Source organism: Telmatherina bonti, assembly GCF_933228915.1.
Source record: "Telmatherina bonti genome assembly, chromosome: 4".
NCBI lineage: Eukaryota > Metazoa > Chordata > Actinopteri > Atheriniformes > Telmatherinidae > Telmatherina > Telmatherina bonti.
In genome coordinates, this window is record NC_136622.1 from 21,494,003 (window position 1) to 21,565,595 (window position 71,593).

Here is a 71,593-nt window from a genome sequence, read left to right on the forward strand (position 1 = left end):
CATTTGTGAATTTATAAAGCACAAAATAACATTTATTTTAAAAAAAAAAAAAGCACTTTGAACCTTTTCAGAACATGGTTGTAAAAGGTGATTTACACCTGTTTTACCTCACAAAATCAATGCATAAAATGGCTGAATGAAAATAAATGCTTATTTACTTGCTTTCTTTGCACCATCTGTGATATTTTATGTAAAGCACTTTAAATTGTTGTACATAAAATGTGGCATACAAATTAACTTACTTTGCTTTGTCTATTTTTATTTATTTATTTATTTATTTATTCATTCGATAGGGTCAAGTATGCTCCATGAACGATATATACTGCACATACTGCAACATTTTAGCCAAGGCTAATGTTCAATGCCCATCCTTAGTTGGGTTTTTACACAATACAAGAAAGTATTCACAGTACATTATAAAAAATAAATAAATTTTAAAAAATTAAAAATGCAAAAATAAAAGTATACACACATATGTGCCTTTATATATACATACAAACAGATACGTAAATAAACACCAAAATGTAAAATTAAGTCAAACACATTTAAGGCTGTCAATAAAAATCTGTCAGAAATAGGGGCATTGTCAATGCATTTGATTTGTAAATGAAGTACATGTGCATTATGCCCACTAATATAACTACTTCTCATAAATACTAAATCAAGTTCTTTAGGAACAAGAAAATAATTAGGATTTTATAAAAAAAAAAATAAATTAAAAAAAATTCAGGCACTATTAAAACACAATGCTTTGGAGTTTCATCAGTCATCTGAGATCTTTACATCTAAGACACCACAATTTAGAACATTTTGTCTGTTTTCTCACAAAATAAACCCATTTCTCAAAAACACAAAGAGACAAACAGGTTTATGGAATATCATGGAGTATACTCTCAGCCTGAGTCTATTTTCGCCAGAGTGATATTGTTTTACATTTTACTATATTTGTCTTTCCATTCATCCTAAATCAAGCCCTTAATGTGGCACCCCCACAATGTCACCCTGTCTTACTGTATGGCCTTTTGGACATTTGCCCTTTAGTAAAAAAAAAAAAAAAAAAAAAGCAGCACAGCACTGATGGGTTAGGATTATGATTAACTAAAAGGCTGACAATTCACTTGTTACTAATGAGCTTGTCCTTGAAACTCAGTTTGTCTGGCCAGTCAGAGTTAGAGAGTTGATATTTTCAAACCACATCCATTCATATAGGTATGATGCCGAAAATGTTTCCTTGTAGATTGCTCTCCACCTCATTGCTTGGTTTTCATTCTGACATCAACTATAATCCATCAGACCTTATATACTGTACACATACGTGTTCCTCGTTAAATATGTCCAGCCTATTTAACCCTTCAAAGCCCAACCTTGGAACCAGTGGGCAGAGAAATCCAAATCTCTGAAATCTTTGTTTAGCCATTTAACAAAATCTTAAAAAACATTTTAACCTTTTTTTTTTTTTTTTTTTTTTTTTTTTTTTTTTTGGTATTTTCACCAATTGGGTCCAAATTTTTCTAGTGTAATCTTCTACTATCTGGTGTTGACCAGGGTGGATGAGAGCAGCATTATGTACAACAGGGTTTAGAGTAAAGTTTCTAAAGTTTCTAAAGGTTCTAAAGTTTCTATAAAAGATGCTAAATGTCTCAGAAACGGTATGTCTTGAATATGATACGTTTGGGTTTATAGAATTTAAGCACGAGCTGACTATAGAGAAGTTGTAGAGGAATGACAAGGACTACTGATAAGCGTCCATTCAACACGACATGTCGAGGTGGGGGCGTCCATTTGTGACGTAAAAGCGACGTCATCAAGTAGGGAGATGCGGTGCTGTCCAGGGTGCTGAATTCAGACCCGTCACTGGGGAAAAAAAAAAAAAAAGAAAAGCAGAGAAGAGTGTGTTTATGTGTGCGTAGTGTGGCGCGTGTGACACCTGGAGAATATGAAGTGAAAAACGGAATTTACAAACCTACTGAGGACAGACAGCTTTTAACTACAACTCCTCTGGAAGCTGTAAAAGTTCAACACAAACTTTGTTCCGCTTTCTGTCGCCAACATGGATCTGCTCTCAGCCCAGGAGGCCGCTGAAATCTACCACACCAACTACGTGAGAAACTCACGAGCCATCGGAGTCATGTGGGCCGTGTTCACCATCTGTTTTGCCATCATTACCATGGTGGTCTTCATCCAGCCCTTCTGGATCGGGGACAGCGTCAACACCCCGCAGGCAGGCTACTTCGGCCTCTTCCACTACTGCATCGGCAACGCACTGACCTCGGAGCTCACCTGCAAAGGCAGCGTCCTGAATTTCAACTCCATCCCATCCCCTGCCTTCAGAACAGCCATGTTTTTCGTTGGGACCTCCATGCTGCTGGTGGTGGGCACCATGGTGGGCTTCAGTTTGTTTTTCTTCTGCAACGCAGGAAACGTTTATAAGATCTGCGCGTGGATGCAGCTGGCTTCAGGTTGGTTTTAGTGCTGGTGATATTTTCCAAGTTTCTTTTCTTTATTCCGATGTTTATGACCATTCCTCGCTTATTCATGTACGGTTTATATCCAATCAACATTCTGCGAAATATGCTGCCTAATTTTGATTAGAACATCAGCTGACACACAAAACTAGATTTCCCTCCATTCAAATAGTAAGGTAGCCTACAATATGAAACACCGTGATGTGGCCCTGCTGAATAAAGAAGACTGTATACAACATGTTTCATTTTCATGGCAGAATTTTGTTACATTTGTAATAATTTTTTATCTCTTCTTCTTAGAGCACAAAACTACTTTCTTCTAGCAAGCCATTCAACTCCAGTTTGAACCAGATGTGTTGGGGCAGGGAAGCATGTAAATCCAAACCATGACAAATGGTTTGTTGTTCCAATGCAGGCCTAGGTGTGCAGCAACTGAACCCAAAGTCTTCCCAAGTGTGAATTTGAAGTTTGTAGAGGCTGGTTATATTCAGAGCTTTAGTTGGGGTTTCACATTGGTGACAGGTTTTCTTTCTTTCTTTTTGTCTTAAATCCTTTAGTTCCATCGGTACCTACACACTAGAACTCTGGTGCAAGTCTGGAGCAAGTGATAAAGTCATTCTGTCATGATCCGCCTTCGCACCTCTCTGGTTTCAAGCATGCTGTGTGGTTGTATTCTATGTGTTGTTCTTCACTATAGAAGTAAGAGATCCTGTTTCAGCCCAAACTCTGACACCTCTGGAGGTGGATTAGTTACATGGAACACGATAAGGTGTTGCTGGGCTGTTAACTGATATGAAAACTCCTCAAGAAACATACCACAGCCAAGAGACTTCACCATGATAAAAAAAAATTTAAAAAAAAAAAAAAAAAAATCTGTTAGATGCCAGTTCCATTGCAGATTTTATGGCATACAGTCTTCAAAAAGCAAGAAGCCCAGGGGAACATTTACTAGATGAAGAGCACTTAGCATGTAAGAACTTTTATCCAAACACATTGGCTCATCCAAACAGCTTCAAGCTCTCTCTGCTCTTTATAGAGGTACATCATGTTTTATCCTGTGCTGGGGGCTCCCAAGAACCTCTTTTATTAATCATTTATTAAAGTGAGAGAGTGCACAAGAGGTATTTATTGTAAGGTTCTGTTATTTTTGTGTCCCTCAAACTGTAGCTGTGTTGATGGTGATTGGCTGTATGATCTACCCGGATGGCTGGGACGCTCCAGAGGTGAAGAGGATGTGTGGCCAAAGGACAGATAAATACTCTCTGGGAAACTGCACAGTGCGCTGGGCCTACATCCTGGCCATCATCAGCATTCTGGACGCCCTTCTCCTGTCACTGCTGTCCTTTACACTCGGCAACCGGCAGGATAAACTGCTGCCAGAAGACTTTGAAATGGAGGGAGCAGGTGAGGGTTGAAGATTGATAAAGTCATAATGTTCATTCAGGACCCTTTTGCTTTCAAATATCACCGCTAAAAAGATGCCTTCTAGCCATTAAATCGATTTAGGGTTTCTGTAGTGATCTGAGCAAAATACAAATATGAAAAAATAAAATACTTTGAGTATCTCACAGGTTATTCGGTTCACTGGCAACAGAATTGCATATGAAAAAGGCCACAAAAAGGCAGAGTTTTTCAAAATATGTGGAAGGGTTAATTACTCTGAGAAGGATTGTCTGGCCACTATTGTTAAACACAGTTCAAATACAGCTGAACACATACTAAAGATTCAAACACTTGCTGCCATCTCTGGGTCAGAACTCATCTAGGTGGACAGGATTGAACTGGAAAAATGTCCTGTGTGGATCAAAAATTTAAGTTCTACTTGGAAATAATCCAGTTTCCTCTAAGCTAAATGTGAGGAAGTAACATCCAACTTGTGATCAGTGTACAGTTCAGAAGCCTGTTTCTGTGAATGCACAGGAGTGTATTGGCTCATATGGCATGGGTCACTTGCAAATCTGTGAAGACACCAGTAATCCCGAGAAAAATATTAAACATAAAACATTGCTTTTGGACCAACATAAGACATCCAGATGACATCTTTTGCAGGGAAGGGCCTTGCTTATATTGGAAAGACAACATACACTCTACACCTCCAACAGCACAGCTTGTGAGGCAGCTTGTAAATTTTTAAAACTGGCCGGCCTCCAGTCCAGACCTGTCAAACACTGAAAATAATTGGCACATTATTTTTGTGACAAAGGATGTTTGAACTGCTGGAGAAGCTGAATTCCAGTAATAAGAATGACAAAATACAAACCGGATTCCAAAAAAGTTGGGACACTTTAGAAATTGTGAATAAAAACTGAATGCAATGATGTGGAGGTGCCAACTTCTAATATTTTATTCAGAATACAACATAAATCACAGGTCAATAGTTTAAACTGAGAAATTGTATGATATTAAGGAAAAATATGCTCATTCAAAATTTCATGGTGTCAACAAATCCCAAAAAAGTTGGGACAAGAACCTATTAGAGGCTGGAAAAAGTCATTTGAGCATACAGCAAACACCTGGAAGACCAATCAGCACTAATCAGGTCAATTGGCAATATGATTGGGTATAAAAAGTGCTTCTCAGATTGGCAGTGTCCCTCAGAAGCCAAGATGGGTAGAGGATCACCAACTCCCACAATGTTGCGTAAAAAGATAGTGGAACAGTATCAGAGAGGTGTTACCCAGCGAAAAATTGCAAAGAGTTTGCAGTTGTCATCATCAACTGTGAATAATATCATCAGAAGATTCAGAGAATCTGGAAAAATCTCTGTGCATAAAGGTCAAGGCCAGAGAACCATACTGAATGCCCGTGATCTCCGGGCCCTTAAACGACACTGCATCAAAAACAGGAGTGCTACTGTGAAGGAAATCACAGCATGGGCTCAGGAGTACTTCCAGAAACCATTGTCAGTGAACACAATCCACCGTGCCATCCGCCGTTGCCAGCTGAAACTCTATTCTGCAAAGAAGAAGCCATTTCTAACAAAGATCCACAAGCGAAGACGTTTACACTGGGCCAGGAGTCATTTAAAATGGAGTGTGGCAAAATGGAAGACTGTTCTGTGGTCAGACGAATCACGTTTTGAGGTTCTTTTTGGAAATCTGGGGCGCCAGGTCATCGGGACCAAAGAGGACAGTGACAACCCAAGTTGCTATCAACGCTCTGTTCAGAAGCCTGATGGTATGGGGTTGCATGAATGCGTGTGGCATGGGCAGCTTGCACATCTGGAAAGGCACCATCAATGCAGAAAAATATATTCAGGTTCTAGAGCAACATATGCTCCCATCCAAACGTCGTCTCTTTCATGGAAGACCCTGCATTTTTCAACAAGATAATGCCAGACCACATTCTGCATCAATCACAACATCATGGCTGTGTGGGAGAAGGATTCGGGTACTGACCTGGCCAGCCAACAGTCCAGATCTTTCACCTATAGAAAACATTTGGCGCATCATTAAGAGGAAGGTCAGACAAAGAAGACCCAAGACGATTGAACACTTAGAGGCCTGTATTAGACAAGAATGGGAGAACATTCCAATGTCTACACTTGAGAAGCTGGTCTCCTCAATGCCCAGACGTCTGTTGAGTGTTGTAAGAAGAAGGGGGGGTGTCACACAGTGGTGAAAATGGCCTTGTCCCAACTTTTTTGGGATTTGTTGACACCATGAAATTTTGAATGAGCATATTTTTCCTTAATATCATACAATTTCTCAGTTTAAACTATTGACCTGTGATTTATGTTGTATTCTGAATAAAATATTAGAAGTTGGCACCTCCACATCATTGCATTCAGTTTTTATTCACAATTTCTAAAGTGTCCCAACTTTTTTGGAATCCGGTTGTAGTTCACTTTCCAAAAACGAGGTCTTGTTCTATTGAAAACTACAAACTAATCCCAATATAGCCCTGCGATGGACTGGTGACCTGTCCAGGGTGTACCCTGCCTGTCGCCCAAAGCCAGCTGGGATAGGCTCCAGCTTCCCCGCGACCCTGAATTGGATTAAGCGGTTCAGAAAATGAATGAATGAATAATCCCAATATAATTTCCTATCATTTATCAATTTCTTTTTTCTTGTAGTGCAAAAACAAGCTTATGGGTTAAATTTTTCTTATTTTTATATGTTGCTGGCAGTTTCAACATTTAACTGGTTCTTTGAATCATTGCCATTCATAGTACTTATACAGCAGTTTGACTGGACTAGTTGTCCTTGTGTTCGCTCACATTTTACTGCACTGGTTATATCTTATAGATGTTCAGTGGCTGAAATCCTGCCAACTTATATTAATCACACCTTTTCTCCCTTTACAGAAAACCCATGATGGATATAAAAAAAAAAACAAAAAAACAAACCTTTGGGATCCTCCTATCTCCAAGAAAATTTCATCATATTTCAAAGTATTTTCAATGGTTTTATCAAGATTTAGCAGACCTTGTCGTCTTGTGCAACCAGCATCCAAAAATATCCCTATATTGCAAACCATCTAATAAATAGACATGGTCATTATGTATTGTACGAAGATCTGTTTTATTTTATGGTGTGTTGTACATTTTATTTTTTTTAAATCAACAGCCCACAGAAAGTCTATGTTCTTGAATGTGACACTAATGTAAATCTTTTTACCTTTAGGTCTCAACAGATACCATAGATCACTTTGATATGATCAGTTTTGGGACACCATTACAAACCATCAGATCTTACCACCTCTATGGTAAAAACGATGACATTATTGAACAGTTGGCCATACGTACAACAGAGTTCAAACACATCTTCCATACATTTTATTAAAACACAACTACCCAGCTAAATAATTTTAGCTAAGATATAAGATTTGTTAAAAACTGTACATAACTGTAATATACATAAAGGCAAACTCTTTGGTACAGATATATACAGTTTATTTTCACTTTTTTCCTTTTAAGTTGGGCTTCTTAATGTTTTATCTTGTTGAAACCTTTAAACACTACATACCTGAATTGTGATGTGTATGAATATCAGCTTCCCATGAGAATGAAAACCCATTAATTACCCACTAAATACCAGGTGACAATGGATTTGTTCCACCTAAAAATGACCTACTTATTAGAGCATCAGTAAGACTATAAAGCCTGCCTGGAGAAATGCTATGAATGTTACCACAGTCAGTGTAAATGTCAGCCCAGTGTGCAACTTCCTAAGCCTACTTTACAAATACAAAATGTATACTGATCATGTGTGATACAACAGAAAATAATTATAAAAAAGAAAAAAGAAAAAAAAAAAAAGGAACACAGCACTAATGAAAAGGTACGACAAAAAAGTGATAGTCTTTTAAAGGGGACAAAAATTAGAGGCTACATATCCTTAATTTGTTTGAGTTTTAGTGCAGGAGTGTAACAAACAAGGATGAGTCACTAGCAGTACAATGACAGGATTGCTTGATGGCTGAATCGAGCACAGCAGCTGGAGCCAACGTGACCATAAAGTAATAAAATCCACTTGATTCCGGACGTCATCACACAGAGAAAAGAACCAACAAATACAGAGTAAACATAGAGAAGCAATAGCTTAATACCAAGAACATAAGAAATCCAAGACAACAAAACAAAAAGAGAAATAAATATTCATCTGATATGCCCAAAGTGGAAAGTGATCTGTTGCAGTCTCTTGAGGAAGTGGGATGGAAGGGAGGTAATATGGCTGGAGGTCTCCACTAGAGGGCGAGCCAGGTGTGGCACAAGCACTCTGTAGCCGTGGCTCTTTTCTCAGGGATCAGCTCAAGCATAGGAAGCAGGAAGTCTGTGAAGGACTCTGCTTCCTCAGAGGACCACTCATACTTGTCAATCAGCACCTCCAGCAGGCCCCAAGGCTTCAGCTTTGTGATGTGTTTTAAATCACCTGCAAACAAACCAAAAGTGTCTCATTTTCTGGGTTTTCCATCTTCAAACAAAGTCCTTATAGGTCTAGATCAGAGTTTCTCAAAACTGGTCATTGGGGACCACTGCCTTGCATGAGGACGGTGGTGGGGAAGCCCAGTCCTCAAGGGCTGCAGTCCTGCAAGCTTTCCATCATTCCCTGCTCCAAAAAAACTGATGCAAATCAAACGGATCCAACACACTTTTAAGCTCTGCAGAGACTCATTCATACAAACCACGTGTTGGAGCTGAGAAACATCTAAAACTTGCAGGACAAGGGCCAAGTTTCCCCATCCCTGTTTTCGAGGATACTTAACACACCTAATTCAAATCATCAGTACATTGGCAGGCTTGCTAAGAAATTGATATGCAATTCGATTAATTTTAATCAGGTGTGATGGAGTTAGGAAGTACTATAACATTCAGGGCAGATGTCTCCAAGCTCCAGAATTAGGAAACACTGGTCTATATGCAAGAAAAATATCTTTACTTAAAAAGTTAACATGAATTTCATGTCTATCGGTTTCCAAAAACTTATCGGTTTCCAAAAACTAAATGTGTAAATATTACTCCAGTATGAACATAGCACGAACAAAAGCAGAGAAAGAACTTACTCTAACCATGATAAATACGTCTTTTTTTCCATTTTACCTTTTTTGGTGAAAAAATCCTTGGAATATTTGCCGGTCATTATGAGTTTGCGTGGGACACTCCCCAGCAGCTCAATGATCAGCGCTATATGATCTATACAGCAGTTGATTGCAGGAGGAAAGGAGAAGACACACAACATAGTAATCAGACTGTGTCCCAGTCCCAGGCCCGCTCTGGGGGTGTGGACAGAGGGGTGAAGAAGCAAAGGGTCGAGCTGACAGCACTTATTGCTTTAGGGACAGTGTGATTAAACAGGGCCACCAGGCATTAAAGGAGTTCACACCTTTCGGTATCCAACTTTTTAACTGCAGTCGATGCACAAAACATACCCGTCATGATAACCTGTCACCAGGTGAATTCAGAAGCTTTTAAGAATTACAGTCTTCTATTAAGACCGTGGCATAGTCACCATTTTGAGTGAAATGTGTAATTTTATAAAAATCTCTTGCATTATTTATCATATAGTAAAAGTTCCATTTACTTCTCAGTACTTTTTTTTAACATGCACATTGTGTACACATATGATTGCAATGAACAGAAATAATCCAATATTTTCTGTAGTTTTTTCACCATTTTCCTTTATCCACATCCTTTTATTGTTTTATAACTTCCTTTCAATGTATTAACTGCTGTGTAGGAGAAACTATCATGAGAATCTGCTCACAGTGGATCAATAACAGTTACAAGTATCCAGCCAAGTCATTGAACAGACACTGTGGAGGAACTGTATGAGCTTCTCACAGCCGATACTTGGCAGGATTCTCAATACCAAAATCAATGTCTGATGGCTCTGCTCAAAGAAAAAACATTTATTCGTCAGTGTTCACAATGACACTAACTGGTGGGAAAACTACTAGTGTGGGTAAAAGTGCACTGGCAGGACCCTTCACTCTTCATTCTCATACCCACCTTTTCCAAAGCGAGCCATAGACAGAGGGGTAGCATACCTCTGTTGGTGAAGTATTCCTGTGAGTATTTCCCACTCAGCGCATAGTGGCGAGGGATTTTACCAAGCAATTCAATCATGAGAGCAAGATGGTCTGGAAATGAGGTACATCAGAGGAGTGAAGATAGAAAAATGCAAAGAATGAACAGGAGAGAGGATGGCAAAGGTGGAGCAATGTATTAGGAACAATGGACAGTGACATGACTGGTATGATGAAAAACAAATGTATGGAAAACTTAATTTTTTTAGATGTCAAAAGCTACAACAAGCATTTAAACAAGGGTAGGTCATGTACTTCCACATCACAAAAACAATACAATGACTACTAACACTTTTAAAATAAGTATCAAACAACACCCTTCAAAGCTTTATAGAAGAGATTATGATACAAGATGTAACAACTAAACAACAGATGCAGTATAGGATAAAAGTGAAAAACATCAGATTAGTGATTAGTAAGTTAATGTGCAACTAAACAATATATAATAAGTAAGCAGTAAAAGACGCCAATTCACAGATAATTAAAGCCCAAATGTCACATATCTGACATGCCAAAGTCGAAATGAAGTCAGTACCAAAAGGTCAAGCAAAGCAGCAAGCAGACATTTACATAAAGACGGCATGAGGAGCTGAATAAGAAAATATGGAGCATGTGTGAGAATGAGATGAAGAAAGGTCAGTAAGGAAGTGAAGAGATGGTCCCATTTCCAGTGCAGGAAAGAAAAAGTGGTCTGAGGTGTTTGGAAATACACACAGGAATGCTTGTAACATTTATTAGGATCGCTACTTCAGAACATTTCTTACTTATATTTAAGACCATCTAACAATCACATAGTTTACAATTACCACTGTGAAACATCAACTGACGTGCGCTGCAACTTACTGTGCAAAATACACTATTTCAAGTGAGAGACATCACTTGCATACTGTAAAACTCATAAAATGTATGTGGATATCTAAATTTATGATAAAGGTAAAACACTAATCAGTCTATTTGCCATGAGGAACATTGAGGAACAGTTAAAATCTACTACCAGCAAAAACTCTCTTACCAGTGAAGCATACATGGCACAATTGCAACAAAATGTAGCATTTAAGATTAATGGCGCATAGTTAAAAGGTGGATAAAGCAGAGAGTGGATAGGAAGAGGAAGAACCTTCATCCCAGTAATACCTTCATCCCTTGAATAATCTTCCCCAGAATGCGGTTCAAACAAGTAGTCCCCTGTGGCAAGCTCAAAGGCCTAAAAAACACAATAAAGGATACGGCACATAACCAAAAGTTTGCATGTAGATTAATCTGTTCAGACCTTCAAATTTTTTATCAAATTCAAATTAAGGCAAAGTGAATTTGAAATTAAAAGAAAAATTTGATTAAATACATGGACGCAAGATGTATGTAAGAATTATTCACACAGTTCATCATTAACTATAATTGGTCCTAAAATCAAGTGTTACTCTGACAAAAAAGGCTTTTATCTGAAGCATTGTGTCAACATAGTTTCTAAATCTTTGGTTAAGTAATGCGGCCACAGATTGTAAACCAGCACACAAGCTGTTTTTGTAAATAAATGGGCTTAAGACTTTTACTCAGGTTAAAACTGTTATAGAAGATAATAAAATAGCAACAGATTTTAGGCTTAAACCTGATTAGAGATAATTTAAATGATGTTGATTAATGAAGTGACCTTAATGACAAACTGTAAAACTGAACTAATCAGACATGTCTAATATTTTCAATTTCATGTTTTAACATGTTCGAGGGGTCAATAGGCCTCTGAGCACACATTTCCCAAATCTGCCATCTTAACCTGCACTGCCTCGCTCATGATGGTTAAATAGCAAGGATCCTGTGACTGACTTGGCTACATCAGAGCAGAAAAGAAGGCAGGAAAAATAATTTCTCACCATACAGGCTGTGCTCCATATGTCAGCTGGTGTGCTGTACCCAGAACCAATGAGAACCTCTAATGACCGGTACTGTCGTGTCTGGATGTCTTCTGTAAAGTGCTTGTGCTGGAGAGGTGGGACAGAGAAAAAGAAACAAAACCAGTTCGTTAACATATCCCTAACAGAGTCTACAAACGACATCCCACGACAAAGACAAAGATATTTTATAAACAAGAATAAAACATGAGACTTATCCTTTTGTGCCAACTTAATTTGCTCTGCAAAGGTTTAGAAAACTCCGCCATGTTGCATCCAAACACATTTTCTTTAGACCAGAATGTAGAGAGCATCTAAAATGCTATACTGGAGCATTTCTATTTTGGTATGCAGATGACATGCTTCCTCCCTAATCAGGAAATCCCTCAGGTCATTAGCAGACTACTCACCACCCAGCAGGCATTTCCCAAATCTGCAATCTTAACCTTGATCTTGTCTGCATTGCCTGGCTCAAGAGGGTTAACTAGCAGGGATCCTGCTGTTAACTTGCCTACATCAGAGGAGAAACGGGAGAGGAAAAATAAGAATTGATTTAATATCACATAAGATCCCAACAATCAATATTTCAAATTTGACATGCAGGGCAGACTCCATTAAACATCTGCATACTTTGAAGGCAAAATGATTCTGGATGACTGACCATTTCTCAGGCTGTCCTGGGTTCTGTAATGACCGTCAAACTCATCCTCTCCCTCTTCCTGCAAAATGCTTCGTTCCACCTCACCCTGCTCCAGCTGGGCGGGAAGGTGTCTCTCAGTAGCTACATTGCTGTGAGCACCCCTGTCCTCAGTCTCATTGTACAGCTCACTGAAATCTGTAGAGTCCACACCGTTGCATGCAGGGTAGACAAGGGACCCCTTCTGTTGCTCCTCTGGAGACTCTGTGTTGCCATTGTGCTGGTCTTCAGTACTCCACTGGGGCTGCCTTTGCTCCACCTCTGCATGGCCATTACAGTTGGCCTCTGACAGCTCCTCTGCTCCCATCTTCATGTGATCTGCATTTATATTGCCCTCTGAAAGTTTTAGGAAAAGGATATTCTTTTCAGTGGAGTCTAGACGCATAATAAAGCTTTAATTACTGTTTTGTAACTGTGGTGAAGCTTAAATAACCAAGGATATTCAAGAGGAACGTGAATGTAAGCACAGTACCACCAAAGCAGTACTGTTTTAGACTGGTTGGTTTCTAAGTACTTATAAAATTCAGAATAAATTGCTATAATTATAGTTCTACAGGTATTTATTCGTTCTATTACCAAACACTTATGTTTGACCCTTGAGTTTGTTTATATTCTGTGCTCTGCCATCATAGTCAAAGCTTTCTAAAGATGAATTATATGAAATGTTATTTCAATGCAGGAAAAAGTGTTTAAGTTTGTTGCAGAGATTTTACAAAATATGGATAAATACAACACAACAATGACTGAAACAAGTGGCTGCTGCATCCACAAGGTAGTCTGTCAAAGTAAAAATGCAAGTGTCCAAACTTTCTCACATAACAATGTTAGCTTTGCTTTCATACACTTCTAATTAACATTTCTAAACAACTTTAGTCAGTCCATCATTCTTTCAGTGCCATCATCAGCAGACATCAAGGTTTAAACACTTCAGTGTGACCCATAAGTCATTATATGATGAAGATGAACTAATGATATTCACTCAAGAGGACATAGTTTAAAACTGATCCAACAACCACTGTTACTGCTAGTATTTAATATATTCACCTCTGTTATAATGTCATGTATTATTGCACTGAACATTGGCCAAAACTGAGCTGTGTGATTATACTACAGTATTATACTGGCAGATAATACAGCTAGTATGATATCATATTGAGATGCAAAATTTAGTGAACCATACTGTCAATGTAGATGTGAAGCCAATTAATTTGGGATCCTATGCTGTGCAAGTTCAAGTTGCTGGAGCAACTTACAAGAACAAAAGTAAAACTTCACTTTAGTAAGAAACTATGGTGTAGTCATAAAGTACTTAGAAAAAAAAAAGAAAAAAAAAAGAGAAAAGTAGGTGTCAAAGTGACATAAGTATAAAATAAGGATGTTGAGATGTGAAAGGTGTGTTCTGAGAATGAGATGAGAATTTAAATATTCTTCACAAGAACAAGACACCCTGCTCTGACAGCATTTTATAGCTTGCTTCATCATTGTGAAACCCAAAAAGATAAGTCAGGTCTAAGATTGCTATGTGCGCAAAAACTACAGTACCAGATACATATCCTAAAAGGAGTGTAGTGATCAAAAGACCATAAGCCTGTAGGTTTGTAGCTGGGAACAGACCAAGACGTCTGTAGGCAAGCATGAGTGACATGAATTTAATTGTGACAGCCACAAGCGGACATTAAAAACTACTGAAGACAAGGTGATCTAACAAAGAGTAGTACGAGTGTCTCTCGTTGCAAAGAATTTAAAAAAGAAAAAAAGAAAAAAAGTATGCTGACACGACAGTATGTTTGAGTTGAACTCTACTCTGAGTTTTCTGTGTAAATGTTATGTTATAAACCAATGACAAGGTAGAGTTTGTTGCTGGCTGAATCTTCTGGCATATCTGCATGTCATATCTTCATATTTTACTCTTTCAAAAAAGCATTTGTTCCTATGAAAATCTGAATGAATAGAAAATATCAGTCATTGGTTATCAATCTGATATTCAAACAGTTTGTTTATCAGGAAAATCTCAGCTTCTTACCTGCTTCCTCATTTCCTAGCTCTTGGAGAGACACCTGCCTGAGAGGAGCACAGGCTCGGCCCTTTGGAGACTGTGCGTCTTCATCATCATCATCATCTTCTCGTGTTTCTGTAGTTTTTTCCATCTCTTCCAGGTCCATGATACATTTTTCCAGCAGTTCTGCCTGACGCTTTTGCTTCTTTTTTAACTTCTTCTTCTTGTTCTTAGACATTTTCACAGTCTAACCGAGATTTAAAAAGGAAACACGACAAAGCTGAGAGCTGAATATTTGTTTTTAAAAAAACATGTTAGAGGCAGACGTGTAAAAGAAAATAAGTTAGTGATAATCGGTTTGTACCTGTTTTGGAGCTGGTGCTGTGCTTACTGAAAAGAGAACACTGGATGAGTTTAAGTTTTTCCCAAGCTGTGTTTTGTTTTTTAAAAACCAATTGCAATGAAGTTGGGGCATTGTGTAAAACATAAAATCAGAAAACATCAACTTGCAAATGCTTGTCAACTTATGTTCAGTTGAAAACACTAAAAAGACAAGATATTTATTGTTTAAACAGATAGATATTTTTTTCTTTTTTCTTTACAAATATTCACTTGTTTTGAATGTGATGCCTGCAACATCTTTCGAAAAAGCTGGGACACAAGAAAACTGGTAAAGTTAAAGAAAGCTCAGAACGCACAGCTGAACAGGCTTATTGGAAACAGCTGAGTGTTATGACTGGGTATAAAAGGAGCAGACGGAGCCAAAAGACTCATAAACAAGGATGGGCAAGGTTAACCATTTTATGAACAACTGCATGAGTAAATAGTTTAAAGGTTTAAGAACATTTCTTAACATACAAATGCAATGAATTTGGGAATTGCATTGTCTAAAATCCACAATATCATCAAAATATTCAGAAAATCTGGAAAAATCTATGCACATAAGTGCATGTAAAAAGCAACACTGAGTGCTTGTGACCTTTAATCCCTCAGGCGGAACTGCATTAAAAACTGAATGTGTAAAAGAAATTAACCACATAGGCACAGGAATACTTCAAAACCATTACCAGTTAACACAGTCCATTGCTAAATCTAAAAGTGCAAGGCAAAACTTATCAAAGCAAAAGCCATATATCAATAACCTCCTGAAACGTCGCCAGATTCTCTGAACCTGAGCTCATCTGAGATGGGCTGATGCAAAGTGGAAAAGCGTGCTGTGGTATGACAAGTCCACATTTCAAAATTTTTTGAGGAAATCATGAACAGTGTCCTCCAGCCCAAAGAGAAAGGGCCTGTACTAAATTTTATCAGCACAAAGTTCACAAGTCAACATCTGTCATGGTATAGGGGTGTGTTAGTACTCATGACATTAACTTGCACATCTGTAAAGGTATTATTAATACTGTAAGGTACATACAGGTGTGCTGCATCCAAGCAACAACATCTTCAGGGACTCCCTGCAGATGTTAATAGTTTCCCTGCTGCAACACACCAAAGCAATGGATAATTAGAAGATTTGTCACTTTGATGTACAGCTCTGCACAAGTCTGCATATTAAGTCTAATGTGTGTCAGGTGTTTTGCAGCAGAGAAACTTCTACCATTTGCAGGATTGCAGCCCTCACAAACCGGAGTTGCCCACCCAGGTATTACACTGACCTGCCATCAATCCACACCGGTCTTCTATTGAATATAAGACATTATGAAATGCAAAATGAGACAACAGAGACTCTAGACTGTTGAGCAGCAGAAGTTGTATATCTAACAACAATGAGAAAGAATTCTACACACAAACCTTCGACAACTAGTCCTCGGTTCCCAAAACACTTCAAGGGTGTTGTTAAAAGGAAAGGTAATGTTACACAGTGGTTAACTGGCCCTGTCCTAGCTTTTTTAGAATATATTACAGGCATCAAAATAAAATTTAATTTATCAATTTGAACATTTATATATTGTACTTACAGTGTATTTAACTGAATATGGGTTTAAAAGGATTTGCCAATCTTTGTTTTCTCTTTTTATATACGTTTTGTGCAATCTCCCAACTTCATAGGAATTGGGGTTGTAAATGTGATTTAGTGTATGCAGGTGTTTCTCGTACTCGCGGAACCAGAGGGAGGAGGTGCACCAGCCCGCTGCCACTCTGTGGCTTCAGCTGCAAGCTTTCGGACATAAGGCTCATCAACGCTCATGAGGATATTTTCTGGTTTAATGTCTGTGTGGATGATTTGACACTTTGTGTGCAGGTAGTCCAGGCCTTGAAGAACCTAAAAAATAAATTAAATAAATATGTTGTCATTAAAGTTAAACCCATCATGGGACACTTTGTTACAATCAAGTGCTCATTAAACACATTCACATCATGCTGACTATATCTGTCTGCAGTGAGTAAATATCTGGGGGGTTTTTTTAAGTGGACCAGAGTATTAAATGTAAATCTGTGGAAGCACTGCCACTGTGGTACAACAGTTGCTTTATTTGCATATAACTGAAAAAGAAGAAATATCTGATAAAAATCTCAGATGCTCAAAAAAAAAAAAAAAAAAAAAAAAAAAAGATTGATAGCAAATGATTGCTAAAAAAGAACTGATGACAAAGACTACTTTCTTGAGCATGTGTCAAGTGTTTGTGCCATTATTCTCAGACAAAAGTTCTACACTGCAGCTGCTTTAATTAATCATTAAAACTAAACTTAGTCCTTTTAACATTTTACCAGCCTTCCATCTATGCTTCTTTTAGATTCACGTTATTCAGTATGGAAGAAAAAAAAAAGCTAATTCACAGCTACAAAAGGAAGTAACTTCAGGTAATAAAACTGAAAGTATGTATCCACATATATGCCATCAATATAATCAAACAAATAAAAGTACATTTTTAATCAGAAATAAAAAGATGTATTTATACACTGACTAAATCTGTTATTTGCTTCACCATGGCAAAGATCTCCTCCTTCCAAACACGTTTTTTTACTCTTGTCATATTACGTGACAAGGTTGCTTTACTGTTTCTAGTTACAACAAACATACTCTGCCCCAACTGGTTTCACACAGCCTGGAGGCAACACAACTCTCACCATTGTGAGCGACAACTGAACCTTTATCATGAGTCATCGGCACTGAGAAGGTGAGACTGTGTATTATGTTACCTGTTTTATGATGCTTTTCACACATGGCAGGGGCAATCCTTGGTAATTGGACTTTATTATCCATTTCAATAAGTGATGTCCTAACACCTCAAACACCATGCAGACATCTGAAAATAAGTAGTTAAGATAGTAATGTGCAAATAATAAAAACTGAAAACCCAAACATAAAAATGAACAGGTAACAATGTAGAGCTTCATCAACAAAAGGCAGAGTATTATTTATACTGAAAAGATGGATTCTCATATTACAGCTGCCGCTATCCCCATGACATTCAGGGGATCTTCATGCAACTTTCCAGAATAATAGGTAGGTCTGCGTTACACAAGGGGACATTCATTACACCCATCATCGGTTGTTTATGGAATTGTCTAAAGACAACTTTTTAGTTGAATTTGACAACAACAGGCAGGAATATTCTTTACCTCACAAACTATAGTCTTTTTGATTAAAAAGCTATTTAGTTTAGTAGTAGTGGTGTTTGGTTGTAAAGGATACGTGTTCCGTTGACACCAGAGATCTTGAAGTCATCTAACAGCTGGACCACCATCTCACGGTTAGGATCATCGGGGTCAGAGTTTCTAACCTGAAAATGGGGAAAAATAGTCCACATGCAACTGAAATAATCATAAAGATATTTGGTTGGTTAATTTGTTGGTTAGTGAAATGACTAAAACAGTAATAAACTATGCAAGTTTGATAAGCAAATGATTTTCATTTCAAATCAGTAGCACGGATTGTTACCATTTAAAAATGGTCAAATCTTTCCAACAAGAGGTTTTAAAAATATCTTGTGACAAGTCTTTGTATATGACTGATGACAAACTTATAAACCAAGCATTCACCAGCTTCCTGAAGCAATGCTTCGCACTGGGGCTGCTGTTGTTTTACAGTATGCACACACTGTAAATCTTCAATTTAAAAGCTTATCAGCCGAAAATTTATTTTGTGCAACAAACTTAACTTACAGATCTAAGGAGCTTGATCTCATCTACTGCCGTCTCTGTGTAGTGCTCTGCACTCTTAACCACTTTCATTGCAACAAACCTCTTTGCCCTGCAACCACAGAACAAGTAATGTTCAAAAACAGGAAGCATCACATAAGATTTTATCACAACAGTACAAGAACCAGCTGCTGTCATGAATATTATCCAGCATCAAGCATCAAAATAAAAAAAATTAAAAAAAAGAACATGCAACATAAATGTGCTAAATGTTGTGCTAAAAAGTATTTTGTCATACTGGATGTCCCAGGCGAGCCACACAGTGGAGAAGTGTCCCCAGCCCAGTTTACGAATTACATGGTATTTCCCATTATAAAGGTCTCCAACTTTCACGTGGTGGTAGCCACCTAGATGACAAGAAGAGGCATACCAATTAGGCAGTTACACAACTACAGCACAGAGACTTAAAGTAAAACTTTGTTTCATCATAGTTCAAAATAATTCTGTGCTTTTATAACATTGCTCAGTTTGGCAATTCAATACACTGAATTCCACTGTGAATCTGAAGACTCTGAACTAATCCCAATTCCTTCACTTGGGCACTTCCCTACATTTTGAAAGGGTACAGTTTCTCTTCAGGAATAAGGTACTGAGAGTAAACCGGAGTGTGGTGAGACTCACCCTTGCAGTAGTCATTGGGGTCCTCCTGTTCTTCATCATCAGAGCCAAGAATTTCCTCAGGTTCCTCTGGTTCCTGAGGTGACGCATCCTGCTGGGGTTGCTGTCGAGATCTGGGATTGGCTGGTTGCCTGATGGAATATATTACACACTTCCTTAAAAATACAGTCCCTAGAGCTGCATACTTGACAAGAAATAAGAACTTTGTTTGTGCTCTCAGGGCACAAATACAAAGTTTGTTTTAGTCTGGTCAATTCATACGAGAAGCTTAATTTAAAACAGGACATGGATCACTGATGAGGAATGTCTGTGTTTCTGTGTGCATTGAACAACTGATCCAGAGTTTCACATATTTAATGAGAAACTTTGTCTGTGGCAAGGTGGGGTTGTGCACGTGATGGGATCTGTATCTTTAAATGCCACGTCTTCTATACTTTTAGGTACTTTATCATCACTTCAATCAGTTAAATTAAAGCCATCCATTCCACCTCACAGCAGTAAATATGCAGAAGTGTCAACTTTTTGCTCACGCTTTTATATGTTAACTGCACCCACCTCAAATGTCCAACCAATTACACAATACTTCTTGAAGCCCCATAAGAAGAAAGTTCTGCTTAGCTGAGGAATCCACAAAAGACTACAAGTTGTCCCCCAATCACGTCCACAGGAACAAAATTACGATGTTTTGTTCTCGTGGCATCAAGAACAAGAAAAGAGTTCTCACTTCTCACAGAGTATGTAAATGTTCTTCCCTGTCTTAAATGATTTAGTTATAACCCCCACAGCCCTCATCAATGAACAGTGAATTGACAACAAACAAAAGGCTATCAGAAAAGCTAAGGTAAGAAAATATTTTAAAAAGAAAATTTTATTTATAAATCAAAATATCATGTGTAAATCCACAGCAATAAAAGCATCAATTCTTTTATCACTGGATTACAAAAAGAGTTAAGTAAGGTAAATGGTCTCTGCAGCCACTTAATGTTTATGAAGTGGAAAGCCAGAATCTGACCAATGTCTGAAACACTGGAAATGTGAGACTAAACTTTAAAAGTAAATCAATAAAGTAAATCCAATATAGTTCCTTCCATTTTTTTTTTTAGATTTCATTAACCATCTAGAGGCATTAAGACTTGCAATTGACTAGCACTGTAAGAATAGCAACTGACTAAATGTCTTCTGTAATCTGAAGCCACCCTTACAAGCCATTAAATGTGTCAAATGTATCAAGGGAGAAGAAGCAAAAATAAGCTGTCACTGTGTGCAGTCACTTTCTGTTTCTAAAAGCTGGGTAACAAGGAATTTGTCCAGAATGTGTTCCTGCAGTCATATTTAGGTGTAACACACAACATGGCATTTCTACAACTCATATGATGTCTTTGATACTCAACAGATAATGCATTTAAAAAAAAACAAACAAAAAAAACTTTTTTCTGCCACCCCCACATAAGAAAGTCCAATAGAAACTTCAAGATGATTTAAATGTACCATGTTGGTACGTACAATAGCAAGCTACTGTAATTAACAGATAAGTAGTTGGAGGAGAAGCTGCGTCCAACACTAAAAACAGGAAGATTTAGGAAAAAATGTTTAAAAAAAGACATGGTATGACAAGGTATCAAGGGAAGCCTAGTGTGAGTACTTTAATGATTTGACATTTTAAACGTCGTATATTCTAAATTTTTTCAATAATTTTATATGGATGTCAGAGAGCCAACACCACTGTGTACTACCCCAAAAACAGCCTTGGTCCCCAATTTAAACCATTTCTAATGAGAACAGGCTGTTTCTGTGTCTAAACTAATGACTGTATAGAATAGATGGACTGAGTCTCTGTTATGTCACCCATAGATTTCTGATGAGCTGAACTAAAGCTCATTGGGCGGTTCCCACTGTCACCATCTTGGCAGCGTCACGCAAGCAGTCGCTCCCAGAAAATACAAAACTGGGCAAAGTGGTAGTGGGGTGAATGATTGACATCTATCAAAGTCTGACCTGCCTATAGCTAAGAGCTAACAGAGCTAACCTGAAGTTAACGAGAGCTTACCATCTGACGGAGGTAGGCAAGCTCAAGTTAAATAATGCTGTTAGAGGCAAAAAACAACAGTTGTGCTGCCCTCTGCTGAATTTCAAAATGAAATTGGTTATAAAAAGTTTTAAGTTATAAAAAAAAAAATTTTTTTTTAAATTTAAAAAAAAAAAAAAAAAAAAAAAAAAAATTTACTCCTCCCACAGTTGTCATGAGGGTAAACCTGACCTATTAAACCCAAAATGTTTTTTTGGTACCAGGCTGTAAACATGTTTACTTGTACTGCGAAGTTAGCCTTTTTAACATGGTCGTCTACGGGGATTTGCTCTGTTTTGGAGCCAGCCCCAAGTGGATGGAGGGGTGAACTGCAATTTTTGGCACTTCTGCATAGGCTTCCATTTTAACCACAGGAGGTTGCCACGAGACCTTACCCTTTACATTTTAATGAGCGGTACCCATCCACACCTACAATACACCCCTCTCGGGAGTTTATGTGGCTTTAGCTGGCACCCACTCTGTGATTTTAAAAGGAAAAATCAGCTAGCTGAGGAGGTGGGTCAACGGTGATTTCTACTACCGGGGGAAGTGGTTATTTCCCATTTTGAAGTCACAAAGGGAACAATTTCAGTTACCCATTTAAACATACATTTGTTAAAAAATGTAGCAAGCAAGTGAGAAAGGTGACAGTTTTCTCTCTTATGTTTCTCACTCATACACAGACTATACGGAATATCTTTCAAATTGAATTTTGCATGATATGGGACCTTTAAATGGTTTCGAACAATACAAATTTGCCCACAAAATTTATGTTCACAAATGAACACTGGAGATTTTCAGGAGAGAGCCAGACAATACGATCCTCCCTTTTTCTGAAGTTGCTGCTAACAAAAGTACATCGTAGTGAAAGGCTTTCTGCTGGTAACATGCTTTCCCAACACTAAACATAAGGGAGGACTATTGAAGTAATAGTTTTCTAGTGCACACAGGAAGAAGAAAGTGACTCTTTTGTGGAAATATTCTGTTTTCTTTCCATACTGACAATATTATACTAGTACTGAATGTATCTGCAGTTACTTACAATAATAGTGAGAATGTGCAAGTAAGCAGAGAAGACAAATTGACCAACACTCTGCTTTAAAAGTTAGTATATAAAAGCACTTAAGGTTCCATGAAAGTGAACTATGACACTCTGGAAAAATGTGAAACAATAGAATAAAAAATTTTTTTTTAAAAAACTGGTCATAGTTTCTAAAACCAAAGAATCATCAAACAATGTCTAACCTTCATCCCAATTTTAAAAAAAAAAAAAACGAAAAAGAAGTTTTAAAAGCCATCCAAATTCACCGACAATGGCATCTATACGCAGTGTGAGAACTGGGGCTTTTGTGCTATGCTGCACACTTTGTATTCCTTTGCATGAAGCAAAACCAAAGTTATGAAATAATTTATGAAAGCAGGCAGAAAATGTGTCATATGTGCTACATTACCAGCATGTAAAGCAACAGATGTATTGTACAGTGCACATCAGAGGAAGATATATGTTCAATATTATTGTTAGTGCTTCAGAATATACTAATGTCCATTCATTTTCTAAATGTGTTCTGCAACAATTCTTGTGGGGTTTTTTTTTCAAATGGTGGGAAATTTGTTGTAAAATATATCTTTAAATAAACTAGCGTTTTATGAAATAACGCTTACAAATACTAGGTTTTCAAAATTCCAAATTATTGAATAATGAGGGGAAACTAACTTGTCTTTAAGAGTTAAATGTATATATAAAAAAAAAAAACAGATACACCAAGATGTAATGATAATCACTGACAACCCCATTACAACCCTCTAAATTATAATAAAATTAAAATATTATGTACCTACCAGGGCCCTTTACTATCAATCAATTTGTCTAACTACTGTAACGCCAAGGGGCTAGAAAGCTGCAGCAACATTGGAAGGAAAAAATATGTTTTATAATTTTGGAGAAGATTCAAGCCCATGTTAGCCAAAGCTCCATTCATTCATTTAGATAGCGATCCTTTTCTTTTTTTTTTTTAAATAAAATCATAGCTTTACTTTGACATACCCTTGACAATGATGGGTTGGGTTACAGTGTGCACAAACAGTGCATTAAGTAAAATGTACTGTTTGTATTGATGAAGCCACTTTGGCCACAGTATTCTCTGAACATCTTGCCATGTTGTCACGCCAATTTATAGTAGTAAGCAAAACATGCCTGTGTTAAACAGAATGATGGATGGAACGAGAAAAAAAAAAAACCCACCACTTTTCTAGTCTTAAGCTAACTGAACAGTTGATGTGAAAAACTCAATTTGGTATGTAATACATGTAAGGAATTAACTTAATTTAGATTATGCAGCATTAGCCACCATCAACTTGAGAAAAATGTGAAATTTGGCTTCATCTGTGGACACTATCTCCACTGTTACATCTTACATCTGTTTGCTTCTACATAAACTGCAGCAGCAGCAAACAAACCACCGCAGGTCTTGCAGACTTAGAATTTTCTCTTAACATCTCCTTTAGCCATTTAAAATTAATCACCCTTACAACTTCATTGTACTGTGTTAAACAGTGCTTTAAGTGGGTCTGTATGCACTGGTATGCAGTACCGGCACTTTTAAATTCTATGCCTTTGCATACCGGGACTTTTACCGGCTCTCCTCAGCAATCAGTATACTATCAGTATACTACTTCTCCACATATTACAGCTTATATTTGTTGATTTTAATTATAAAGTCGCCTCAAAAGAAATGTATTGTTAAGACCGGTTTAGATGCACAACGCTTGCTGTAGCCCACAACGTCACGCCACACTTCACGTTATTCATTCGCTTCTGTGTTTACATTGAGGTGGACGTGCTTTGAATGAGAGTAAAGGTGGAGAGAAAAAAAAAAAAAAAACTATGGCGGCTGTAATGTTAGCCTGGTTCCAAAAGGGTTTGAGGACGCGAACTGGAGCAGAGTTGAGTGATGACAGTAGTACTACTTAACAGTCATTTACTACACCAGACAATGAAGGTCAGATGCTGCAAATTCAGTGTGTGACTGGTTAGTATTTCTAGATTAAAGATAAGATAATATTGCTAAGTGGCATGGACCAGGCCTAATGTTGTGAAAAATATATTTCATAGAGGAAAAGTATAATAGTAATACACTGTTAAATTAGTCATATAATAAGCTAAATAAGTCTAAATGTATAACTTTTTTGTTTTTAACCCTTTCATGCATAGTGGGCCTGTAGTGGGAACCTATTTACAAGCTTTTTTTCTGCATAATCATGAATAAGGATGGTATTTTTGTAAATAAACCACTTCAGTGGATGCTAGTGAGTCATCCAATACGTTTCCACTCACTGGAGAATAAATAAATATATGATACAATTGAACGTAATCTAATAACGCGACTTTGCCTTTGAAATAAATCGGAAAAGAAAATTATAGCTATATTTTATAGAAGATTTACATAATATTATTATGATTATATGCTATTTTATAACTATTTTGTAGAGTACATGAAAATAAATTTAAAAAATTCTAAATATCACTAAAAAAAAAAAAAAAAGCATATTTGTTGAGGTAAAATACAGTCTTCAAAAAAATGTTGCATTGTTTTTTGTTTTTTTTAATCAATTCTTGCATGAAAGGGTTAATGAACTTTTAGTTTATGTATTTGCTTTTCAGTGTTATTTTTAATGTCCGTGCAATAAAAGTGTCTCCACGGCACTTTGAATTTGGCAAATGTGGATTTGATTTAGAACTTGCTGTGTTTGTTTTTTGTCATTTCTGTGCAATAAAACACTTAATCTGTAGATCAATTTATTGATCTACATGTAAGTATCAGCCATGTTTTTGTCCCATATTTGCAAGACAAACTGACAGAAAGTCATTAAGGGAGTGCCACCACCTTTTTTGTTGCACTTAAAGCACTGGTGTTAGATATAAGAGTGGTGGAAGGTACCAGCTGAAAATGTTGCAAATTATTCAAAGAGTAGAAGATAGACTTATAGATGAAACACTTTTGGGGTTATTTTTCTCTTTTTTAATTGGTTTAAAAAAAAAAAAAAACGGCAGTTCATCATATAACTGCTTTGTCCAATTAAGGGCAGCAGGGAAGCTGGAGCCAATCTTACAATCATTGGACGACAGGCAGGGTACACCTTGGGTACGCTGCTGGTTCCTCGAAGTATCTCTTTAATAACGTGATTTGTAATATTCCCCTTAATAGCTCGAAATGATTCCATCTGAATATCAAGTGAACATTCTGAAGAAATTATTGTTTATTAACAAAAATAAAACATTAATTCAGCACATGTGCAATCTAGGTGCAATAAATCAGCCACTCTGCACAGGTATGGAACAAATGGAAAAGTTATTGAACTTTTAAAAGGTCTAAATGCCGTGAATAACTGAACATGTTTTTACTTGTATGTGAAATTGTGCATGGTTAACGTCACTACCTACAATTTAGTTCCTAGCATTGATTTGAGAAACAAAGTGTCTAATATTAGTTTTACCACAGAAAATATGGCTGCTCTTCTCTATAGGAAACAAAAGAGCTGGAATCCAAGTGAAACCCTTTCCTAAAGCTTGACAGGAGTGTTTTATTTGGGTTACTGTTTTCCACATAATCTGTAATGTTCTTCCTCTTGTCTGCTATGGCAATCTAAATATGTGCACTAATAGTAAGTGGAGGAAAAAACAACTCATTCTCCTTTTTCTGGTATTCTTTTGTGTGCTTGTGTGTGTGTGAGGAGGAGGGGTGTATTGAAGACACATGTATACACTTATACTCAATTTACTCAGATTATTCTGGTGTACATGAGAATCCCACAGTTTGCTAGGAATTTTACCTGAGAAATTTGCATTCATATTTTCCCTGACAACTGATAAGGAATATGACCAAATTAGCTTCTGATGTCCCCTCTACCTACTCATGGCCCAGGATGTATGGATGACTATGGCATGCTATATTACTTTTTGAATTTATATTTAATTTGCATAATGACATGATGCCAATGATTGACATTCAACGTTTGACCATGTGGACAACACTGTAAAGAGGTGAGTGTTTCTAGGAGCACAGTTTTCAGTGAAACAACATGCTTCGGTGGGCTGATGTAGGCTTCTTCATTCTCTAGTTTTAAATATAGCACAGGCTGTTATATAACACTCCGGAGGACGCCACTGGTGCAGTCATCATTAGTATATTGTTAGGTACCCAAACAATTGCTGTTAGAGAAAACAACTGTCAAGTTTAGGCTTAAACGGTAAGAATATATGATTAACAATTAACTTAATTATTGGGTGGTCCTGTTTCTGACACAGCATGCCGCACAAATAATGCAGATAGCTTACGTAGGGCTTTTTAAAAAATGTCCAAAGCAATAAAAATAAAGACATTGTTCTTAATTAAGCACCATATAAACTTGGATTGCAAAGGAAACTAAGTACATGTTGTCGTTTTTTAATGCTTTAACTGCACTTTATGGATCATACACAGAACACAATTTATTACAATTGCAAGAAAGCAGTCAGGGCCTTGCAACAGTTTCACATCCAGGAGTCCACTGTGTCATTTATTATACCGAAAGGTACCTTGGAGTAACAGCAAATGTGTGAAAACGCAACAACTAGCCATCTTTTACTGGGTTCTACGGTCATAATTTATGCCAATATGAGACTATGCTGTAGAACAAAGAGAAAATCCAAAGGCTGAACGGGGGGGGGGGGGGGGAGACTTACTTTTTGCTGGTCTTTTTTGCTTTTGCCCTCTTTTTCCTTGCCTGGAGTGCCAGAACTGAAAAGACATCAGAAACAAAGTACGTTGCTATCATTGTTTGATTGCCTCTTGAACTGCACCTTACATCCAAGACAAAAAGACATTCAATTGCCTGAGGTTCAAAACACACCAACTTAATACCCAGCTAATGAACCAGTTCATTATGCTCCAAACTTTATAATTTATTAAGACAGTCGCATTCAAACCTTTATTTACAGTACATGTGTGTGTGTCCCAGTCACTAGTATCCAGTTAAGTAACATCACTAAGCTATCTACCTAGGCAACCGCTCCTCCACAACACGCCACTGTCTGTGGCACAAATTAATTTCATACGCTGGGATGACAGGCTAGTGTATAACAATATACATGAACCAAAGGGTCTGTGCTTTTAGTTGCCTTTAAAATAGAAGGAGCAAGAAAGCGAATGGCATTGCGCTAATCCTGACATGTAGCTAAAGCTAATGTCTAAAGAGCTAGCGCAGCTCGTTCCAGCTCAGTGCGTGATAGCCGCGTTGAATTAAAACACATAACTCAATATATACAGCTTGGTTAAAATGTATATTTGTAACAGCATGTTGATACCGATTACAAAGTGCACACAGACGTTGCTAAACATGTGCATACAGAATAAGTACTGTCGCATAAGATTTACCTTTCCTCTCCATGTCGGCAAGATTGGTCAGCTAGCTGTTAGCAACTCCGCTAGTGATCGAATGTTCCAAGCATGCGCACTGAATCGTTTTGCTCAAGCGGAGATTACCCTGTGACGTTCCCACCTGGGTATAAAACACTTTTATGGATTTTACTCCATTTGAGCTGCAAGCAGCAGAAACCGTGAACTGCACAGTGGTACATCTATGAATATACATATTATATATACTATATAATTAATATAAATTAATATTCTTTATTTCTGTATCTGACGTGCACTGTCTCGTTCTGCATTCAAATGACGTACAACAGCAAAAATGCTGGTATGTAAACTATTGAACCTGCCTGCAATGCATGATATTTAGTCCATTTTAATCCAGAAAAACTTGTAACAAACATTCTGTCTTTAATTGCGACGATGGATAGCATTAGTAGATGCAATACTACAATAATACTAGCATGGATACATCACAATTGAAAACCAATATACACGCAAATATCAAATAACTAATTAAAACCAAATACAACTGAATAAATAAAATAATAAATAGAAGTAGTGGGGGGATTTACTTACATAATTTTACAATGCCGGATATCATTTTCAATTTTCAACATACCTCAGAAAAGGCTGCCACGTAACATTGAATTTCAAAGTGGTTCCTTGCAGGGCATCTTATCTTCTCCAACTTAAGATGTTACATTCTTTCTAAAAACCTGTGTGAATGTGTGGGTCCTAAGGGGCTTTCCACTGGCTAACAGCATGCAGTTAGCATATTATCCTCAGCCAGTATGCAACTGAAATATTGATGCTTCAATATTCTTCCTATTTTTTTTTTAATTTATTTTTTTTTGTTCCAGAGTTATTGAACTATGCTGTACAAATAGATTACACACCTTCCTTAGAAGTTGTCAGAAAGTGGAATGATGAACTTTCGTAGCCTAGTTGTATTTTAAGAAAATTAGACCAGGAAAATTCAACTTATTCATCAACTGTTCAAAAGAAGCAAATTATTGTCCATGTACAAGTTGTGTAAAAGGAGATCCCTTTGCTTTACCAGGTTTCAAAAGTTCCATTCATGGCGCAAACATTTTATTTGTAGCAAATTGACAAGGAGGAAATATTTGTAATCTTAATTCCTTTCTAAACTGGTTCCAAACGTGCAATTAATTAATTTTAATATGATTGCTTCTGTGGTGGGAACATAACATTCATCCATGAATAAGGGCACAACAGGTTTGAAATGGAGGACACGAGTAAAGCAGTCTCTTAAAAATAAGTTTTTATTTTGTTGGAAGTCTGGACATTGCAGTTATTCTCCAGGACTGAAAAATAAAAGGGATTTTTTTCAATTGTTGCTTATAAATACCACCCCCACACAGTATAAATACAAATCCCTCTTTTACACACTAAAACAAACAATAGCATGACAATCTTTGTAAAACAACAACACTTGTGGACACGTAATGTTTTCACATATATGCCAATGGTGATTGCTTTAAATCCACAAAAAAAAAAATCAGATTTAAAAATTATGGCACAGTTATTTACATATTTCTGAGCAGAGCATATAACAATGACTAACACCCTCCCCCAGCGCTTAGTCAAAAAGCATCTTTAACAAGTAGAAGCTAAAATTGTTCAAAGAGTTTAGCAGATTATTTAAATAAAAAGTGTGTGAAATGTAGTTGGTGAGCTCGGAGAGTCAACAACTATACAGAGTAAGCATGGCTTGAATTAGTCAAATATCTAAAATCATAAAATCTACTTCTGTCTTGTAAGTAATCCCATCAAGTTACAGCTTTTACATACAAGCAGAATAACATAAAAATCATGTGCTGGATGTGACAGCATGGCCAGGTGAGTGGTACACTAGCATATTTTTCAACTGATAGACAAAAGCTTATTCATAAGTTACTCTATAGAAGAATTAAAAACACAAAGTAGCTCAACTATAGGTCCAGGAGTTTCAGCATCTAAGTGTCACAGTGTCGAGTCATTAAAGTATCAATTTTAAAAAAAAAATGCAGAGAATTTTAAGTTTTGGCATGAATTGACATTTCCCAGCAAGAGACCATCAACATTAGTGGTTCATAAAGAATTATAATAAATGCTGCAGCACTTCTTGCTTTCTTTGTGATCATGATCATTTCTTCAAACAATGATAATGTTTTCTGACATAGCAAAAACTATGACATGCTGAAAGACAGTATGTGTACCTGAAAATTTAACACTAATGCACTTGTTGAAAGGCTGGGACTGAAGCAGGCAGCTAATCTCATTACTCCATGTCATCCTCATCAAAGAGCGGCGGCTCAAAACTACAGACCTCCTCGTATGTTAATCCTGCAAGACATGAAAAAAATGTTATAAAATCAGAATAAGTGTCAGAATTCTTCTACATACCCCCTTTGCAATTTATTCTTTTGTAAAGATGACATACGTTTCCACTCATCGATCTCCAGTTCTCGGCTCTCAAAGCTCTGGTCATATGGCTCAGCCTCAGGCTCATCGTCTGGGTCGTGGTACTGAGCAAAGTAAGGGTGTGCCAGAGCCTCAGCTGCTGTAATCCGCTTGTCTGTATCCAGAACCAACATTTTCTCCAGGAGGTCCACAGCTTGGAAAGTGGAGTAAAATCCAAAACGTGAATAAAACGGAATCAGAAATACTAAATGCTCCATACAGAACAAGATTTTAGCTTGAGTTACCTATTGGGTTAGCGCCAATGAATACATCAGCAAAGTTCCTCTTAGGCATGTTGGGTAAGGAGCTGATATAATTTCTGGCCTGAGAAAATAGAGGAATATAACAAATTAAAATGTCACAACAAAGAGGAGGCAAGCTGCCACAATGCAGGTCTTCCGCACTCTCAATATCAGGACCAAAAATTTATTTTTCTAAATTTGAGGAAACCCTACCTCTTATCTGCTTGGTGTACATATTGTACACAACTTAATGGCATAAAATATAGCAAAACACATAATAATAATTATAATAATAATAATAATAATCCTCATCATAACAGAAAATTAAGCGAAAACCTTCTAAAAAATGGAAAATGTCATTAGCAACTACAGTATACAAGCAGTAAGCTTTTCTAAAGTAACTTTTCCAAACAAACGCAGAGCTGCTCCTTGCATGACTGTTACACTGTCTTGCATAAAGATGGAATAACTCTCATTTGAGTCTTGAAGCTTTGTTCTCCTTCACTTGGGAAAAACTAGTTTAAGTATTGTGGCCCTCATGGGAGTCCAGCCCTCTGCAGAACAGACATTAACACAATCATTGTCTCATTCCTAAAAACACACAGTCAGACTTAAAATATTACTGCTACTGTCTCTTTCTAGGTTAGTATTTCTTGCTGCAGCTTCTGCACTTATCTCCGTTATATACTCTGAGAGATGTTTTGTTCTCGAGGCCACAAAAAAAAAAAAAAGAAGAAAAAAAAAAGATGTAATTTTATTCTTGTACATGTGGTTGAGGACCTCTCGCGGCTTGTTCTGGACAGATCAGCGAGGCAGAACTGGGCTCCACACACAGCGTATGAGATTGGTCAGACATTAAAGGTGGACATTAATAACATGAATGAGGTATGAATTGACCGGACCAAAACAAACTTTATTTTTGTTCTTCCAGCCCCAAGAACAAGAATAAAGTTCTTACTTGTGTAATATGTAACAATCTTTACATCCAGAAGACAGCACAGAGGCGAGTGCAATGATAGTAAATGGTGTCACTTTGTAACAGACTAATTAAAGAAAATGCAACAGATCTCAAATAAAAAAATGAATATATCTATCTCCATCGCCTGCCGTCTCTTACAGACGGCAACTGTAGCTCCTGCTCACCTCCTGGCTAGGCATTCTGTTTATAAGAGTTGCTGGGGGCGTTCCTGTCAGACGCATTATCTGCTGAAGCTGGTTTATATCTATGAAGCTTGTGTCAAGGTGAGTAAAGCGACAGGGCAGAGCTGGTTAAGAGGCATTTTCTCAACCAAACATTGTGTGACAAAAGTTGGTGCACAACAACATTGTGACAAATGTGAGCAAAATGTGAATAAAGTGAAAAGAGGGCAGTGTTAGATTTAGAGGACAGAAACAGCACAGTACTTGTGTCACAATAATCTCACAGCAAACACTTAATTCTTTCATTTAAAGAGGCAGAAAGCTAGTCTCACTTCCCACAAGCCTGGAGTGTGGAAAACATGCTGTCAGTAAGAAAGCGGAACCGTGAAGTTGTTGCACAGCAGAGCAGCAGGTTAAGAGTAAAAGAGAAAAATTTTCACGGCTTTGTGAACTCACAGACTCTGAAGATATTTTCATCAAGAGCTCTGGCCCTGGTGTTCCGACGAGCATCATGATTAACTTCAACTGATCAATGTCTACAAACATACAGTGAAGGATGACCAGACACTGAATGGAGAAACATTTGTATTCTGACCTCATTGCTAACCTTGCGTCATTTAGAAATCATGTGTTATGTTCAGAGTTTGAAATTGAACCTGTAGAAGATAAAACAGTGAATTCCTACCAACAGCTGTCAAAAGATAAAGAGGAACACAAGCTCAGCCAGAGAGGGTGGGGAGGGGGAGGAAGATAAACTTAAGAGTAAGCTAAGATGACAGATGACATGCTCATACAAAGATCATTAATGAAGTATAAAGTGGAACTTAGCCAATGGTGCATAAAGAAGTGGAAACTTTACTGAAAGGGTTAGAATTCAAACTGGAGTGAGGAGTCGAAACATGGAACATCAGTGCTTCAACTTTGCCTCCGGCAGAGAAGAAAAACAGGTTTTTGTGAAACAACAGGAAAGATTTGTGGATCATCTTAAGTTGTGCTAGCAAAGAACATTAAAATCAGTGAACTAGTGATGATGTGAATATTTTGTTTAACATTTTGTGTAATCTATTAGATTCATTCTCCGAAATAGGGCTGGGCAATATGACCTTTTATTAATATCCCGATATTTTTATGGCATGTCACGATATACGATATATATCTCGATATTTACCTTAGCCTTGAATTAATGCTTTGGTGCATACAATCACATCAGTAAGATGATTTTGTGTCTATATTAAAACATAATTGTTCATACTGCATTAAGATATGCTGATTTTAAACATTCATGCCAAAAGGATGAAATTGTAACGAAGCAAACTGATCAAAACCGCATTTATTGAACAGTTAAAGCAGTGACAGAAACACGTCATTTTAAAACAAAATGAAGAGACTTTACATGATGTATTAAATGCAACGTATGAAAATACGTGCTCTAGGGGTGACTTATCTAATGATGAATTAAATTTGTGGTACTACTACCTTTTGTGGCGACAATTTTGCGACATACTTTGCACACGACAGTTGTTTGGTCAACATCTTCTCTCCGGTATCCAAACCACCGCCAGATGATGGATCCTGTACTATTTTTCTTCTATTCTTTTCTTTTTTGCCACTGAAACAGGCTATCCTTTTGAAAAATTATTTTGAATACCATTAAAATCACATAAATCAGCTTTGTCCTCCTTTATTAAATGTTAGATTATCAAATTTAACCAAAGGATTCTTATGTTTTGTGGAATAGCTAGCTGCATGTCCAACCCCCTTCCTCTATGTGGGCTTGGGACTGCACAGTGACCCAAAAGAGACACTTTGACAGAGATACATTTATGTTTTTTTAATTTGTGTAGTTTTCTTACTTTTAGTTTAGTCTTTTTTTCCTTTACTTTTTTTTTTAGTTTTAGCTTGCTTTGGGTTGAACTATTATAAGGCTTTGCTTTATGGATACGTTTCTGAGTTGTCGGGTATTTTTTTTAAATCGCAGAGTTTAGCGTAGAAATCAGTCTTATAATACAGGCAGAATGTCCTCGTATCATCTCCAATAAACGCCTTCAGCCAGTTTTTAATTCAGGATTTGATTCCCGAATTTAAAACTGGCTGAAGCCGTTTATTAATTCAGGATTTGATTCCCCCTCCCGTGGGCTCACCATCTGCGGGAGGAGCCGTAGGGGTCGGGTGCAGTGTGAGCTGGGCGGCAGCAAGGGGCGGGGACCCTGGCGGTCCGATCCCCGGCTGCAAAAGCTGGCTCTAGGGACGTGGAACGTCACCTCTCTGGTTTGGGAAGGAGCCTGAGCTTGTGCGCGAGGTTGAGCGGTTCCGACTAGATATAGTTGGACTCACCTCGACGCATGGCTTGGGCTCTGGAACCAGTACCCTCGAGAGGGGCTGGACTTTCTTCCACTCTGGAGTTGCTCATGGTGGGAGGCGCCGAGCAGGTGTGGGCATTCTCATAAGCCCCCAGCTTGGTGCCTGCACGTTGGGGTTTACCCCGGTGGATGAAAGGGTAGTTTCCCTCCGCCTCCGGGTGGGGGGACGGGTCCTGACTGTTGTCTGTGCTTATGCACCGAACAGCAGTTCAGAGTACCCACCCTTTCTGGAGTCCTTGGAGGAAGTGCTGGAGGGTGCTCCTTCTGGGGACTCCATTGTTCTGCTGGGGGACTTCAATGCTCACGTGGGCAATGACAGTGAGACCTGGAGGGGAGTGATTGGGAGGCATGGTCCCCCCCCTCTGAACCCAAATGGTGTTTTGTTATTGGACTTCTGTGCTCGTCATGGATTGTCTATAACGAACACCATGTTCCAACATAAGAGTGTCCATATGTACACCTGGCATCAGGATTCCCTGGGCCGCAGTTCGATGATCGATTTTGTAGTCGTATCGTCGGACCTGCGACCACATGCCTTGGACACTCGGGTGAAGAGGGGGGCGGAGCTGTCAACTGATCACCACCTGGTGGTGAGTTGGCTCAGGTGGTGGGGGAGGAAGCCGGTCAGATCTGGCGGACCCAAACGTGTTGTGAGGGTCTGCTGGGAACGTCTGGCTGAGTCCCTCGTCAGAGCGAGCTTCAACTCCCACCTTCAGCAGAGCTTCAACCATGTCCCGAGTGAGGTGGGGGACATTGAGTCCGAATGGGCTGTGTTCCGTGCCTCTATTGCTGAGGCGGCCGGCCGGAGCTGTGGCTGTAAGGTCGTTGGTGCCTGTCGTGGCGGTAATCCCAGGACTCGTTGGTGGACACCAACAGTGAGGGATGCCGTCAAGCTGAAGAAGGAGTCCTATCGAGCCTTCTTGGCCTGTGGGACTCTGGAGGCAGCTGATGGGTACCGGCGGGCTAAGCGGCATGCGGCTTCGGCTGTTGCCGAGGCAAAAACTCGGGCACGGGAGGAGTTCGGCGAGGCCATGGAGAAAGACTTCCGGACGGCTTCAAGGAGATTCTGGTCCACCATCCGGCGGCTCAGGAGGGGGAAGCAGTGCTCCATCAATACTGTGTACAGTGGAGGTGGGGAGCTGCTGACCTCAACTCGGGACGTAGTGGGTCGGTGGAAGGAATACTTCGAAGACCTCCTCAATCCTACCAACACGTCTTCCGATGAGGAAGCAGAGCTGGCAGACTCAGGGGTGGACTCTCCTATCTCTGGGGCTGAAGTCGCTGAGGTGGTCAAAAAGCTCCTTGGCGGCAAGGCCCCGGGGGTGGATGAGATCCGCCCGGAGTTCCTTCAGGCTCTGGATGCTATGGGGCTGTCCTGGCTGACACACCTCTGCAGCATTGTGTGGACATCAGGGGCAGTACCGCTGGATTGGCAGACTGGGGTGGTGAACCCCCTTTTTAAGAAGGGGGACCGGAGGGTGTGTTCCAATTAAAGGGGAATCACACTCCTCAGCCTCCCTGGTAAGGTCTATAAAGGGGTCCTGGAGAGGAGGGTCCGCCGGATAGTCGAATCCCGGATTGAGGAGGAGCAGTGTGGTTTTCGTCCTGGTCGCGGAACAGTGGATCAGCTCTATACCCTCTTTGGGGTCCTGGAGGGGGCATGGGAGTTTGCCCAACCAGTCTACATGTGTTTTGTGGACCAGGAGAAGGCATTCGACCGTGTCCCCCGGGGGCTCCTGTGGGGGGTACTCCGGGAGTATGGGGTACCGGACCCCCTTGTAAGGGCTGTCCGGTCCCTGTACGACAGGTGTCCGAGCTTGGTCCGCACTGCCGGTAGTAAGTCGGATTCGTTTCCGGTGAGGGTTGGACTCCGCCAAGGCTGCCCTTTATCACCGATTCTGTTCATAATTTATATGGACAGAATTTCTAGGCGCAGCCGAGGTGTTGAGGGGATCCGACTTGGTGGCCTCAGGATTGGGTCCCTGCTTTTTGCGGATGACGTGGTCCTGTTGGCTTCATCTGGTCGTGATCTCCAGCTCTCACTTGAGCGATTCGCGGCCGAGTGTGAAGCGGCTGGGATGAGAATCAGCACCTCCAAATCTGAGACCATGGTCCTAAGCCGGAATAGGGTGGATTGCCCTCTCCGGGTCGGGAGTGAGGTCCTGCCTCAAGTGGAGGAGTTTAAATATCTTGGGGTCTTGTTCACGAGTGAGGGAAGGATGGAGCGCGAGATCGACAGACGGATCGGTGCGGCGTCTGCAGTAATGCGGGCTCTGCGCCGGTCTGTCGTGGTGAAGAAGGAGCTGAGCCAGAAGGCGAAGCTCTCGATTTACCAGTCGATCTACGTTCCTACCCTCACCTATGGTCATGAGCTGTGGGTTGTGATCGAAAGAACGAGATCTCGTATACAGGCGGCTGAAATGGGTTTCCTCCGCAGGGTGGCCGGGCTCTCCCTTAGAGATAGGGTGAGGAGCTCGGTCATCCGGGAGGGGCTCAGAGTAGAGCCGCTGCTCCTCCGCATCGAGAGGAACCAGTTGAGGTGGCTCGGGCATCTGGTCAGGATGCCTCCTGGACGCCTCCCTGGTGAGGTGTTCCAGGCACGTCCCTCTGGGAGGAGACCCCGGGGAAGACCCAGGACACGCTGGAAGGATTATATCTCTCGGCTGGCCTGGGAACGCCTCGGGATCCCCCCCGCAGAGTTGGCAAATGTGGCTGGGGAGAGGGAAGTCTGGGCTTCCCTGCTTAGGCTGCTGCCCCCGCGACCCGACCCCGGATAAGCGGCAGAAGATGGATGGATGGATGGATTTGATTCCCACTCCTTTCTGTACTTTCTAGAGACATGACGAGCTAGATAAATATGCTTGTGTCACACACACAGTGGCTGAGGTGAGTAAGTGACAGAGGCTGTGAATGCAATCAAATAGAATTAATTATTTTTGCGTGACGTGAAAAACTTTGTAATTTACGTCCCACTCTGTAATCCAGAGCGGGATCAGTGGCGGATTTGAATGTTCATTGTGACTGTAGGTGGAGTCGTGCAGGTGTCCTCTCTGCTCCTCTGACTGGCTGCAGCTGGAGCGACTGAGTGCTTTAGGACGGGGAGAGACTCTCGTTCATGACAATAACTTTACAATATGCACTTCAAAGTCAGTCGACAAAACACCAGGAAAATCTCCAATAACTCCAGTAAAAGTCGCTAGATTTGTCGCTAGTCGCTTTTCACAAAAAAAGTCACCAGATTTAGCGAGTAAGTCGCCAAGTTGTCAACAGTGGCTACATGCTGCCTCTCATGACGTAGCACGTAGCTCACGTTATGTACGTAACGAGGTGTGTTTGCTTTAATTCTCTGTGCAAAGCGGTGCAGAGTCGAGGAGGAGGGAGAAAACCCCGCCCACAGCTAAAAACACCTGCGTGACAACAGGATACTCGAATATGATGAATATAGGTATTTTCTATATCGCACAGGGGACTAGCCACGATATCTCGAGTATATTCGATATATCGCCCAGCCCTACTCCGAAACATGTCTCAGAACATCAGTGCTTACATTACCATTAGCTCTTCATTCTCAAATAAAAAGGATACGGTCTGTGCCAGGAAAGAGAGTTCTTCCAGTGAGAAGTTCTGCCATAATACACCCCACTGACCAAATATCCACTGAAACATAGAGAAGCAGGACACAAACACAACAAACCAATACATCAGCTTTTCTGAAATACACAACCAGAGTCAAAGAATGCTTTTTAATGTCACATACCAGTCATGTTGTAATGCATCCAGTTCAACATGATCTCAGGGGCACGATACCAACGGGTTGCCACATAACCGGTCATCTCATCATCAGTGTGTCTTGCCAAGCCAAAGTCTAAAATCTGTGAGCAAGTTAGAGTTAAAAAAAAAAAATTCCAATTTGCAAATAACTGAGATAAAGTGATGCCCTGAGAGAGACTTTTCTGACCTTCAGCTCGCAGTCCTCATTCACTGCCAGGTTACTGGGTTTCAAATCCTTTGGGGGAGAAAACCATTAATGGGAAACAAGAGAAATTTAGCATCATTGGAAGACTGTAAACCTGCTGGATTGTCTCATAAATGTGTAAGTGTGCAAGTAAATATTTCCCACTGCTACAATTTAACAAAGTATTACAAAACATTACAAACAGTGAAGGCACCATTTAAACTTCATTTATGATTCTTCTCATTGTGATTTGGCTAAATTGAAAACTAAGACTGGGATTAGTCAAAGAAAGAATCTACTACAGTACTTACTCGGTGAATGATGTCTGCTGAATGGATGTACTGCAAAGAAAGAGAAAGTTTAAATAATTTTTATTGATTGAAGGCAAAAATCATGACTGCTGCACAGAGGAAAAACATCAGAACTTGTGTATTCATCTTGATTTTTTTTTTTTTTTTTTTTTTAAACTTTAATTGTGGTTGTCATTACTTAATAGCTGTGCATTTGAACAAAAACATGTATGGAGAATTACTGGCTTTTGGTCACTTGAGAAACTATTTTGACACCTCTGTGCACCTTCATTTTTTAAGCCTAGAAGTTGCTGTTTGACAGAAACATTTCATCAAAGTGGAGCTAAATGGAACCAAACAATGGGACCGGTCCTGTCACTGTGAATTTACCAGGTAGTGGAGATTTCAAGTTTATAGTTTTTATGCAAAAAAAATTAAGCAGATCTGAGAATTCAGCTCTTTAAGTCAGCAAATAAGAACATTTGGGAAATATGTCTTGTCTAAATAAGCTGACCTTTAATCCTCTGAGGATTTGGTATATGAGGAACTGGACGTGATCGTCTGTGAGTTTCTGACATTTCACAATGTTGTTGAGATCAGCCCCCATTAGGTGAGTCACAAGATACCTGCCAATGGAAAAAGAAGAAAAAAAAACTTGTCAGAGTTTTAACACAAGAAGTTAAAAATGTTTAAAATTATTATTTCTGCACATCCAAATTTATTCAGCTGGCGTTGTTTGTGGCTTGCAGCTAATTTTCCACGTGAGCAGCAACGCTTAAACCGGTTTTGCTCCTGATCTTTTTCATTGTCACTTTTCTCTAGAGACACTGAAAGGCCAAACCCTTCACAGATGTAATGTCTTTTAACAAATACACCAGATAAATGAGATTAATAGCGCTGCATCAGTGAATAATTCAAATGTAATCCCAGAGCTGTTTAAAGCACCCAAACAGGCCCTACAGAAGACAGCAAGGGCAGGATGCAGATAGCAGCAGTGCTTGAGCCAAAGCTCACAGTGCTGCTTCGTCAGTCTGCATCTCAACAAATACCCATTTCATGAATACTCTCACACAGTACAGAGAGCAAGTGCTTAAAATAGCACCGGTGTATGCGCAAACTGGCTTCCAGCAGCACACACAGGGACACAGACACTATCCAAAGTTTACCCGCCTTGGAAAAGTGGCATATAAGTAGTGACCTCTGTTTGGTCTCCTATAGAAACAGGGGCATGAGCAGAGCACTGAGAAGGCTCAGCCACTCTGTTGTCACTCATGTTTTTTTTTTTTGTTTGTTTTTTGTTTATAAAGAATAAAGAAAAACCTAACTTTAAATGCCCGCATGTCTCAATTTTTTTTTTTATCTTGATACATGCCCCACCAACACACTTATTCAGCCAAACCCTCCCTGTTTCTTTACCACTAGAGTTTAGTTTACATGTGTGACCTTGTACTTGCCTTTGGTCTTACATGATATCATGCTAATCTTGTAGGAAGGTGGGCCTCTTGAGCTAACAGCTCTACACTGCAACAGCAAGCATAGCCACTGCTAAAAGAGGAAAACATCCAATATTTCTTAGCATGGCAGTGCTCCAATTACTAATACATTTCAGCTGTGCAGAGATGAATAACAGCAGTAAATCAAAACGGATGCAAGAGAATACTAGCTTAATATTTGAACATTTTGTCATTTTGTTTTCTTCATTCAAACCCTGTACTGCCGTTACCCAAGATGCAATAAAACAGTGTTTAGTGTCAACAGAGGTGAATGTAGAAGTGAGCTACTAGCCCAGAGCAGAGATGAGAGATTTCCATTTCCAACCAGTCCTGCCTCTCGTGTTCCCAAAAGGTTTTAACGTTGCTGGTTTGGTTTTCTTTTTTTTTCTCTCATTTGTAGCAGCACAAATGAAAAGATAAAACTTCCAAAATATTATAAAAATACATGTCAGAAGGAGGTATATAAAGGGACATGACAGGAGGAAAACTTCCAACCATCAGCTGTCTGTTTGAGACCTTTAATACTTGACATTAAAATTAATCTTGTGGGTACTTAAAGGGATTCTTTATTATTATTATTGTTATTACATTACAATAAAATACATACATAAGTTTACCCACATGACTCTCACAGCCAAAACTGATTGAGAGACAACATATGTCAGGACTCCAAACTTATGTAAACCTCAGCAAAAAGGATTTCCTGGGGGAAACCAAACAAACCCAGATGGCCTAACAACTCTGTCACAGTTACATAGCAACAATCAGGACCTAGAACAAGTAGTTATAGCTGATTGAACAGATTTTGAAATAGTTACTTTTGATGACAACATAAAATCTTTTGTGATTATGCAAGAAAGTACTAATCTCTTGAAACCAGAGACGACAGCTATCAGTCAGCAAACGCTGTTGTGCTCCAGGCTGGTTTTGTTACTGTAATTTTACAGTCTTCAACCATTTGTGTGAGCATCCAGTCACAATTAATTGCATGCGTGTCAATTATTAGAAAGCAAGCATCCCACTTTGCTGACTAAGTCCTCATATGACAGAGTGGGTGCTGCATTCCCTGCTCGAAAATAGCATGGATGAGTCAATAATCATTTTACAATGAGAGAGTAGCTCTAAGTATCCAGAAAAGGCAGTCTCACAGCAGAAACCCAGTTAAACAGACAAGCTGATCTTGACATAAGGACACAGAAGTGAGATAGTCTGACACTCAGCACAGGAGGATGTTACATCTAAACACAGCCACCACCAGCTCTCTACTTCCCCTTTCTAACAACTTTCAACATCAACAAACAACTACCTGTTTGTGAATAACAAAGCTGCTCCACTATGTTCCACAAAGGTAGAATTCAGGAAACACAAGGAAGGAAACCAGTGATGAAATAACTACAGCAGCTGCCAGAAAGTGAATAAGTAAGACTGAACACTCCAAAAATTGTTCCAGTGTGTTTAGTCTCCTGGCCTGCCTCCAGGTGTTTTCCAGCCACAGTTAGCCACTGTCTGCTGCCGAGAAACTGAAGGCCGCGTTAACATAACTGTTGCTATGCACATGTAGCCATAGTGAGCTTTGGGGACACCAAGCATAAAAAGTTTCTGATCCAGTCAAGCCAAATTCAATTTAAAGCACTTTAAAAACTGCAGCTTCTGACCAAAGTGCTGAACAGTAAGGTAATAATCTTATAAAAAATGTACTTACACATCAGTGAATTCCTTTAAACTGGTACTAGGGGTGAAGACGTCTAAGAGGCCAATAACCTGGAGAAAAAGAAGAAAAAAAGACACCATTAAAATAGAGACTTCACCAAGCAGAAGGTTTTAAACTAGATGCTATGCTGAAATTGATAAAATAGTGCTCTCTGAGCCCATTTTCCACCAGGAAGATCAAATAGAGGAATAAAAAAAAGGTCACTCACATTTTCATGTTTCATGTGTTTAAGCAATCGCAGCTCTCTGTACGTTCTTTTGGCATGAATGATAGACTGAAATGGACGAGAGAGCTTCTTCACAGCAATCTTCAAACCCGTCTTCATATCAAAAGCAGAGCTGTTAAAGAAAGAGGGAGAATGTAATACAAATCAGTAATATCACCTACATGGATGTAGTCTAATTTTGTTCTCATTTAATTATCAACAACTTCCAGATGGTGAACATTAACATTTTTAAAAGAAATAAACTTTGGAAAAGTGGGCTTCTTGCTTTTAGGTCAATCACCTGAAACATGTAATAAGGCTCATAATGGACTGAGTTTGCTCTCAAAACCAAATTAGGTGCTGTTAGAGCTGCTGGAAGTGAAGAAAAGGGCAGTATCCGCAGAAAATCACTTTTCAGTAGACAGGGAACAGCCCTGGCTGTCCATTTTTCTAAGGGATGACTGCTAGGACAAAAAGTAGCACTTCTTGTGCATATAACATTTCTCATCTAAATTAACAGAACATGGCATGTGAAGTATAGATGTGGGAAAGTCACTAGGACATGTAAAGTGCTGAGATAATACACTTACATGAGGTTAGGCAAGTATATAACTGGTGTTGAGATGGTTCTGCCACGATAAGACTAGTATCTAGATGATACAAAACTGGATCTGCTTGCCCAATCCATTCATGCAATGCCATTTCATGCAAACTACATGCGAACAGCTGAGCAAAACATAAATTCCGCAAAAAGACTTGGAAATTGGAAAGAAAACAGAACATGACAACAACAAAAAAAAAACAGAAATGCTCAATCACACTCTTGTCTAAACATGAACCCGATCAGCAATATGCAATAACTGTTTAATAACAAACTAGACATGGCATCAATTCTCCTGATGTAGTGTCCGTTTGAAAATTGCAGCTGTGTGATGCTGTTATCTCCTTTGGTCCTCTGCTGTCCTACAGCAGATAAGAAAGGAAGCCCTAAGTGCTTTTCCTTAGTATTTAGAGAATTCAAGCAGGTCAGAATGGCTGCTGCCGAGAAACTTCCAGGTCATTTCACTAACTGAGGAACTTTCCATTGATGCAATGCTTTCCATGCAATGTTTTCCATCAATATTTATTCGTTAGCAACTATATATAAGTAATGCCATGATCCAACCACTAAAACAAGTTTGGCCTATGTTAAATTCCTGAGCTACTCAGGAATATTCTGGTATAAATGTGGTAATATTGTGGCTTTCTGCAGTTAATAGTTTCAGTTTATTTTCCTTTAAAAAAAAAAAAAAAATTGATTCATGATAAAGGCCTTTTTTTTCTCTTTTTTTTTTTAAAAATAAATTGTATTTACTTAAAAAAATTATTCAATTTAAATGAACTTACATCATGTAAACACTATTAACACATACCAGTTGGCTGTTCGGGAAGTGAAAAAAAACTATCACAGTCAATGAACTGGCTAGTAATCCGACCAGCAACAGACTATCCCATTGCCCAGCAACAGTACAGCTGTTTGCTTCCATTTGCAAGACAAACATCTGCTCTCTAAACCAAGCTTTCCACTGAATATGATCTCTCCTAGATGGTATCAGGACGGCTCATTTGGTCACTACACCAAAGCAACTGTCTATTCACAAAAAGCTTATGTTTTTATCATTAAGGTATAAAGCTGTATTAAAGAAAACATATCCTGTTGCCAAGGTCCTCCCACATGAAATGTTACCTTTTCTCTAACTTAAATATAAAGACACTGGTACTACACATTTGCCTAATAATTAGAGAACATTACGTGGAGCTCTCTGAGAAAATAAAAGTTGTCTAGTTAAGATATGCTACAAAATATACAGGTAGGTGAATCCACATGTTATATGTGGTTTGATGGACAAGGATTCCCCTTCGTCAGACATCAGTGTTCAGACATGAACATTTTGTCTTTTCAATAAGCAAAGCAAAGTAAGAAAAAAGAAAGTTGGAAAAAAAGAAGCAAATTCCAGTACAACTTGTACAAAAATCATATCCCAGAGGCTGGAACCAGTGAACATCCATATCTTTGGTGTGTGCGTAGTTATAAAGAGATTTCAGCAGGAATTATGCAGATAAGTCGAGATATTATCTAGGTCAAGACATATCTTGACTCCACCTTCTTTACTGTCCGGACTAGCAACTTTAGCTTCTGCAGCACAGGCCTGTTCACAATGAATGGAAGTGAGTTAAAGTGACCAGACTCAGACACTTCATGTAACTTTGCGTAAGAAGAGATTTACCAAACGGATCCGTAGGCGCCAGAGCCTACCGGGGACAGGTTCTGATACCGCTCCGGGACTTCCCATATCGTCTTGTTGACCTCTTGCCGGTAAAACTTGGGTCTCTCTTTGTGCGACATTCCTGCAGAATCTGCTGCCGACCACCAACCAACTTTCTGCCCTGCGGATGGCTAACCGAGGCTGTGCAAAGTTGTACTTCACCCAAATTACAAAATCAGGGAAAAACTTAAATATTTCTCGCTGCTAGATAAATTAACGCAGTCTTAAATTTCGATATTGCTTTCTCTTGAAAAGTTGCAGAATCACTGTTAACAGTATGTCCCGTTTTAACTCGTCAAGTTATTTGTTCCTCCTCCAGTTTACTGTTCCCGAGAATTCTCACGCACATCGTAAAATATCGCGAGATCAGCAACAACCGACAGCTGAGCAGACGGACATCTGTGCTGTGTTCAGGTGCTACTCGAGAAAAACACACTCAACAATAAAGGGAATTCCCAACTCATATTTCTAAAAAAAAAAAAAAAAAATCCATATATATACTTACCTTTTTTTTTCCAAAGTGAAACATGAAATAAGTAAATTAGCCTTCGTATGCTTTCACTATCATGACTAAATTTATGCATTAATTATATAACATGTAGCGTTAACATGTTAACATCTTTTTGTTGTGAAAGACTATCAGGTAGTGTTTTCACAATACTCAGCAAATGTATATGCTACAAAAACTGAATATTTATACACATCTGCATATTCTTATTAAAAATCCAAGTAGTAATTTGTAATTTTTAGTTATCATTTTATCTCTCTGTGACATGTTCCAAAAGTGTACCTGAAGGCAACATTAAAGGTCAAGCTTTTTTTTTAATTTTTTTTTTTATTCCTTGTGTTGTACATTTTTTATTGTTGACTGCTAATTAAGTATATTCATTAAAGGTATGTCAAACCAGAAACAAATAAGCTTTTGCACATAAAAGACCTATTGTCAAACAGCGTTATGAGACTGCAGCGCTGAATTAAACAGGGTAGCTTAACATGAAAAATGAGACGAAGAAAGACAAAGATGTATGAAGTCACAGTTATAAAAATGTACACATTTTTAAAAAAAAAAAAAAAGACTTTTTTCACAATAAAAAATATCCAAGACTTTATAAAATACAGTAAATGCCAATATGGAGTTTGCTTTTAAGTAATAGGCTTTGCCAAGTTAAAATAAGAAAAACATTGCTATATGCAATTTTTCAGATAAATTCCTAATTAAGACTATTTACTAATGATCTCTAAATATTTCTTTTTGGACTCCACAGAGACAAGTTGAACTAAACTGACTTTTTAACACTAAAACTGAAGACTTCCTCAGTGCTCAAGGGACTGTTCATCATCTGGTTTAAGCATCATCAGAATCCTCATCCTCTGGTTGATGGCATGAAGATGATGATTTGAGTGGAACTGAGTCAAATCCGTCTGTTGTCCTCTGCAAATACATTGATAATGTCATGAGGCACAATCAGTAGCCTAAGTGTTTTGATAGAAATGAGCAGAGTACTGACCTCTCGGGAGAAAGACTTAATTTTTGTGAAGAAAGATTTCTTGGTGAAGTCCATGAGATCATCCTCTGCATCCTCTCCTTCCATTATTGCACAGCTGTCAGCGGTGGGCAGCTCACACTCTTTACCTCCAGAGTTCATCATCAACTTGGAGTACTTATACTGCAGCCTGCAGATAGAGGATGACAGGAATAATACCCTGAGTGCAGATCATTGGTCAGTGTACGAGCTGTTAGAAACGCTGATGGAAATGCACAATGGCCTCACTTGCGTGTCTTTTTCCAAAAATAACAGCTGATACCGATGAGAAGCACAGCAGCCATTGCTCCTGTGGAAACACCAAACTTCAGCCAGAAATCCAGAGTCACACAAGTGTTGAGTTTTTGTGCAGGTAGTGATTCTCCTCCATAACACTGCACAGGCTGCTGCCACACATAGGTGGTTTTCTAAAACACACACACAAAAGATCTGATTTACCACACATATAAAAACAGTTTACCTTAATCTGGGATAATTTGCTGTATTGTCTTTTTCAACAACAACTTAACATTTCAGGACATGCATTTATTTGTTTCCTGACAGACATTCCCATCATATTTTCGCTACAGCCAGGCAATAAGGTGCCATCAGGTGATTAGGTGCTAGCATTGGTCAAAATAATAATCTATCTTCACCATTTTTAGTGAACTGTCAATATGTCCTACAGATAAAAATAGCTCTCTTGCAATAAAGCCATTGAATGAAATGAAAAGTCTGTTTCTTTCCATGTACCAGGTATGAGGGACCTGAGATGGATTTGTGAAGCTCAAAGTTAATTTTTTCAGAATGTCAATGGCTGTGCAGCACTACCTGTATTCCCTGGATGCAAGCACTGACGATTTCTCTGAAGTGGTTTTTAGTGCAGAGAGGACATGCATGCTGGCTCTGCCACAGGAAATGGAAAGCACAACCATCACATGTCCCGTCAGAGCAGTTACTGTTAAGGAAATCAGATCAGGGAGAGAATTACAAGTATTGAAGGTGCAGTGTGTAACAACAACCAAGATTCATCAGAAATAATTGATTTTATGCTGAAAAACAATACTTCAGTTACTATCCCAAAAAAATTTAAGGGAACTTTTAAGTATTTATCATTTTAGAACAAATCATTTTAAATCTGTACTGTGTTTTTTGTTTTGTTTTTAGGTAACAAAACAAAAACCTGTGTGTTTCTACCACAAAAAGCACACAGAGTAAATGTCCCTTGGAAGGACTGGGAGCAGGATTCTTGTCTGAGTTCCAGCTTACAAACTGAAAAGATGACAGCATGAACTAGAATTGCTATAACAGACTGTGCTCAACATGGCTGTGTGGTTTGTGAGAAGTCTGATGTTACACATTTCAGATGCAGAAGATCAAACTTATTAAGGGATGCAAAGACTAATCGACGGAACATGAATTGGACCTTGTCAAAGAAACAAAAACACAGAGAGCCAAAGCAAATGTTGTAAAGAAAAGCATAAGAAAAAAACTGCTGTGGCTTCTTCCTGTGGTTAACACAAAAATTGCCAGTATGGACACAGTATGTTGCTAAATAGTGAGTGGACAGCCTCAAGGATGATTTCCATCTCTACTAGATGTCAGCAGCTGTTCTACACTGGTTTGTAAGTGACTCCTTAGGGAGTTGCCCTGTAGACATTTGACCTTCAGCGGATTTTATGTCTAATGTTTGTGCTAAATGTGATTGTTTTAATGTAGCATAAGCATCAGTAACAACAATCAAAAACTGTGCTTGGTTATTGTAAGTGGTACCTTGGGAGTGTAATGTGATCTTTAGTTGTGACTGTAGGGTTGCATCTGAGCCTTATGGTGGCCGACCTGCCTTGTTTACAAGCCTGAGTTGTATCACTGGACCTGAAAACATAAAAAAAAAAAACATATTAACCACAAATGTATTTCACCAAATGATAAATCTTTGATTCCTGTAACTGTCTTCACATGCATATGAACACTAAAAAACGCTAAAACACCCAAAACACCCACTCAAACATCAACTATCTGCAATGATTCACCAGAGATTAACCCCTAATATTGACCAGTTTATAGAATGGTTTTCCTCGGTAATAAAATTGACAAAGTCTGTCTCTAAATAGAAAAAGAATTAAAAAGGAAATGGGAAATAAGGGATTAGTAAAGAAAATTGCTAAATGTTATCTTATTTACTTGTAGTAGAATATCACATCTGGCAGGCCTGAAAATGGGGGGAACAACCATGGTGGGGATGAGATGCCACCCAGGTTTGTCTCAGTAGTCACACCTTCCAAGAGAAAAGATATATGACATTATAATCTGATAAACCATACAGTTTCAAGCACCACCAACATATCTTTCACTTTGCTAATGTCTTCACAAAGTTGTTTCATGTGATATTGCATCAGAGGCTATAGAAATTAATTAAAAAAAATTTTAAAAAGTTTAATCAAGCACATCCTTGTTTAGATGGTAGGTAGATCCAAAGACAAATACTGGCAAAAAGGAAAAAAATGGGTCCGCATACTAGAAGTAGCTCCCAGTAGAAGTAGCTACTTCTCGTTTGCGGACCTATTTTTCTCTTCATATAAATTAATAAAAAATTATCAAACCCCTGATTTTCACTTTTTTAACCTTAGCACAAATGCATTTTGAGCTCATTGGGAGTACAGAATATTGTCATTCACATATTACTATACAAGTATTTGCAAATTTGCACAAATTAAGTTGAGCTGTCACTTATGGGAGTGCCCTATTTTTGCAGGTATTTTGCAATAAGTGAAAACTTATGATGTTGATGATGATGGCAAACTAGATATAGAAAATGGTCATAACTAGATAAAAAAATGTGATGCAATTAATAAATGCATTAAAGTCCAACACAACACCATGGACAACCAGCAGTTGGCTCCAAAAACAGTGGCAAAAGTAGACCAGAAAACAGGAAAAAAGTGACTTTTCTCATGAACTGCTGGGTCTAATTCTGGTGCACTTGCCAATACAGTGTCATTAGTGGGATTCAGTCCCTCTGATCAGAGTGACCATGGTCGTTCAGAAAAAACTTTCATAGTACTGATGTTAAACATCTACCAACTTTGTCAGTCGGTCTAACTTTTCAGTATCACTGATTAGTAAATTCATTAGCAAATGCTGCAGATTGAGTCCGTACCAACGAGCGAGTCGCCAATGAGGAAGGGCTGTGAGGACACCATGCTCTGACTCCTGATGTCAGAGGGAACCACAGTGGACTGGCAGATGTAACCTTTAACCACTCTCCCTCTCTCTGTCACATTGTCCACACAAGAGGCTGGCACTCGGCTCTGTGAAAAGCACACAGTGAGGTGATATGTGCATCAATATGAATTTATCAAAAGCAAACAACCTTTGATCTCAGCTTTCTTACCTCCGTCCCACACAGACCCAAATTAAAGCGATGGAAGTATCGGAGGCCCTTGTTGGTGAAGCGAGGGCTGCTGTCAAAGCCAGTGATGTTGGACAAGGGGGTGAGGTCATAGTGTAGCAGGACCCCTGGCTTTGTCTGTACGTCCAACGTGCAGTCACTGAGACAAGCTGTGTGGGCCTGCAGGTTGAGGTCAGGGTGTCAGCAGGCACATTTACATGCACATCAGACAAACTCTGTTTACAGAGGGTGGAATAACTGTCAGCCAACTGCAGGAACTGTTCACCTGAAACTGGTACAATCCACATGTGCTGAATGCTGAGGCTGGCCTCAGTTGTCCCAACTTACTTTACACTTTTAGGATTTGATGAGTGTGGTTCAGAATTAGTTTAGAAGCTGCATGATGAATCTCCTTTAAATAATGTCTACATATGAAAACTAGTGGGAACTAATGGGTATCTTAGTCAGACACCCCCTACTTTTTAAGGTAAATTAGAAAACCCCTTAATATCAAACACTAATATAAATTCATCCAGACTTTTTCATTGCAGAGTTAGTTTAATTTAATTTAATTTAATTTAATTTAATTTAATTTAATTTAATTTAATTTAATTTAATTTAATTTAATTTAATTTAATTTAGCTTCTTACATCATTTCTCTTTGTGTTTGGTCCACACTGAACACAAGCAGCTTCTCCAACAGGCTGACTGGTCCAGATGATGGCATTTGGTGGGCAGCTCTTACACGCTCCTGTTTCACTGACCATGTAGTGTCCAGGTGGACAGGGGACACAGGTGGAGTCAGCCTTAACAGATGCCAGAGCACAACGCTGACACTGAGAAGCCACACCATTGAGCACATTGGTGATGTGGATTGAATAGATCTTTGCAAAGTCAGCACTGTATTTTCTTTCCTGAGGGAAAGAGACACACAAAGTCTTATTCAGCAGTCATATTGCACATGAACTGTAGTTCCCTGTTAAGCCTAAAGAAGCTCATTCATATTCTACCTTTGTAGACTGAACAATATGCAACGGAGATGACAATAATAGAGCACAGTGGTTTTTACAGCTCAAGATTGCCATCTAGAGTGCAGTGGTATATTGGAGAGTCCAAACATGCACTGTAATTTACTGAAAAAGCTCACTAATTAGCCAGTGATAACAGAAGTATAACAACAGCTTGTAGAAACAGTTTTCAGAGGCAGTCTAACACATTTACAGCAATCGTTGCTAAATTGTGCTGACTCAGCTGTTTGCCCTCAAACAATCCTTTGTGTGTCTATAACAGTTTACAAGCTTTACATTCTCCATCATTAGTGCCTGCAAGAGAAACTATGATTAAGTATAAATTATACTATATATACGCAAAAAAAAAGCATGTTACAAAAGATATGTAAGCACATCCTGTTTTTATATTGTAGTATCCAACAAACAAAACATTAAAATGATCACGGGATCATAAATTAATCTTTTTGCTTTTGTTTTATTCATTATTTTATTTATGGAAAACGACTTCATAGGTGTAACATTACTATGTTGTACACAGAAGTAGGATTTACCCCACAATAACAGAACGAAGCCTCTCCTGCAAGCTCTGAACTTCAAAGTCTGGTACGAATGATGCGTGACTGCCAGTAAAACTATGATGTGCTGCCTACCCAGCGATGGTGACTGTGCTAAAACTTAAATCACAATGAAATGTTCTTTGAAACGATAAAAAAGTAGTAGATCAGCTGGGATGTTTTGGGTGTGTGACATGAGACTTGCCACGTTGAATTTCTCAGTCCGTTGAAATGTCCAGGTGAAGCTGACGGTGCTGTTGTTCTGGATCAGATAGGAGTACGACTGCTTCCTGGTGCTGCCTTTCCACTGCTCCACTACTTCATTGTTCCACTTATTGTAACCCTGCAGACAAACATGCTCACTGTAGTTATTCGGACAGAATCAAACTTTTGTTATCAGCAATTTCCACATGAGAAAAGAATCATGAGAAATTATTATTCACCGCCAGAAAATAAAACTTGCAGTCAGCTGTGCACACAGTCTCAAAGACGAAGCTGATGTGAGATAATTCACTCCTTTCACTGTCTTTGGCCATGGACTGAGGCATCCTGTGAAGACCATAGATATTTTTTAAAAATCTTATTACATTTTCTTCTCATGTATTCCTCTATAATGATCAGAACTCATATTTGGGACAAGATGCATATACTAAGATGTTTTATGAGTAACCCTGATGAAGAAGGTCTTCACCTGTATCCTGGAACAGTGAGTGTGAGCATCAGGTAGTCAGTGTCCTGATCCCCTGGTGTGGTGTAGACATACTCTCCAGCCACCTCCCAAGCTGCCATTACACAAAAAAACACACCAACCGCCTCAAAAACATGCAACTGTGTCATCCTCCCAGAAACTGATAAACACACACACTCAAAGAATGACTCATTCACATAACATCCTCACATTCTGGCTTTAATTCTCAATCTTCATTTAACTCACGAGCCACCTGTAAACCTTTACACCATTTAAAACTAACAGCTTAGGTTGTCTCTCTTATTTCTATTCATTTGTGCTGTTAGCGTTATCTCCTCACCTCAGGCTTTTTCATCATCCTGCTGCTTCCTTCTTTTCTAGAGTGGATTATTGTAATTCAAATAACTAGTCTTGTGGAAATGATTTATTCAGCTATAGTGAATGTGTTAAAATGTCTTCCTTGTACTATATGGCAATTCCTGATGTTAAGGTTCTCACCAGTGCGCAGGTCGGTGAGTTCTTGACGGAAGACGGAGCTCTTCATGTTTCTTGGCATTGTGTTCCACCATTTGTACTCAAATCCCATCACTGGCTCTGTACCAACAGGGCACTTTGTGCAAACTGGGAGAATAAATAATGTGATATTATCATGATTTACTGGCATAATAAAGTATATGATGGATAACCACGTGGATTATATCACTATTTACATGCAAGCACAGGCAGATAAAAGTCAGTGTCTTTGCATGAATTCAGATTTAATACACAAGATTACCTGTTTTACATGAGTTTGCTTTCTTTTTGTTGTTTGCAGATTGTTGCTTGTTTTTTGCTGTTTCGAAGCAATGTGATTAATTTTATGGCATTTATATATAATGCTAATTCAATACAAATTAAACTCAGCATTACTACATTACCTTTATCGAACATCTTAGATCTCCACAGTAACATTAGTCATCAGAATATATGGAAACACATTTAAATGCAATATTTCACTATCAGTCTCCTGATTTATTTTGTGTATTAAATTAAATCCCTCTCATGGTTAAGCCAATCTACAGAGACATAAACCACTTATGCACACAACAACAAAAAATAACCTGAGGAAATAACATAGCTTTCCATTGAGTAAGGAATACTTTTTGTAATGTACACAAAAGGTATACATTTGTAATGTATACTCAGCATCTTTAAAAGTTTATCTTTGCTAATAAAATCCATAAAATTACCATAAAGTTCCATCACCTGTTCCATTTGAGTAGGAATCTGTGCTGCAGGGCTCGCAGGTGGAGGTGTTGGAGACAAAGAAGCCTGGGTTACACGGTGGACAGGTTTGCTTTTCCCCCGATGCTGGAAGATTTACTGCTTCCTCTAACTTCTCACTGCAGATCTTTGGTTCAATCCACTTGTACATGAGCTGAGTCTAAGACATCCAGCAAACCAGACATAAGCCCTTGTCTCTGCAGAACACTATGCTAGATGATTGTTTGCAGATTTTTTGTTTGTTTGTTTGTTTTGGGAGTTTTTTTTTTTTTGTTTGTTTTAAGAAAAACATCTGTCTGTGTTTGTCTCTGCTGTATTAGTATTTTTCTTCAGCTTTACCTTTCCCTCAGAGTCACAGGGGGTGTGGGTGTAGAAGTAATCACTGTTTGTACAGGCAGGTCTTGGCTTGCAGCTCCCTGAACCAGGTCCTGTAAACATAAAGTCAATAGAAATAGGTGAGGGAAAATGCGCAGCTCGTGTCAGCATTCAGTGATAAGGTCTATCAGTATCCATTTAGGCAGTAAATATACACGCATGCCGATTGTCCTGAATTAGTAACTGCATCCAAAAAAAAGCAAAGGTTGTGAGTCTGTGAGAATTAGCTGTGAATGATAGTGACCGATCCTTGTTGACAGAGCATTAGAAATGCAAACAGGCATACCAGCGTATTTGTCTTCTTCACACTGATGGCAAACAGTGGCACCCTTGTTGGAGTAGGTATCAGAAGGACAGGGGGTGCAGCGTGCAGATCCTGCTTTTGCACTATAGGTGCCGGGTCTGCAGTGGAAACACTCAGATGTGTAGGACACCCCTGGAGTAAAACCATCAATAAGTATTCAGTTATTCACTGAGTCGGGATCCTGGGGAGTAAATGTGTTTAGAACACCTGTGCGCATGATATATATACACTCAAAGGCATTATTGTACCTGAGATTTGAATGTTTTTTAACAGCACAGGTTTGACAGCACTACCCTGCAGAGTGTACGTTGTAGTTCTCCAGTACAGCACATTGTTGCCAGTCCTCAACTCTGCCTGCACAGAGTCAATATAAACATACAAGACCGCTACCATCAAACCACACAAGCAAATAACACTCAGAAGCCATGGAAGTGTGGTAAAGTGTAAACCTTGTATTGGCTCCAGTCATTCACTGAGATCTTCATCCACCGGCTTTCAGAGTTTGTTGACTGACACTTGTCATTCTGAACCTATATGAGCGAGGATAAAAAGGTCTGAACTTACAGAAATGGTACAAATCATATAGTTAACAAATGCATAACCAATGATAAACTAATGCATTATTAACTAATGAAGGATCAGGAATTTATGATAGAACCTTCATTAATTAATGCATTAGTTCATCATGAGTTATGCATTAGTTGAGTATGATTTGTACCATTATTGTAAAGTGTTCTAAAAAAAAGAAAAGAGAAATAATCTCCTGGCATATTAGCAACAGTCGCACAGCGTAAAAACAGAAAACTTACAAAGAACTCAAAGTAGATGCTGTTGTCGGGGTAGAAATACTCAAAGGACAATGTTCCAGGTTTTTTCAGGCTCACAGCATAGGACAGTGTTGCAGTGCACTCATCTGTGTTTGACACTACATGGTCACCCTTTGGTTTCCAGGTGGAGCTGTAAGGACATAGTCAGCAGAAACAGTATGTTAAGAAAGAGAAAACAGGAAGGCTTGCTTTATTGTTAAACAAATTAGTTAGATATATAGGAACACTAACTTGGAGCAGTCTGTAAGAGCTTGCCCCTCATTTGTCATCACCCCATGAGTGACAAAACCAGCTGGAAGACTGTCCCAATCTTCAAAAGCCACACCGGTGCCCAGAGAGTAGGTACCAGCAGCACACTTCTGACACTGCTGAGACTGCATGTCAAGGAACTCGCCCTCATTACAGGAGAAGGCTAAAATCAAGAAGAGAGATGGATCGCAAAAACGTAAAAGCTCCATGGAGACATACACTTTGGAATGAAGTTGTAATAAAGACCAAAGATTTGGAAACTCACTGCAGTGGGTGCCTTTGACTGGATCTGGAAGACCTGTACACGTGTCAGCTTTGTTTGGAACCGCTACCCTCCATCTTGAACCGAGTACATCACACTCCGTGTACTCAAAGTGATAGTCTGACTGTAGGACCAAAACACAGGTGTGAGTTTCACACAGCTGAATAAAAGAGCACATTTTGTAAAATATACAAACCCTGAAGTACGGTGGAATGCAAAGTAAATTAAAATGATGTAGAATAGTTAGGGCAGCAAGTATTCATTACTGGCAATGACTGAAAAAGTTCCCTCTTTATTTCTCACTTTTCATGATGATGCCATAAAATGTGCTTTGTCCAATAAGCAATACTAAACTCAACTTAGTTTGTCTCACAAGAGCTAAAGAAAGACAAAAAAAACCCAAATAACTCAGAACCAAAAGATTAGTGAATGTCCACTCATTGTGCATAATAAAGAAAACACATTTTTGCTAAATTAGATCACTAGGTCATTTCACCACTGGTATTCTGGCCGCTAGTGAGTCCATCCTCTTTTACAAATAAGAGGTGAGGCCACTATTTATCATAGAGGCCGTCTCAGCTGTTCTCCCTTATCAAGGATGTGCTGCGGTTTCTCTGCAGCCTTCAGAGCTTATTTACTATGCTAGGGAGGAAAATGCTAATCAGTCCTTCTGTAAACATAAAATTTCAGTGTCTTGGACGACAAGGGGGTTGCAGGTGTAACTACTTTTCCATTACAATTCGTGACTTCTGAACTCTGTCCCACCCAAATGGATATGTTTTGGAAAATACATTAACAATAAAGGTTAAGACCTGAAACAAGCCATGAATACTGAGCTCTGGGTAATCTCAAGATTTGGTCTCTAGTCAACAACAGGGTGTAATATTCCACAGAAGGTCACTTAGCAGACCAATCCAAACCCACACACGGCCTTTTTGGATTAATAGTTAACAGAAACACAGCAGCCGCACTTCTGTCTCTGTTTTTCTATTAGAGCTCCTTTTTGTTTGCTGCCCTTTGAAATGAATATGAATTTGGGTGGGAGGATCTCTTGTAAAAATGCAAAAAAGTGGAGATGTCCCTTAACTTGATCACTTCATTTAAACAAACATGAGGAAACCAAGGCAACAGGACATCATGACAGCTGTACTTCAGGGTCAAAGAAACTGTTGTGGAAACAGGCTCACCTGCCACAGCTCCTGCCTGAACTTAAATTTTATTATCTCACTAAAATGACAATAATAAACCCACTGGTTTTACTCATTGTCGAGTGTCAACAAAAGCTTAATGTCAAAAAGGAAAAAGGGTTTTTATCAAAAAGTACTGCTGTTATGCAAATTGGAACCGATAAATGTGGAACAAAGAAGATAAAGCAACATATGGAAGTGCCAGTAAAATGAGTAAAAGATGGCCATAGTAACACAGATGGGAGCAGAGCCTTACAAAGGAAACATATGCTTCTCAAACAAAATACGGGAATGAGGCCAAAATATCTTTGTTAAAATAAACTGCTGTCTGTGATAACAAGTCAGTCGAGTGCTTTAATGCTACAACTTCTAAATACACAGCTTGAACAAGTTTCCCTGCAAATTATGTCTCAAATTTCAGCTATTATTCAGACCTGCACATACAAAAGATACAGCAGGACTAAAGTTACTCCTACTTCCCACATCTCATTTCTTCTTGGATATTTTGTTGGATTTAAACTAGCTTCCCTTTTAACCAGTATGTTACCAAAATACTCTAAACACTTTATGGCTTAACATGAATTTTAAAATCCATACTAACAGAAGAGAATAATTGTAACCTGCGAGTTTTTTCTTATCCAACAGCTGAATCCTCTCACCTCTTTGCACATGGGTAAATCTGCAGCAGTTCCCAAGAAAAGCAGCCACAGTATAACACCGCAGTAAGTGCAGTGTCTCAGATGTGTCAGATCTCGTGGCATCATGGTGTGCTGTCAGTGCTGACGTGATGGAGATGTAGTGCCTACTTGTGTTCTCAGGTGCTGCAACCTGGCTGCTGGGGGCGTGGCTTTCCCCTCAACCGTGAGCAAATACCAGGAGCTGATTGGTTTTGTTGAAAGGAACCTGCTAAGGTCCTATCTGCTGCTTGATTTGAGTATGTAATGCCAAAACTAAGTGTTTAATATAATATGTTACCACCCCCTTTTTCTCATCATATTCTCACCTGACCCCATACCCCAGTCTTATCTTTTACCACTGAATAAATTCATCAAATCTTGCGTTTATTTGTCATCAGCCTCAGCCTGCCGATTTAAAAAAAACAAAAAAAAAACAGGACAGATAATGCTCTCAGCACACTGAAGGGCAGATCTAATCAATGATTTTATGACAAAGTATAAACTTGATTTCTTGGTTTTGTTAGACTGAGAAAACTATTCAGTTACTGTTTTTAAAGCAGCTCCTCCAAATTTCAGCTCTGTGAGTGAAGCTAGATTAAATGAGAAAGGTGGAGTGGCTGTTTTTTTAATGACTCCCTCCAATGCAAGCGGATGTCTGATAAAAACGTTGCCTCATCTGTTTATGTAGCTCTTCCGATTAATTTACCTTCTATGTTGTTTGTGAACATATACAGGCCTCCTAATGTGTACATTTTTATGTCTGTTGAACTGCTGTCAATAATCTGTATTGACTTTGTGTAATTATTTTTGTTGATTTTAACATTCATACTGATGACAACCAGGAATGAATTATTATTACCAAGGAATTATACTGTGTTCTCGATAACTTTATTCTAACTACAACAGAGGACACTGTCTGAATCTAGTAATTTCTAAAGGTCTGATATTTCTAAGGTTGTAGTGATGGATGTTGCCCTGTTTGATCAAGCTTTCTTTCTGTCACTCTCCCTTGGCTTTCAGTTGATGAGCTTGTGGATCATTTCAATGGTAAAATTACAAGCATCATAAGTGATTACTGCCAAAAAGAGAGCTCCGTGGAAAAATGCCACGCTGGTCAGAGCTGAAAGATGTCGTAAAGCTGAACACTGGTGGTGGAAAAGAAAGTTGAAGATTCACCATGAAATCTACAAAGAAAGATTGAGGATTCATAATCTTGATCTTAGAAATTCAAGACAATATTTCTTTTCTTAAACAATTGCTCAGGACAGCATAATGCGTAAGCCTTGTTGGTTGCCGTTGATAGACTAACTAATCCTCCTGTGTCAGTATCTCCAGAATTTCTGTCCAACCAGGCCTGCTTCTTTCTTAAACCACAAAATTCAGAAAATCAGGCCATCAGTCAGTGCTTTCATGTCAGGGCAGGATTTATGTCCTCACTATGTCTACTCAGAGAACACATAAACCCCATATCCCAAAATCCTGTTTATGCTTAAAAAACTGAGAAGCTTTCTACCTGGCAGAAACTAAAGAAAGATTTTTTATTAATAGGAAGATAGAGAATATACTATGACACTGGTAAGTAGTGCAGATGATCCAGAAGCTGATTTATATTTGTACTGCCTGAATGTATGTAATGATTGGTAGCAAAACAAATCCTTTTAGGGGATTAATAAAGTTTATCTTTGTCATCTTCAAATTTAGCTCTGAACAGCTCAGTCTGTCCTTTTGATGACTACTCGGGTGTCATAAGGCTGGAAATATAAACATATTACTTGGATAATATCAAATTAATGCTGTTAAATTGTAAAGATGAGAATGATAGAATTCCTAGGTCTTCCTGAATAAGTGCAGTTGTACATGTTGGCTTCCTTACATCAATCCAAAGACATGCATGTCAGGTTAACTGGTTACTCCAGGAGTGATTGTGAGTGTGAATGGTTGTTTGTCCCTCTGTGTTGACCCTGCGATGGGCTGGCAGCCTGGATGTACCCTGCTTCCTGTGACTGTGAATTGGACAGAGCACTTAAATAAATGGATGGATGGAAATTTAAGGTTTTGTGTTTTTGTTATTGTTTGGTTGGTTTGTTTGTTGTTGTTTTTTTGTTTGGTTTTTTTTTTTGTGAGTTTTAAGTCTTGTTCTGTGGTCTGTTTCGCTTTTAGCCTTTTGCCATTTTTGGAACAGTGTCCTGTTTCATTTTTGCAGAGTTGTTTCCCGTTGTGTATTTTGACCGCTTTACATCTTCATTCTCACCCCTGATTCATATCTTGTAATCAACTCCCCAGTGTTGTTATTACTGTCTTTTTCCAGCTCAGTCTGTATTTAGTTTGTGTTTAGTTTGTGTATCCAGCGGAAGCTTTTTGTTATTTGATTATTAAACCTTTGCCTGTCTCCTGCCTCTCAGGCCTTCATTTGGGTCCTACTACCTCATCTCCTGTGTTCGCATGTAATGTTAAAAAAGAATTTTATTAAAATAAAGTTTTATTTACTTTAGTTGCTAGCTTACAGCATCCTATGCAGTTGTTTAAGATGAAAGTATGGTCTAGGTCAGAGGCGGGCAACTCCAGTCTTCGAGGGCCACAGTCCTGCAAGTGTTGGGAGGTTATTTTTTTCTTTTTATCTCTTTCAATCGTTTTATTCTCTTGTGTTGCTTTAGCTGATTATGTACAGCACTTTGTTTCAGCAGTGGTTGTTTTAAAGGGCTTTATAGATAAAGTTTAGTTGAGTTTCCCTGTTGCAACACACCTGACTCAGGGATGATTTAGTTCACAGATGACAGCATATCTCTGAAACCACATCTTTCTGGTTTTATGGTTGCATGCTCCAGGAACATGGAAATAATGATGTTATCAGTCTCTTGACCTTTTCACTCAAAGAAATTCAGAACAAGAGTTGGAGAGATCCAGTATCTGCAAAGTTCTGAGAAATTTTTTAAATAGAGTTGTTTAAACTTGTACGAGTCAGTAATTTCCTCTTTGTTTATCTCTAAACGTTCAAGCGCAATTGCAGACTCAATTTTTTTTAAACAACCGATCGTGGATGGCTTTAATTGTTTTTTGATTGCAGGGCTTTTTAGCTGATCTTGCGACCTCATGAATAAACTGCAATATAAGAATGCTTAGATATCTGTGTTTTGTATGTTTAGCTGCTGTTGAAATACATGTTTCCAAAGATTTACCAGCAGGAAGTGGTCTTCTAGCACCAACCTCTTCAGCAGTTGTTGACATTTGATCCTTGTTTTGGCAAATCTCCTGAGTCGCTGTACACATTATACTTCTGAATGCGTTCTTAAATTTTCCAATTAAACCACATGTTTTTGAGTCTTTTAGAACATGCTGTTTGAAAACATTGACAATTATGTCATCAATTTCTTGGTGTTCAACATGCATGAATTCCAGTACAATTGCTGAAATGCTAAATTTTTTGCAAAGGGCTTCAAAAATTTTCTTCTCCAGCTTCTTTATCTTTTTAGTGTCAACGCTGAAGTCTTCTTTCTCAATTTCATCAATTAGTTTAGTGAAAATCCTCTTGTAGAAGTCTAAAAAATGTTCAAAATATACAGTTACCATTGCTTTTCTGACAACCCGTGCAATCAGACATCGGAGAAGATTATCCACAGGTTTCTGGCATGTGTTTTTCCTATGTCTTAAATTTTGACATTTATTTACATGCCATGTTTGTCTTTCAGTCATAGGGGTATTTGTTCCCATATTTCGGTTTTTTCTATCAGGGACAATTTCATTAGTTGTCACCTTTCCACCATCTGAATTCGATTCCCCAACTCTGTCAAGATGCCCTGACTTTGAAGTTTGCTATGCATGCTGGCAAAATCCTCACAAATAGCACTGTTTGTCGCCATGACTGCTTTTTTAATTAATTTCGAATGTATTGACTTCAGATTTATTTTAATACTTACGTCATAGTCTTATGCCGATGAAAATCCACCCATTAGAACGATTCTATGGCAACGGTTGTCAAGCTATGTTGGGCGCTGCTGGACATCTCCTGAGGAGACGTTGGTGTTTTTTGTTACTTGTCATTTTTCTGTTAGCACAGTGCGTGGCGCTAACCGAGCGCACATGGTGCTAAATAGCAGCCAATGGGTGATTTAGGCCTTTTTTATTATTATTATTATTATTATTAGCATATATATATATATATATATATATATATATATATATATATATATGTAGAGTATTTATAATATATTATGCGGCCTCTGCCCTCTTGTGGTCATGTTCAGGTACTGACTGTAACCTGTGTTGTTGACGTTGCCAGATAAAGTCCTAGTCTGCACGCTGAGCCAGTGTCCGTCTTCCTTATTTAACCCACATCAATATATATATATATATATATATATATATATATATATATATATATATATATATATATATATATATATACACACACGGGGAAGGAGTGGGCGTATCGCCCAAGGTGCCTTCAAACACACCATTTATTGTCCTGAACTCCGTTTTGAGCTGGAGATTGAGCAGACCACCTCGCCTCTGCTACTTAGTTTATGTTCCCAACAGTCCCTAATTGTTCAGTGTTGCTGCTTGCAAGCTTGTAGTTAATTGTATTGTTTTGGTGCCATATTGCGCTCAGGTCTTTTGTTAGGTTAAGTGGACCATTTAATTTCTTTACTAACATTTTTGCTTTGTTGGGCTGCTAATTTTGATTTGTAGTGTTGTCTTATTTATTTGGGGTCACAGTTAACTTGATTTAGGTTTGTCTGGTGCTTTATGCTTTTAAGATTTACGTACTTTTTTTTTTTTTAAAGAACTTATATTATTAAAGTTTTGTTTTTTTTAACATGATTTAAGTAAAACATTGTTTTTCTTTTACTACCATTATCATGTTCCTTGAGTTGCCACACCTACCTGCTCATGTAATTTCTTTTAGGTTTTGACTAATAGTAATTTAGACTGGTGCCCTGTATTGTATCCTCACACCATCAGTAGATATAGAACTCTGTTACACATTATCATTATCAGAGAGAGAGAGAGAGACACTGAGTGTATTCCAACCCTCCCTTATATTCAATTTATAATAAAAGAAAAAAGAAAGGTGTCACTGCCAACACAAGCAGTGGAATTGGTTTTCTTCTGAAGACCAGCTTGTTTAACCTTCTAAAAAGGAAACAGTAGTTTCTTGTTACCCCCCCCCCCCCCCCCCCCCCACTAAACATATTTGATACATTTCTAATGCATCACTTTATGGTAAAAACACCTCAAAACCTTGCCAAAATTTGTGCTCTTGTCCAAATAAATTTGACATAACCCCTATCAAACCTATACAAAAAATAAATAAATAAATAAATAAAAAGGCAAAGTAACTTTAGATTTGGGGGGGAAAAAAAGTTATATTTTTTTGGGGGGTTTTTCGGTCACGCTTTAAAGGCTGTGATCTGTGATCAAACAATGCAGCATCCACACATAGAGCCCTAACATCTAAATAAGGTTGTTGGAAACACTCCTGTGAAGAAACAAATATTAAACGTAATAATTTAAATGGTCATTTCAGCATGACACATTCTGATTCTAAAGTAAATCTATTCAGTGTGGGAGGATTCTGCCTCTGTACTATCGGAGCAGCTTTTTCATACCAATACATCTTTTATTTCCAAATACCTTTTCTGAACAGAATCTACTCTTTAGCACAAAGACAACTCAACATGAAGCTTTGAGTCCTGGGAAACAAACCAGTTCTTCCAGTGCTTTTTAACAGCTTGTTTCCTTCGGCAATATGAACAAGCACAACCAGCAAACATTTTTATTCAACTGTATAAAGATCTCAGAGCAATAAACATAAAGAAACAACATTTATGTATTGATTATTGTGGTCTTTTTATAATGTAAAATGAACGTGCAACTTTGCAGAAAAATCTATATCAAAAAAGACCAAAACATTTACAGATATAAATGACTGCACATTTTTATATTTTAAGGGATCTATGTCCTGGCTTTTCTCTGGAGGCGCCGTTTGATGAAAGCCTGTGTGTCCCATTCATTGGGAGGAAGCATGTAAGGACCATTATGGACACAGAGAACAGTCATCTCCTCAGCATATTGAAGATTCTGCAGCAGCTGCAGACAAACACAGCAGGAGTGAAAGTTTAGCCAAATGAAAAGTGTTAGGTGTCATGAGTGTAAAAACATGGAACATTAGCTTGTTTATTACAAAAACAACTTCAACTTTGGATAAGGTTAATCACAGATCCGATTTGACCACCAGTAAAGATGTATGCTATATATATGACATTTAGAGAAATTTTAGCAAATAGCTGTTAAGTCTTTTATCCAGTTAATATATAGTATTATTATAGTTCATTTGCATTATGTCCAGGTCAAACAGCAACTGCTCACAGTCAAATGAAGGGAGACAGAAATAGGTATGACACAGGGGCTGACAAATGACAGGGACAGACTATGTGCTACTCAGTTGAAACCCAACGAACGGGACACGACAAACCACAATGGCAGTTTTGCGCATCACGCTCTCGGATCACTTGTCTCTAAGAAATTTCATTGATTATAATATTGAAATAAATTTTTGTATTTTCAAAGCAGTATATAACAGATGAAGAGTCGGGAGATTTTGTTTGAACTGACAGAAATCTTGTTAACTCTACAAAATAAAAAGACGACGCCTAGGTTCATCCTATTGTAAAAACAAGCGAACAGCCTAGCGAATATCATGGTTTGATGGCAGACTTCAAGGCGGATTAAAGCACTAGTAGATGCAATACTAAAACAATAATACTAGCATGGGTACAACACAGTTGAATACCAACATACAGGTAAACATTAAACAACTAATTAAAACCAAATGCAACTGAATAAATAAAATAATTAATAGGGGGTGATATACACTGCTCAAAAAACTAAAGGGAACACTTAAGTAACATGTTGTAGCTTGGCGTTGGTGGATGGAGCGAGACATGATGTCCTAGATGTGCTCAATTGGATTCAGGTCTGAGGAACAGGCGGGCCAGTCCATAACATCAATGCCTTCATGTTGCAGGAACTGCTGACACACTCCAGCCACATGAGCTCTAGCATTGTCTTGCATTAGGAGGAACCCAGGGCCAACCGCACCAGCATATGGTCCCACAAGGGGTCTGAGGATCTCATCTCGGTACCTAATGGCAGTCAGGCTATCTCTGGCAAACACATGGAGGGCTGTGTGGCCCTCCAAAGAAATGCCACCCCACACCATTACTGACCCACTGCCAAACTGGTCATGCTGGAGGATGTTGCAGGCAGCAGAATGTTCTCCACGGCATCTTCAGACTCTGTCACGTCTGTCACATGTGCTCAGTGTGAACCTGCTTTCATCTGTGAAGAGCACAGGGCGCCAGTGGTGAATTTGCCAATCTTGGTGTTCTCTGGCAAATGCCAAACGTCCTGCATGGTGTTGGACTGTAAGCACAACCCCCACCTGTGGACATCAGGCCCTCATACCACCTCATGGAGTCTGTTTCTGACTGTTTGAGCAGGCACATGCACATTTGCGGCCTGCTGGAGCTCATTTTTCAGGGCTCTGGCAGGGCTCCTCCTGTTCCTCCTTGCACAAAGAAGGAGGTAGCGGTCCTGCTGATGGGTTGTTGCCCTCCTACGGCTTCCTCCACGTCTCCTGATGTACTGGCTGTCTCCTGGTAGCGCCTCCATGCTCTGGACACTACGCTGACAGACACAGCTCGCATTGATGTGCCATCCTGGATGAGCTGCACTACCTGAGCCACTTGTGTGGGTTGTAGACTCCGTCTCATGCTACCACGAGAGTGAAAGCACTTCAAAAGTGACCAAAACATCAGCCAAAAAAGCATCGGAACTGGAAAATTGGTTTGTGGTCACCACCTGCAGAACCACTCCTTTATTGGGTGTGTCTTGCCAATTGCCTATAATTTCCACCTGTTGTCTATTCCATTTGGACAACAGCATGTGAAACTGATTGTCAATCGGTGTTGCTTCTGAAGTGGACAGTTCGATTTCACAGAAGTGTGGTTGACTTGGAGCTACATTGTGTTGTTTAAGTGTTCCTTTTATTTTTTTGAGAGTTGTATATATGTTTTACTTGATCCATCACTGAAACCCACACTAAAGGAAGTTAAGGAACACTCACCTTTGGTGTTATGAAGAAGTACTGGGAAGTGGCCTTTTTGCAGGCTGTGCGAACCACAATGTCAAAGACTCTCCTCTCATTTATAGGATCCATTCCCTACAAAAAAATATATATTTATTCAGGATTTTGATGATTTACACACTTATCTGCTTTGTCAGTGATTGCAGGTATACAAGAATGTGAAAAAATATGTTTAATAAGAAATCTATCTGCACATATAAAGTTGGCATGTAAATTGCACCTTTGATGCCAGTAAGAGATATCATCAGGGCTTGGTCTTGATAGCACAAATTCTGCCACAATGCAATTTCCCTTCAAACTAATTCAGGTGCCAGTGAACAATATGAGAAGACATCCCATCAATTTAACATAATCACTTCCATTCATATCAAATCACAAAAGTAACAAAAATAGAAACATATTTCAGGTATTCCGTCAAGCAGGATGAGGAAGAGGACTGTTTAGATACAAGCTGTACTTGAATCTGAATATTTAGTGATTGGTTCATGTTTCAGACCCTTCTTTTGAGGTTTTTAGGTTAATCACCTTGCCTGAATCTCATGCTGTCACACTGGTGTGTGAATCCACCCCTGAAGTTCTGTGGCACTCTAACATGGAAGTGTAAATAAGGCTTCACTCCTACCTGGTTAATCTCATCCACCACTCTGAAGGGGCAGCGGTTCAGCTCCTGCAAGGCCATGAGGTAAAGCATTGTGGAGACGCTGCGCTCCCCTCCACTCTGATGGTGGGGCGTCAGTTCGTGGAGCTGAGTATTGCTGTGAAACTTCACTCGAATGCGGATTCCATACTTGTCATACTCTTCCTGCAGAAAGATCGCAGGATCATGATTGCAATCTTGTTTCATTTTAACTCATTTGAGTAGAGCCAAACACAGTTTCAGCAGGTTGTATAAAAAGAAGCACCTATTGGATTTATGATCACAAAGAAGTTTGTATACATATATTTCCACTCTAAATGAATTATTACATCCCTTTAATGGGAAACGGAAAGAGTCAAGTGTGACCAGCTTTATATGACATGGTGAGTGTAACCATTATAACTGAATTTACCTCAGTCTCTGAGTGCAGATCAACTTCACCTGCACACTGCATGGAGCGAAAGAACTCGCTAAACTTGCCATTTATCTGTTCAACTAGCTGCTTCAGAGGGTTCAGCCAGCGTTCCTTAGCCTGTCACAAACACATAGTCCAAACATATAGATTTAAATACACAAAAGCCATTTTCTTATATGGAAAATAATCCTTTTTTTTTTTTTTTTTTTTTAAGGATTGCTGATGCAAGATGAAAATTCACCTCTGATATGTTTTGTCTGTAGACGTTCAGGGCAGCTGTCTTTTCTTCAAGCTCTTTCTCCAGATGTTTGATCTCCTGCTCCCTCCTGTTGTACTCTTCAACAACCTTTAAATTAGGAATAATTAAGTAAACAATATGTAGATTCTGAATGAATAAGTTTAACTCAAGTCAAAATGAGTAAAATATGGATATTTGTATGGTGTGATCAGACTTTACTGTAGAAAGAAAAAAAGGCTATTTCCAAATAATGTTTTCATACAATAAGTACTTTGGTATAGTCATTTAAAACCATTTTTACTTCAAGTCTAAAAAGAAAAAAACAAACAAACAAAAGACATTTTTATTCAAGATTTTCAGACCAAATAAAAGAAATCTTTGGCACAGAACGCATCATATTTCTGATAATGATGTGCTGCCCTTTGTGCTCTTACATTTTCACTGAGACCCGTAAAGCACTCAGCTCTGGATCGCTCCTCATTCAGCATGGTATCAACTTCTTCCAGTGAGTCGGGTAACTTCATGAAAGCCTACAATAATAGAAACAAGATCCATGAGCTAATACCAACATTAGTAGATGATGCTCAAAACACTTCCACAGCAACAATTACATCAGATTACACAGACATTACTGTTCATGTAATCCACAGGTAGGAAGTGAAGGGAAGTTTGAACGAACATTACGCAGATCTTCTGGTAATGGCTCATCCAGCTGCATCCTGCAAATTGATTTTGCCTTTTTTAACATGGTTTTGCATTGTTCCGTCAGCTGTATCTTCCTCTGCTCCAGACGGGCGAATTTTTGCTGCAAGACAAAAAATTTACAATTATCTCCAGGACCTCAAGTTATACATCACGCACCATCACTAAAACTGACTGTTGTGTAGATGTTTGTGGGTGAAATACATACTTCCATTGTCTTCAGTTCAGAGGCACCTTCTCTGCAGTCATTTTCCAGCTTAGTTTTTTCCGCTGTAAATCCCACCGTCTCCAACGCCAGATGCACCTTCTCCATTGTCAGCGTTGCTCTCAGCTACAGATGATGGAGAGACAAGAAAACTGAATGTATACATAAAGACCACTTTTCAACCTAGACAAAGAAGAACCATCAATGTAATTTAAAAAAACAAAAAAAACAATGTGAGAAATATTCCTCATTGCGGAATATATTCAGCAAATCAAGTCCAACCTGTTTCATAAAACGTAGTCTGGTTGCAATAAATATGAAATGAGCTGAAAATCAAGGACATTAAATCTGGAAACATGAATGAAAAGTAAATAAAACAGAACTGTGGCGAGTATGGGTTTAGGTGTCATTCTCCAATAGCTAAGAAATCCATTGTAGTACAAGTTATGGTTAAAAATGTGCTCTTCCGTACCTTCATCTGGGCCATAAATGCAGCAACTATGGTCACTTTCTGCACATTAGCAGCAGCAACTTTTTCTTTAGTTTCTTCTTCAACCTTCTTCAGGTCAATAACATTATGCTCCATTTGCCTCAGACTAAAATCAGAGAAACAGATTTCTCATAAAATCTGCATTAGTCACACATATGCTACTCTAACTGCATATTCAAGTCTCTGCTCATATGAAATTTGAACACTGATCAGTGGAGGCTTACCTGTCCTGTTTGGTACTGATTTTCTGCTCCAGTTGTCTCTTTTTTCCCTTTAGTTCAGAAAGTTTCTTTTTCTCTGCTAAGAATTCATTTTCACTGCGATCCAGTGAAGAACCATCTTTCTGCAAGGCCTTCATCCGTTCATTGATGTCGGTTAACTTTGACTCACAGGCCTGAGTCAGACAGAGATGAACAATTTAACTCTCTGCCTAGTTAACTTCTAGAAAGATTAAAGTTATAAGATGCTGAAAGATTTTAAGGTTGTGCAAAAGTATTGGGATTTCACCTTTATTTGCTGTTCCAGATGCCGTTTCTCTTCGGCATCCACAGTAATAGTGAGGTACTGGGACTGGTGCACTGCAGAGTTACTGGTGCTGATCTTGTTTGAATAGAAGGACCTTTTTACCGTGTACCTCTCCTGTGTTGTATACAACACCTTGAGGTAGGGTTCTTCAATGACCTGCAGAATGGCAAAAAAGTGGAATGAAAGAACAGGAAGATATTTCTTTAAAAATAATATTAAAACAAAAAAAACTAATCCCAGACCTCTGCCAAGCCTTTTTTTGTCGATTTTGAGCATAATTTTGTAATTAAATGCTCTAATAGCAAAATAACCCCATCTCCCCGTAGTGAAGAATCCTTCAACAAAATTCCTGGATCCATTTGGATCCGAAAGTACATGACTACAACATGACTAACCCTGCTGAATACATGGCTTACCCCAACCCAACCCACCTCGGCAGAGGTAAAGATGAAGTTGAACATGGATTGGGTTTTAAAAAAAAAAAAAAAAAGCTGACTGTAAGTTAAGCAGGTCTATGACTTTTTTTTTTTTAATACCAGTTTTGTTTTGTTTATATATTCTGTATTTATTTCTAAATAAATTTAAAACATATTTTCCACAGAGGAGTGTTTTCACCCAATTCTCCGTAGCTCTGTTTTGAGTGCTCCATTTACGTAATCAGACCATACCGTTTTAATCATGGCTTTGGTTTGATCGTTTCCCACAGGCACATCATGAACACGGTACTGGTGGCAGAGGTAACTCATCACCTCTTCAGGGGCATCAAACATCTCGCGAAGGTAAGAGAAGAATCCGAAACGGCTGAAATTGTGAAAGGAGAGTGAAAAACAAAAAAAAAAAATGACAAAAAGGTAGGGTTATGTTTGCATGTATCAAATGTTTCTGTGCTTGGTTAGATACTGTCAAAACAAAATGCAGTCCAGAAAAAGTGACACATTTAGACAAGTGAAAAATCTAAGATAGTTACTCATCCTGCCAATTAAGTAGCACAATGGGCCTAATAAATTTTGGGGAAAAAATAATAGCAATTTGTCTGACCAATTTGGTTTGCACTAAAACCTATAGTTGAAAATCTTGCTCAGAGACTTTTTTTTTTTTTACTCTGGGTGAAATGGTTCCTCGTCCTGATAGTAGTCTATACATTTTGTCATCATGAACAATAAGAAATATAGTTAGACCCCTCAGTTTACTCTAAATCTGTAAAACCTCTGACCAATCAAAACGCTCAAACTGAAATGGAGTTGATCATTTCTTATATTTCGTAAGCTTCTTCTCCCATTTCCCCTCCTCCCTCCCTCCCCCTCCCACAGCGCATACCTGATAGCCACACCCTGCATATAAATAGCTTGTTAGGATGAAAATACAAAGTAGTGAAGAAGAAACCCAGAAGGCAAACATGTGCTGAGAAAATGCTGGAAGAATTTCCCCGACCCTGCTCGGTTTATTTGCCTCCTCCCACTAAACAGCTGAGAGAGAGAGTGGAAAAAGCTGCGACTGAAAAAAGCCTTGGATCACGCAAGGAGCAAAACAGGGGGCCACTTTCCAATCTTGCAAGCTCCCCAACATTACCTACCCCAGCTTTCATCGTTAAATTTCAGCATCTGCTCGGTGTTAATGCAGAAATATATTTTCTATATGAGACAGAGGATTTTCATACAAGCTGAGATATGAATGGCTTAATTTATCAACTACAAGATGCAACCTTTGACCACAACACTGAAGTTTCCTCTTGAACACATTTATACTTTTTCCTTGTAGCAGTTAAATAGTCTGTTATTCATCTGATTTACACCACAGGACCTCATTTCTTTGTACATGAATTTTGCACTGCACACTGAAGTTTCCCTCCTATGCTACACACAGACACACAGGTGCATCGTGCACTCCAACCAGCAGAGAATGCATATTGGACAATATGATTCTTACAGCTGAAATTCAGACAGAAATCACATGGGTTTTTCTTTTTTAAGATGCCCAAAATTTCTTGAGGAAATTTAAGGAGACACACCTGAACAACCATCAGTTGTTGAGTGCCATTTGTTAAGTACATCATCTTAAATCACAATTTCAATTAAAAACAATCATCGTTCAGCCGTACAGCGCAGTAATAGTCACTTTTTTTTTTTTTTGTCTTGTCCAGCATTTAAGCAAGCAGACTGATGTTCTGGATGCTGTGTTCTGCTGAGCAAATTTATTTTGCCAAGGGGAACTTTTATAGATGTAATGATCCCCTTGTATTTCTTGATTCTTATTTTATTTTTCTATTTGCTTTGGATAATAGTTAACTATTATTAACTATTATTATTAACTAACTATTAAATAGTTAATAGTTAGTTACAGAGTTTATGCTGCTGGACCTGACCGGAAAGGACAGGAAAGGGGCAGAAAGAGAACAGAAAAGAGAACATAAAAAACAAAAAGAGATCAATGCATACACGTATATGCACATACATACCCACCTACATATATATGTATATACACTCGCACATACAGTATATACATACATACATATATATAGACAGATATACATACATACATACATACATATACACACAAACATACATACATATACATACATATACACATACATATCCATGCACATACATACAGACATATGTACACACACATACCCACCCACACACATAAATATATACACCCACATAAGCCAACTCTAGATTCATGGTCCCTGTGGAGAACAAAACCATTGACAATCAGGAGGACCAGAAACTAGCAAGTTAAATCAAAAAGACAGAAAGTAATAGTCACTTTAACATTCCCTGATCAGTAGCTGTCTATTATGATCCCTTTTACTGTGCCATTGAGATTGTTAATTCAACAAGAGCTGCATTCAATATACTAGGACAAGAGGAGAGCCACTTTTTAAAAAATAAATAAATTAATTAATTAATTTAGAAAACGTTGCACACTACGTATCCTGTTACATTGCCAAATCAGTAACATTAAGCTTTTTAGCAGGGAATTGTTATCCTAAATATTGGATGGAGTGTTTCTTGTTCAATTTATATACGGAGCAGCTCTTTGGCAGAGTATGGCACAGCTGAAATCAGCCAAAACTGGCAACTCTGACAGGGTCAGTTTGGGCTGTTAGGACAGCAAAGTTTTTGTAAGCAGCCTTCACCTCTTTTTTGTGGAGAGTACTGCATCGTTAAGTATTATTATGACTTGTTTAGACAGCATTTTCAGAAAGCCAGTGGCTGCTTCACAAACTGCAAGTCAAGAGTCAGTGAGCCGCATGCGGCTCGCGAGCCGCGCAATGAGTAACACTGACTTAATGGAAGCAGAATGCTTTTCCTGAAAAGACGAGGAAATCTGACACATCAAGAAAAAAAAGTAAAGAAAATCTAATATTCCCATAAGATTTTTGAAGCTGAAGGCAACAATTTAAAAAAAAAAAAAGGAAAAAAGAAAGGAGAAACAGGCACAACAAGCAATCTCTCACCTCAAAGACTCAATATTTCGGGATGGCAGTCTCTTGGAACATGACTCCTCTGGAGCAGAAATGGAGTTAACTTTCAAGTTCTGCCTGTCCCGGACCTGAACATTAAAAAAGACCACACCAAACTTTATCTTTAAAATTCTAATAATATTATGCCTGACTACGTTACAGTCTAAAGTATTTCCATTCTCCTTCTAATGACAGTGCACAGAAACTTTGAACTACACAATATGGCCTGGTGCCAGGAATGGACTCAAAACACCCTCCATCCATTTTCTGTATGCATTTAATCCAATTCAGGTCCCGTGTGGGGTTGGGGCCTATAGCAGGTATCATCAAACAAGAGGCAGGATCGTCACCAATCCATCACAGGGCCGATCCAAAGACAAGCGAGACGAATCACCATACACTGACTCTAAATGCTGCAAATATTTGGAATGTGGAGTACCAGGAGAAAACCCAAACATGCACAGGGACAACATGCCATCTCCAA

The 71,593-nt window shown here is 38.7% G+C and overlaps 5 protein-coding genes across 7 annotated transcripts in view; 1 reads left to right on the plus strand and 4 right to left on the minus strand.

The window, feature by feature from the left end:
- Nucleotides 1-2,050: 2,050 nt before the first annotated feature.
- On the plus strand, nt 2,051-3,880 carry lhfpl5b (LHFPL tetraspan subfamily member 5b; the record flags this gene model as incomplete). The annotated part of the gene is made up of 2 exons (XM_079238875.1): nt 2,051-2,459; nt 3,633-3,880. 2 exons carry the CDS (start codon nt 2,051-2,053, stop codon nt 3,878-3,880), a joined length of 657 nt encoding a protein of 218 aa, XP_079095001.1.
- Nucleotides 3,881-6,982: 3,102 nt separating this feature from the next.
- Nucleotides 6,983-27,865, minus strand: srpk1a (SRSF protein kinase 1a). 2 transcript variants are annotated; one of them, XM_079239935.1, is made up of 16 exons: nt 27,814-27,865; nt 27,123-27,177; nt 19,339-19,466; nt 18,956-19,064; nt 18,682-18,769; nt 18,212-18,299; nt 17,716-17,822; nt 16,672-16,837; nt 14,936-14,961; nt 14,599-14,818; nt 12,540-12,911; nt 12,289-12,389; nt 11,861-11,968; nt 11,127-11,196; nt 9,007-9,099; nt 6,983-8,338 (listed from the first exon to the last, which is right to left on the minus strand). In XM_079239935.1, exons 1-16 carry the CDS (start codon nt 27,824-27,826, stop codon nt 8,154-8,156), a joined length of 1,929 nt encoding a protein of 642 aa, XP_079096061.1. In that variant the 5' UTR covers nt 27,827-27,865; the 3' UTR covers nt 6,983-8,153. The 2 variants fall into 2 exon arrangements, with proteins under 2 accessions (XP_079096061.1, XP_079096062.1); XM_079239936.1 differs by lacking the exon at nt 9,007-9,099 and adding an exon at nt 9,954-10,046.
- Nucleotides 27,866-29,074: 1,209 nt separating this feature from the next.
- On the minus strand, nt 29,075-44,309 carry mapk14a (mitogen-activated protein kinase 14a). 2 transcript variants are annotated; one of them, XM_079239658.1, is made up of 12 exons: nt 43,937-44,309; nt 41,673-41,802; nt 41,456-41,514; nt 38,775-38,886; nt 38,282-38,311; nt 37,974-38,021; nt 37,773-37,887; nt 37,601-37,672; nt 31,659-31,738; nt 30,519-30,597; nt 30,254-30,427; nt 29,075-30,156 (listed from the first exon to the last, which is right to left on the minus strand). In XM_079239658.1, the coding sequence occupies exons 1-12, from the start codon at nt 44,053-44,055 to the stop codon at nt 30,092-30,094; spliced, it is 1,083 nt and encodes a 360-aa protein (XP_079095784.1). In that variant the 5' UTR covers nt 44,056-44,309; the 3' UTR covers nt 29,075-30,091. The 2 variants fall into 2 exon arrangements, with proteins under 2 accessions (XP_079095784.1, XP_079095783.1); XM_079239657.1 differs by lacking the exon at nt 31,659-31,738 and adding an exon at nt 32,112-32,191.
- A 1,011-nt stretch (nt 44,310-45,320) lies between these two features.
- elapor1 (endosome-lysosome associated apoptosis and autophagy regulator 1) lies at nt 45,321-56,372 on the minus strand (the record flags this gene model as incomplete). The annotated part of the gene is made up of 22 exons (XM_079238491.1): nt 45,321-45,407; nt 45,484-45,649; nt 45,748-45,926; nt 46,330-46,456; nt 47,272-47,373; nt 47,683-47,776; nt 48,659-48,809; nt 48,893-49,069; nt 49,540-49,803; nt 50,659-50,796; nt 50,897-51,002; nt 51,145-51,235; nt 51,640-51,762; nt 52,387-52,564; nt 52,744-52,832; nt 53,066-53,215; nt 53,332-53,437; nt 53,533-53,613; nt 53,893-54,040; nt 54,142-54,322; nt 54,425-54,545; nt 56,268-56,372. 22 exons carry the CDS (start codon nt 56,370-56,372, stop codon nt 45,321-45,323), a joined length of 2,964 nt encoding a protein of 987 aa, XP_079094617.1.
- Nucleotides 56,373-62,080: 5,708 nt separating this feature from the next.
- smc5 (structural maintenance of chromosomes 5) overlaps nt 62,081-71,593 on the minus strand; it is a 16,150-nt gene continuing 6,637 nt past the window's right edge. The window contains exons 12-24 of the mRNA XM_079238970.1: nt 71,104-71,198; nt 68,312-68,444; nt 67,626-67,799; nt 67,343-67,512; nt 67,101-67,224; nt 66,632-66,754; nt 66,401-66,526; nt 66,156-66,251; nt 65,725-65,829; nt 65,481-65,600; nt 65,054-65,233; nt 64,411-64,506; nt 62,081-62,372 (exon numbers count right to left, since the gene is read on the minus strand). Of these exons, the coding sequence (XP_079095096.1) occupies nt 62,238-62,372; nt 64,411-64,506; nt 65,054-65,233; nt 65,481-65,600; nt 65,725-65,829; nt 66,156-66,251; nt 66,401-66,526; nt 66,632-66,754; nt 67,101-67,224; nt 67,343-67,512; nt 67,626-67,799; nt 68,312-68,444; nt 71,104-71,198 (1,677 nt within the window). The 3' untranslated portion in view covers nt 62,081-62,237. The remainder of the gene's footprint in view (nt 62,373-64,410; nt 64,507-65,053; nt 65,234-65,480; nt 65,601-65,724; nt 65,830-66,155; nt 66,252-66,400; nt 66,527-66,631; nt 66,755-67,100; nt 67,225-67,342; nt 67,513-67,625; nt 67,800-68,311; nt 68,445-71,103; nt 71,199-71,593) is intronic.

Bases quoted from the DNA above. Each gene is read 5' to 3' on its own strand.
- mapk14a (XM_079239658.1), bottom strand. From the start codon at position 44,055: ATGTCGCACAAAGAGAGACCCAAGTTTTACCGGCAAGAGGTCAACAAG. The intron at 30,598-31,658 runs GTGAGCAGGAGC...CTATTTTCTCAG, and splicing joins ACAGAATGCCTAGCCAGGAG to GCCAGAAATTATATCAGCTC. The intron at 30,428-30,518 runs GTAACTCAAGCT...CCACTTTCCAAG, and splicing joins CATTGGCGCTAACCCAATAG to CTGTGGACCTCCTGGAGAAA.
- srpk1a (XM_079239935.1), bottom strand. The intron at 12,912-14,598 runs GTAAGAAGCTGA...TAAAACTTTCAG, and splicing joins GCTAGGAAATGAGGAAGCAG to AGGGCAATATAAATGCAGAT. The intron at 8,339-9,006 runs GTAAAATGGAAA...GTTTGTTTGCAG, and splicing joins GGATTTTTTCACCAAAAAAG to GTGATTTAAAACACATCACA.